This window comes from Ptychodera flava, chromosome 4 (assembly GCF_041260155.1).
Source record: "Ptychodera flava strain L36383 chromosome 4, AS_Pfla_20210202, whole genome shotgun sequence".
Lineage (NCBI taxonomy): Eukaryota > Metazoa > Hemichordata > Enteropneusta > Ptychoderidae > Ptychodera > Ptychodera flava.
The window spans coordinates 30,196,934-30,249,601 of record NC_091931.1 but is presented as its reverse complement, the minus strand read 5'-3'; the positions used below and the strand labels follow the sequence as shown (position 1 = coordinate 30,249,601).

At 36.8% G+C, this 52,668-nt stretch overlaps 1 protein-coding gene across 2 annotated transcripts; it reads right to left on the bottom strand.

Annotated features, from left to right (window-relative positions):
• Window positions 1–3,935: 3,935 nt before the first annotated feature.
• LOC139131439 (sushi domain-containing protein 2-like) lies at window positions 3,936–51,617 on the bottom strand. 2 transcript variants are annotated; one of them, XM_070697477.1, is made up of 22 exons: window positions 51,519–51,617; window positions 51,189–51,278; window positions 39,796–40,064; window positions 33,067–33,262; window positions 30,353–30,448; window positions 28,227–28,354; window positions 26,881–27,183; window positions 25,923–26,060; window positions 25,522–25,684; window positions 24,679–24,927; window positions 15,020–15,302; window positions 13,790–14,074; window positions 13,012–13,283; window positions 11,503–11,640; window positions 10,769–10,945; window positions 10,042–10,323; window positions 9,280–9,528; window positions 8,678–8,851; window positions 6,287–6,473; window positions 5,791–5,841; window positions 5,316–5,378; window positions 3,936–4,728 (listed from the first exon to the last, which is right to left on the bottom strand). In XM_070697477.1, the coding sequence occupies exons 2-22, from the start codon at window positions 51,253–51,255 to the stop codon at window positions 4,680–4,682; spliced, it is 3,819 nt and encodes a 1,272-aa protein (XP_070553578.1). In that variant the 5' UTR covers window positions 51,256–51,278; window positions 51,519–51,617; the 3' UTR covers window positions 3,936–4,679. The 2 variants fall into 2 exon arrangements, with proteins under 2 accessions (XP_070553578.1, XP_070553577.1); XM_070697476.1 differs by having other exon boundaries at window positions 51,189–51,617.
• Window positions 51,618–52,668: the final 1,051 nt, after the last annotated feature.

Below are 52,668 nucleotides of genomic sequence, written 5' to 3'. Positions count from 1 at the left end.
GGTGGGCTGGTGTTTTTGGGGGGTGAGTCGCAATTTTACGCGCAAGCATTTTTGAAGGGTCATAAACTTTTGTGTATGCCTATGGGGGGAGGGTCAATTTTTTTATGCATCAAAGCTGAAATTGCATGTGCACGTATTGAAGAATATGGAATACTGAAAAAAGAAAAAATACCTCCTGGTACTTTCATTTTCTGCCATTTCAATTTTCGGCTCGCCCTTCGGGCGCAAGTTTAACGGTATAATAAACAATGTATTGATGATCCAAGCAGCCACATTGATTTAAATTGTCAATTTCTTGTCAATTAAATTGGAAATTTCTACTTATCCAACTCCTCTATTGTGCATAACTGTCCCCTATAATGACTCTTTAAATAACAATTTTGGAGAACACTTATTTGATATCATTCTCCCATTGGCAATACATTGGGTGTAGGTCGGTGTCAAATGTTAATGTCGCTGTATGAACATTTTTTATTTTTTGAGGACATTGACAGAATACAAACTATTCAGAATAGTGCAAAATGTCATCAATAACAACAGGAAGCTTCAGGTCATAGATCAGATAGCCTATGAGTTATTTGTAGTTTCCTCATAGCCTACAATGTATAGTGAATCAACATTTCGATGAAATTCCAAAATCAAATTTCTTGCACAACCATAGACTTGAAACCACTCTAGTCTAATCATTAACATTAAGACCAATAATTAAGTGTACATAAATGCACAGATTTACCTAGTTTTGTATTGGAAAAAATATAGTCATAGCTTCATCATAGACTGCCATGCATAGTGCATCGACATTTCAGTGAAATTCCAAAATCCAATTTCTTGCACAACCATAGACTTGAAACCACTCTAGTATGATCATTAACATAAAGACCAATAATTAAGTGTACATAAATGCACAGATTTACCTAGTTTTGTATTGGAAAAAATATAGTCATAGCTTCATCATGGACTGCCATGCATAGTGCATCGACATTTCAGTGAAATTCCAAAATCCAATTTCTTGCACAACCATAGACTTGAAACCACTCTGGTCTAATCATGAACATTAATACTAATAATTAGGTGTACATAAATGCACAAATTTACCTAGTTTCGTATTTGAAAAAAAATATTCATAGTTTCATCATAGACTGCTATGCAGATGTTGCCATTATGTGGAAGCTCATTTACACAGTATTCACGAATTCTTACTTTCATGGAATAAGTCTTGTACTACCTCCATCTTCTCATTTCATCGCAACCACTTATCACATTGAGCTCTTAAATATCATTTTAATTTATTCATGGCATGGGTCTGAAATGGCAGAATTGTGGCATACCTCACAGGGACAAGTGTAAAGTGATGCCGCTCATTTAAGGTCGCGATATTGCTATGTTTACGGCTTCCCTATCCGTAAAACTGCATACTATAGAAATAGCTTGATAGTTTCACTCTTCGTTATTCATTAGTATCATTCCTTTGCTGTTACTGAGTTGCGTGTCACAGCCATCAGGCCGAAGCGTGCAGACTCGGTGACGGTGACCGATGTATTCAAGACATATAGTTCAACTCTCCACCACCTAGATGGCTTCACGTGTTCCTCATTGCTTGCACTATATCCGGAGAGTCACAGATCTTCGTTTACAATACGTTAGAATAGCATGTTTACACGTCAAAACATTTTACATGTTGAACATTTCTCAAAGTTGATTTTCTCTTTGGTTTTGCCTGACCTATGACGAAGGAAATGACAAGCGTCTGAGGAGACAATATGCTCCCAAGTAGAGTACCTCAAGAACTGCCCCGAGGTGCATTCTACTTTGAGACACAGACAAATAGTATAGACAGTCTATGTTTCTCTGTGTTTGAGATGACAAGTCTTCTCATCCATTCGTTTCAAAAGCGTACAGTTATTCATGTTACACTGTGCCATATTGCATAACATAATCAATCAATCACAGACATTACTCTTCAATAATCGATATAGATAGAGTTTGTTTATTCAGTACTTACTACTTGCCATCAGCCAAAATGTACAGAAGAATAGATATTACATGTATCAGTCGCTAGTATATAACAGAATAAGCAAACATACAAGTATGTCGAAAAAAGAAAGAAAATACAACATACAAAACTACAGGGTTATAGTAATAGTGAGGAATATATCTAGCTCTCAAATCGGAGTACTTCGCACAAACTAACAAAAAATGTAATTAATCTTAAACCTCCTTCAAGGTGCATAGGCCACACAGCCGATCAATGCGTGGAATATTATTCCAACGACCTCTTTCTATTTTCAGACAGTGAGCAGAAATTCTAAATTTACTCAGAGCTGATCTAAACACAGATATGTCAATCCGGTAAAATATGGTTCAATTGAACCAATAATCGATATAGAGATTACGACTGATCCAGTAATTCACAAGTAACGTCAAACACCTGTTTATTTATCATAAAGTTTGAAATATTCTGTTTAAAACAATACAGAATTTAAACATTAAAGAGAATGTTCTATTTACAATCAAACACTGGCACCAAAGACATTGATGATTTCATTACAGTATATGAAACTTCGCAAATTCTGTTAAACAGCCTTCTTTACAACATTAAAATAATGTGTATTTAAAATATGTAAATATTGTATAATGAAAACAATTCCATTGTACAGCCTAATCGCTGAAAGGCGTAAAACATTTCTAATGTACGGCGAATTAATCTATAAACTCGACTTAGTGTTACTTTCTGTCTATGATGACGTAAAAGGAAAAATAAAAGGAAACATAAAGGCGTCATATTTTCTGCATTGCATATGTAGGGCCATCAAATTCGTGACCTCGAGCAGTCAATACGTTCAACGTTAAACCATTCCTGACTACTGCTAAACATATTATTATATATTTTCAAGGTACATACTGACAAGGTTACAACGTAATTGGTGAGGATAACGTATTAAAGCATTATGGTATCATAAAAAATACTGTTACATATACAATAACGACACTATTTCCAAATGACCAAAATCAAATATTTCATTAATGCATACGGAACTTTGAAAAAAACCCTGTTATACAGCCTTCGTTCCATAAAAACTCTTTGAATAAATTGAAGTGAAACGTAAATGTGTCATTACAAGGCAAAGTAGAGTGCTTTAAGGTAGAACGCACCTTGGGGACAGAAATTCGGGCCTTCAAATTTTATCAATTTTTTTCTGACCTACCACTTGAGGGAGCTAATTTTGAAGCTCTTGGCGAAAAAAAAGTTTTCACTGTCTTAGTTTTTCGAAAATCGAAAATTTTATTTTTTCCCATAGAGTTAACACAGGGATGGCGGCCATTTTGAATTTCAAATATAAAGAAATCGCAAGTTAGTTGTCTCTCTAGTACAAAGTTTGCACGGTGACCCCTCATTTTTATTCTTGCTTCGGTAAGAGAATGATTGAAAGTTTCACTGAGGAAAGTTTGAGCAAAATTTTAAGTCTTTCACTTTCGAGGTGCATATTACCTTAATTTCTTTATTGGATGGGTCGTTAAATGTTTACCGCCATTATAACGCTTTCACGGGCCAAGAGTTAAGGTTACGTGGTTCCGGACTACATCTTTATACAAATTATTATAATGCATATTCTTCATGCATAATACAACGATTACCAGTGGCATTAGTCTTTTATTATTTTCATTTGAATTAATACTAAATTGATATATTCTTTAGGAAGTCAAAATTGGAAGTAGTTTCATATAAAAAACGAATAAACACTTATTTTTTCAAGTTTAACGTAACATTTTGGTGTTCAATATGAAGAAATAAAAATATATCTTTAAGACACTAAAAAACTTTTAAAATACCATATACAACCCTTTACATACATGACGAACAGAAGCATACACCTATATTCATTGATATATATATATATATATATATATATATATATATCTCCGTCGAATACGAACACCAAACAACTATTAACTATTTGAGCTACAATTAACTAACACAATTGGTTAATATACATTTAACAGGCGCGTTTTAAAATCATTCCATGTGAATAGCATGTGTACCTATAAAATTATATTAAAAAACAACTTAAAATAGAAATGACTTCCTTTGTCTTTCTTAACCCTTTGAGTGCTGTAAATGTTTCCCAACAAAATTTTAGTGCAAAATTTTACCAATTTTTATGAATTTTTCTGTGATTTTTTTGATAATTTTGGATCAAATTGACAGCATATTTCATTGGCTAAAGTTTTTCATAAAAAAAGCAAATATCTGAAAAAAATGACTGGGGTATATTTTATATAAGGTGACAAAATTGACTTTGGCGCTCAAAGGGTTAAAGTACACCAATCACGTCTTGTAAGGCAAGTGAGTTACCTTACTCACTGGTAACTCAGGTTACCAGTGGGTCAGAGTTCAAAAGATGAAAAGATCTACAGCATGAGTTATGGCACTCGAAGCACTGTATGAAGTGCTACATACTGAGGTTTTGTAAACGTCATCAAATTTACAAAAAAGAGTGCCAATTTCAAAGAGGTATGAGCATCGACACTTTTCGTTTGATAAATACACTTTGAAATGAAAACTTCTCCGACGGTGGCAGCAATTCTGTTGGTTCCGACACAAAACCCTTCGCCGTAAACTGATCTTGAAATTTAGAGTACGATAGCCCGTTAGTAAAATTTAGTGGCCTGTGTTCAACTTACATATGTTGTTCTTGTTCTGAACTAGGTCGTGCAAAAAACCAGACACTAGAAATAGGAGAGATAAAATGTATCTAGTTATTGTACTATCAGAAGTATAACTTTAAAGACATAGGAAAGGAATTAGCTGGTGTGCGTGACGGAAAACTGTCTTATGCTACTCTTGCTCATCAGTATCGGTAGTTTCTTAGTGTTTTCATAATGTAAGCAATCATATGAGAAGTAGGTAAGACTTGTAGCGACAAAATGTTTGAGCAAAACCACTTCTAACATGACATTCAAAGGAGAGGTTTGAAAAGAAAGTGGCGATTTTAAGGCAAAGTAGCGCTTATTATTTTACCTTCATTTTGAAGATACGTATTTCATTGCGTTGGATGATATGTGATTAGTAACCGGCATTTTTCCTTCTTTACAATGCATAGAATAGTTGAATGACGCACACTGCTACTTTTCATTGGAAATTGCGCCACGACAGTATTTATATGATCTGCTTATTGGCAGTGGCAGAACTTATGGAAAATGAACCAATTTGTATTCTAAGATAAAACCCTTTAATAACGTCATTGTAAAGAAAACGTAACTGTGAAATCACTCTCACATCAGATTTTGTTAAGACATTGAGTTGTATTACTTACTCCACAGGTGCTAGGTATTGACCGTCTTCTTGGCATCTGTTTCCGCCATTCTCACATTTTTCCCTGAGAAGAGAAAATTTGCCTCTGATGGGTGGGTGAGTTACATCTACAAATATACCTTCCGAATCGCACCATTTCCAATCTATAAATCTAAGTTTATTTTTTCTTTCAAAGTAAATTTTACAATTCACATGTCTAACATTTGCTATGACTGAGCATAACTCTGGAAGGAAGGGAAATCTGATTGCAAAAAAAATTGCATATCAAGCAGATCACATCGAATTAAAAAGTAAATCAAATGTGATTCCTCTCAAGTATACTCGAGGCAGATATGTTTATAGAAATTTTACTCTGTAGTTCGTGTTTCATTAACGGGGAATGATATTTTGAACACACGTATACTTTTACTTCTTCAAACGTATACTGACATGACAATGTTCGACACTTGCTGAAAATGGGGAAAATTGATACTCACGGTTGTTCATTAAAAGCAGGATTTTGTTTGTCATGGTTGTAACTCTTCGATCTGCAAATAACAAATCATCATAGAGAGCACAAAAAGAAGTCTGATAAAATAAGATCAGTTACAAGTCAAATGTATGTAGTACATGTTATTGAATCGTGCATAGCTAATAAGTAATAAAATATAATAATAACATTATTGCCTTTTAAGACCATCAAATAAGGAACATTATAAGTGATACTGCATGAAATACTGCCGGAAAAGCTAGTAAGACGTCATGGCCATTTGCCTGTGATAAACTGATTGGTCCTTCAACTTTCAGTGCAGTCTCCTTAAACTTTGAGGTTATTTTGAGCAAAGCCTAACTTGTTACACGGCCGCATGTTTGAACCATGGATACACAAAAATAGATTTTTGTACATCCATGTTTGAACCAGGTTTGAGGCGCTCTTGAGTTGCCATTGTTTTCGCCGCTTCCTCAATGTCACACCAACCCTTTCGTTCCTACCTGTCACCCTTCTTGACCTTCATTTTGCTTGAACGCATGCACCAACATAAAATAGCAATAACTCCAAGTAATGCTATTACTAGACCGCCGGCGGCGCCAACGACAATCCACACCCATGGTTGCGGGCCTTCTACCGGTACTGGGAAGACTATCGTATCTGTAACCTCAGCCGTTGGGGTCGTCTGGTCTGTAACAAAACGATCAGATAGGACCCATGAGTTATAAAGCACAGCTTTATCATGGAAATAAAAATAAGGGAATGCGGCCACGTGATTTACCCGAATTACCTATGTTATCTATCCATCTACTTCGACCAATAAGGTTAATGGGACATAAACAGCTAGTACTAGTCGCATGCTGAGGGTGTGTTCAGCAAGTGACAAACTCAGCCAATTCCTATGACAGTGGCAACCAAACGTTGTTTAATTGCGGCATGAATTATGATCAATCTAACACAGTTTTATATTTCACGCAATAGCCTTCACATTATCCGTGTACATAACGACCTTAAGGTACTCCTTAACTTTGAGTAAGAATGCATTTGTAGAAATCTTATATTGAGTAAATCAAACAATCTGAAAAATGTGACATATTTAACCGTACATTTTATACAAGTTTATTAATCATTAGATTTGATTCTGTAAAACACGAGTTACTGAAAGATATTTGAAAAATACTCCATTTAATATCAATATTATGGTCGAGTTTTCACTGTTTGTCTCTGCTGCGTATTGTTCAGTTAAACATTTGTAATGTATCTAGATGCACCATACCACACTCTCTGTTAGCATGTTACGAGTACAATCAAGATAGATAGATAGACAGATAGATAGATAAATTGATTGATAGAGCGAATATTAATTGCCATTAATTTGTCTAACCCGCTTGCATGTACAAAATGAACGCTCTGCCTCTGTCAAACGAACGCCATAAAAGATGCCTTGGAAATGGAATTTGTTGACCGAACAACAACAAGAACAGCATATCCAGGGACCCGAAAAACCAACTCAGAGTTCAAACTTTCTCACTCGACCTATAAGCAAATATTCTGTCCTAGTTTGGTTAGAATGTGTATACTTAGTCATGCCAGATATGGTATGCAAGTATTTGTATTACACAGAAACATAGTATTAGCCATACTACGTTACTATCCGCCAGGCTATTCGTGACGTCACCAACGTGTATGACAATGTTCTGAAAGTATTGTTTAACGAGTATGTATATGTACACCTTAGAGTTATCGTACCCATGACAGGATTCATTATCAATAGTTATGCTCATCACATACATATATACACCTGTAGCTCCGCCGAATAGTGAGAAAAGTAAAGCTTACGAAACATTTTTCTGCAGATCGTATCTGATCCATTCCATGTGCCGTCGGTTTGACAAATTCTCAAGGATGGGGTATCGGTCGACTGGAAACCCTCCTCGCATTCAAACTCAACCATACATTGGTACCATGTACACGATATAATGAGAGAGCCATTATCTGCGATCTCCGGACGGCCACAGTCAACAAGGTGAAACAATCGCAACAGGTAGGAAAATTGGACTACTCAAACATTCTTATGAGAGGAATCATCGTGCCTTGATATGGAAAATGATAATGCAAGGACGAACAGACAATGCAGTGGGTTTATGGCTTACCGTGACGTATATAGCCTAATGATTGGCAAATATATGAAAAGATGAGAGACCATTTAGACAGACAGACAGACTGACTCATAGCTTCAAGTCGAACCTTAAAACAATACCTCTCAGAGAGAGATTTTCGTGATTAACATCATTCTGCACCAGTGAGCATCCCTGATGGATATGTTATGTTATGTTATGTTATGTTATGTTATGTTATGTTATGTTATGTTATGTTGTAGTATGGTATACAGAAAGATGGCTTAACAAACAAAGGAAAGATATTTATGGAAATTGTTTTGGGGATCGATAAATTATCGATATTGCAATTTACATTTAAAGGAACGATAGTTGTAACTTTTCGATAATATATACTTCTATTGTTCTGACGAACATGCGCCTTATTTTCTTCTGGTTTTTATCCTCAAGCAGTCTGTTGAACTATGACAAACAAGGAAATAACCTTGCTAACACAACTTATAGTCTACAAAATGCAATGCAACTGTTGTCACGTGAATTTTGAGACTGAATTACACACATGCAAGCCGTGTTGAAACGTTGAAAAATGGAGCGACGCCTTGAAGTTTAAGCTAATGGGGTTTTAAAAACATCTTACAAAATCTCATAGTCTTTTAAGGAATTTCGAAGAATATAAGCAAATGCATGACTTTGTGAATTGATACAATTTCATGTACTATGACATCAAATTGTGTCTTCATTCTGGCATTTGTAGAAAACAATTGAGCGTTCCCTTACGCTGGCATTTTGGTAGTTCAACATTCCATGTCCCGTCTTCTAGGCAGATACTTTCAGTTGATCCAGCCAGATTGAAACCCACGTCACAGCTGAAAACAGCAACACCGCCTTCAACGTATTTGCTGACAGTCCTGCTTCCGTTAGTTGGTGTCCCGGGATCGCCACAGCTCATAACTGAAAAACGGAAAATGGAGATAATGAAATCTTCTGACTGGAGAATACCTTGATGTCTAACTCTCTTGTGTGACATACCACACGACATCAATGGGACAAAGGGATTTTGTCCGCAAAGAAGATAAACTTGTCCAAAGCTGTACGAGTTTTCATAACTTAAACCTACATATTTTATACGGTCTATATGTGACAGCCAGACTGTGTGATCGCATTGGGGAGTTAACATTACTGAATACAACGATTCTATAAACGCTTTAAGTATAAATACGTGACATAATAACAATGAACATATCAACAAGTGGTCGGTATTGTATTGTCCAACCAAATCAACACTAATCTATATTATTTAAACATAACTGTCTGGCTCCCTGTTGGAGTAAGGAAGAGTTTCAAAGTTTAAACTTTATGATGCGTGAACAAGAACAAACCTTTCTTCGTGCTCTCAACAAAGATGTCATACTCTGCAACGGCCTTTTTAGAGATGCCCGCGATACGCTCGTCTCCACCAGTGGCGTGATAATCGAAGATACACTGAAAGTTGTCACCGCAAACAGCGACAGCGTTCTCAGGAACAGAATCAGGAATCTCGAAGATTGGAGTGTAATCGTCGTCGTTGATCTCGTCAAAGGACTTTCCAGCGCCGTAGAAAAACATCGTCTCTGTCTCAGGAACAGTCCCTGAAATCCAAAAAAGCGAAACAATCCTGAAATAAAACAAAGTTTTGCATGTGGCTTCAAAATGTTGAGAGAATTTTGGCATAATTTCGTTGGTTGAGATACAGTGAATATCTGCAAGTGACAGAGACAGACAATTACTTATCTATTTATCCCTGACTATATATTTGAAGCTTTTATTTGCCCCTTCCGTTTTTTTTTGTTTTCTTAGCATCCTCAACCATGATACTGTCGTGCACAAGTTTGCAAAAAAACACGATTGGAACTAATTTTGGATAATTGGATCTTCATATTTTTCAAATTTCTCAAAAGTGTTAGGTGTCCTATAGCTGAATGTGGCAATATTACAAATTACCCACAAAAACAAGTGTGTAATTTAAAAAGAAAAGTAGATTAGGTTACATTTGCAGATTAAATCGACATTACTTCATCATCCAATTATCCCAAATTAGTTCCAATCGTGTTAAAATACGTAAATCGTTTAAAGGTAATAAAATATTGATGCCAGACACTAACATTTCATGCCAAAGTCATAATGAATTTCCCGAAGAGAAGAGTTTACTGGAACAAAACTGCCATCCGGGGTCATTAGATCGTCATCCGGGTTATCATTCCAAAGTCCCATCAGCCCTTCGGTATTTCCTTTCAAAGATGGCGGACCAAAGAACATAAATGACATCAACATGAGTCCCTCGGTGGCGGTAAATTGCATGGAAATTTCGGAATAGTGGAAGCTTATCGTGATGATGGCTTGTGTTGAGTTTCTATCACTTATCTCATCATTGATGACAGAAAAACCTGCAAAACAATCATATTGGCGTAAAACATATCAGTGTCTAATCATGAGGGCAATATTAAATGCGTAATATTTCTCGACACGCTTGCTATTTCGTTTCATTGTTCAGTACCAGCATTCAGTTACGAACGAAATTGAGTTCTGTGACCATTACTTTTGTAAACTATCTTTTATTTAAAAGGGTCGTTTAGTTAGTGAACCTTCAACCATGCCGAAAGAAGGGTTGGCAAAGGACAAAGATCATCGCCCTCAACACGGCAAGCTTTATGTAAAACCCAAATCCCGGATGACCAACATCGCTTGAGATCATGTTTGAAATTGTGGAGAGATTTCTACACGACGAAAAAAAATCTACTTGAACCGAATTTGTGGTCTTCAAAATGATATTTTCGGTGTTTTGATTAGCAACAACTGTTGCTTTGGACGGAGTGCTATTATAAGATATACCTGCAAAATCCCAAAAGGATGTTTCTTCGAAGTCCAGTCTCTGCCAGGTGTTGTTCATGTCATCGCTTGCGTATATCCAGCAGTCAAGTAACCGCCGTTGATTGACCTGCACTTGAACTCTGTCAGAGTGTGATTCTTGCATTACCATGGCCGTGAAAACAGTCGCATCTGTACTACCTTGAACGAAATTTACAAGATGGCATGTCTTTCAAAATTCCAATATCCCAAAAACAGCAAACTTGATCGTCTGTCAGATTTCAAACTAGTGCAGTGGTTAAGAGGTTCTGTGCGTGAAATTTTGATGTATTTTTTTATTGTTTTTGTCATGCCTATAAAGTTCGTGGTCTTATCCAAACTCGTGTCTAAATGCGTCTGCACAGCATGTTATTTGCTTGATGTGCACCATAGCTGTCGACATGAATTCCAATTCAGACTGGAATTCATTTGTCATTGTGGAGAATACTTTGTGTTCTTAAGGTTAATGCACAGATTTTAAACATATCTGAGTCGAATAGTTATACTTTGACAATGTTGTGCACACTTTTCAATACTTCATCGAAAGTGCCCAGACCAGTCCAACCTTTCATGTCATCACTAAGTCCAAGTTCAGCAATATCCAAGTGGATAGAGGAACTGTGATTCAAGCACAGTCCCTCCACCCTCAGTTCACTCATCTGAGAGTAATATGGTGAGAGTTTACATCGCACCCTACGGTTATCTGTGGTGTATTTTACCTGTCTCTAGCGTTTCCATCCTGGCTTGCATCGTGAATGTGTTGTTTGTGGTCTTCAGCATATAAAACTCGCCGTGCCCATTGAACGTATACTCTGTCCCGTCAAGTGTCATGATGTGAGGATCGCCAACACCGCAACCTAGAACGTATTAATGTAGAGATATGTTACATAGTTTTGTTCATATTGAGACTTTAGAGCTTACATTCGTGTACTTAATTTTATTTTTTATTTTTTTTGTTATATTTATTTATTCCAGTAAACCAGAGGGCATAAAACCCATTTACAGACACCTTAGGAGAATATAAAAAAACAAACGAACACATACAAGATAAATGCTACAAAATGCGAAAATAGATAAAAAGTGACTTCACGATCAAAACAAACACATGAATAAAAACGGCTATACCAAAAAACTCGTAAAAGAACGCACTCTACAGCACACGCTACAAGATTGAAGCAGAACTGAAAAGGTCAATGTTTGAATGAGCTTTAAAAACGTCATTTACAGTGGTTACACATCTTAAACTGGGGGTTGGGGTCCAAGATTAATTCTAGAGGCACCGTCGCGGAAAATAAAGTTTGCTTGGTACATTAAAAGATACTTTGTACAAAATGGACGGACAATTATTGTTGTTACGAAGGAAGTTTGTTCCCCAGAACCTTTTGTTAAGACATAGAGTTCAATGCCCTACTGAATGCCAACTTCGGTGCTGGACAGTTGCATGTTAATTTGAGACCGTGACAAGCATCTACAAAGGTGCCGACAGACACTGACAAGATGTCAGCATGTTAAACTTGGCAAGCTATTTGGAAGTTCAGGGTAGATATCCACTTATAACATCTGTTATTTTTCACTTTCAGTATGGTAATGAGTCAGAACGTGCATTTATAATGAAGTTCTGTTGTATTTATAGCTACGTTAATTAACCTAACTATAAATACACTAAAACTTAATGTAATGAAAATAAAGCAGACGTTAATTAACGTCTGCTGTATTTTCATTACATTAAGTTTTAGTGTATTTATAGTTAGGTTAATGAACGTCTGCTGTATTTACAATTAAGTTGAGAAAGTATGTAGTTGGACGTTAAGTTGGTTTAGTAGATCTTAACACCGGCGGGCTCATCTGAAAGCATCTTCCTTAATTGTTATCCACAAACCTCTACTCTGTTCGAACTCTGGTATCCTGCTCGTAAGACGAACATAGTATCCATAGTAATAAGCGTGCATTGACCGGCTTATAAACAAAAGTGGCAATTTACGCCTCCTCACCAGTGGGGTAAGCTTAAACCTGGTACAGAGAGCATTTTACTACTGCTACGTGTACTACTAAATGAGAATTAAATGTAACCCTGTGGGTGAATGACATATCCAACTATGTGCAACATCCTGTGTAGGAAGTTCAATTTTCTCGTAAACGATAATGGGCATTATGCGAAATATCGGCGCAGAAAGGCTGACGTTCAACTTTAGAGTGCACCTGTCTTTCGTAATTATACATCCACATACCTGGTCTTGGAGGTTCATAGTTTTGGCAAAGGTCTGTTGGTCTCCTTTCGTAAAAGTAGCCACAGTGTTCTGAAGACAAGTTGCAACAGTTCTCCCATGGCACAATGTCTGACAGGAAATAAGATAAGTACGGCACCTTTCCCTCAGATTTGTACGGGTGCACACCTCCGTGATGACGTCTGTGGGCTGTACCGCCACTATTTTCCAGTTCCTGGCCGTTGATGATGTTTCCCCCGTCGTCATAGCAACACTTTTGCCCGGCACCATTAACACTGCGAGGCGCAAACATAAGCATGATATTTTGCATGGTAACCTGGAGTTGTGACTTTGAACCTGACGATCGCTTTCAAGCTTTGTTGTTTTAACTTTTCGTTGACGAGACTATACAGCAACATACATCTATTTCATAAAGTTATGTACTGTTTGCTAATGTCAATTTTCAGACAGGTTTGTTGCGAATGTTTCGTGGCAGTCATGCGTCGAGAAATCAGTGACTGCTTAATGTTATTGTGATAGACATGCACATCAATACCATAATTTATCGGCTTAATTGCAACATAATAGAAATAATATACACATCATGACTTTGAGATTTTTGCGTTCAGAAATCAAAACGCCAAACGATTTGAAAAAAAGTGATTGTAGGGATTACAATCCCCTCTTATGAATACTCCCACTCTGATTTCTCAAAGGTTTGACCAATTGCATCCAACTGCCAGTTGACATTTCGTCCATGACAAACTGACATATAAAATTATACAGACTGTATACCATGTACCTTGCATAGTTCTCCCGTACACAGTGCACAGCATTGGGCGTCCTGTGGCAGTTGTCACTGCGATGGCTGAATCTTTCATTACAATGTGGATCCGCAGAGTAGCGCCCCCGATCCACCCTGGCTTGCTGTAGCGTGCACGGACAAGGCGCCAGGTCTTCGACAAATTCATTCCGGTTATATTCTTGGGCAGAAAATGCCCAATCTTTGCATAGTTGGGAAGCTTCCCTGGTTTTGTCCCATCTCAAGTTGTGAAAGTCACTCCATAGTGCCTGTGTTAGGGTCAGGCTGTAAGATAAAGCAAGATATATACGAAAGGGAAAAATAGATTAACATACTTGTCTTTTATTAGAGGCATCGTTCTGTTTTCGGCGAAATATAGTATCGTGAAACGAATGATGATGGCTTAAGAATCGTTCTGTTTTGTTTTATCCTGTCTGTGTGAGATACAATAACGATTACAAGTAAAAATAAATCCTAAAGAATGAAACACGTAACCCTGAAGTGACGTATACTTATGCTTTTTCTGTTCCCCCACCTTTCCTTTTATGGCAGGAACATAGATGTAAGTATTTAGTAAGAATTTGTCATCAAAACAGTTTGAAAGTAAACCAGTGCTCTATTGTTGTCAGCATTGATGGTTTATTTTGAAGGTGATGGCGGTTTTTTTTATCGTACTTCGTCAGGAGCAATATTACTGAAGAAGCAGAAAGTTTGGCATCGCATAATTATCATTATTAATCCTAAAGAAGCAGAAAGTTTGGCATCGCATAATTATCATTATTAATCCTTTCATGTCATACACGGGATTTGCTCTGTTGACGGGGAAAGGTAAGAGATGGCGAATTGATATAAATCCGGCATGTTAAGGTAGAACGCGCCTCGGGGACAGATGTTTGGACTCTCAAACTTTTACACTTTTCTTCTGATATACCACTTATGGGGGTTCATTTTATGTTTCTCCATAGAGTTAACACAGGAATGGCGGTCATTTTAAATTTTAAATATCGGTCAGTCTTGAGTTTCTCTAGTACCAAAATTTGTACGGTGAACCCCGATTTTTAACCTTCATTTAAAAGAGAATGGCTGAAAGCTTCATTAAGGAAAGTTTGAACAAAAGCTTAAGTCATTCACCTTCGAGGCGCATACTTCCTTAACCATAATCACTTTTATTACAGTCTCAGGAGAAAGACAATGGTGAGAGACACCTCCGCAATGACAATATACACTTACTCTGTAGCTTCGACTTCAACGATTTTGATAACGCCAACCTTGTACTGATGTGTGTCCACGCTCTTTTCAAATGTAAACGTCCCTGCGTCGTTTTCAGTCACTCCTAAGCGTTGTACATTTTCGAGAATGACATTGTCACCGTCTTCTTTGTACCCGAATAAGTGGATCGCAACCTCCTTCTCCACAAGGATTTTTGGATCCCAGGTAATGGTCAAGAAATTTGTCTCGTGCCACCTGTGGGCCTCTTGTCTTATAATGGAAGGCGTGTAGTATTCGAAGCTTACTGAAATTTACAAAGGAAGATGATGAAGCCGTAAAAAATAATTGTAGGATTCACGCTCTAACATTTGTCATCGTGTTCAAAAAAGTAATTTTTGTAAAGTACTGGCAGGAAAAACATAAAATAGTACGAGAAAAAAACAACACACCTGCAATTTTAAACTGAAACTAAACACTTATACACACTTTACAACTGTATATGTATCTATGCATTATATATGTACACATAATATATATATATATATATATATATATATATATATATATATATATATATATATATATATATATATTATGCATTGGTATGTTGAGGGCGCTTTGTAGGTAACATACCACAAAACAGTAGCTCCCAAAACTTTCGTTAAATTCCCCGATTGAGTGACTTGCCTTGAGCTCATAACCAGTTGTTACTTTTGCTAAGTTACTCTTAAACAACCTAGAAAGTCACCATGAATGAAGACAGACGTCAACAAGGAAAACGACCACGTCAAAGTTCCGGGGGTAACCGAAGTTCGCCCACGAGATCAATGGAGGACTCGAAACAAGGTGAAGTTACTGAGCTATTACGTAACCTGAAAGCAGGTCAGGAATCACTGCACAAGGCCTTTGAAAGCAAGATCGATAAATTGTAGAATGATCCTTTTAACACTTGAGACACAAAACTAAAGGAAATCAGAGATGAATTTTCACTGGATTTGGCCAGAATGGAAAACCAGATGTCCTTGGTAGAAGAAAGGTTGCGTGCATTGGAGGGTCAAGGTACTGATGTTCAGTCTTCAGGAATTTCTGTAACTAACCAGGTGGCTGAATCGGATGTGTCAGTTATGATTGAGCAACAACTCGATGAGAGTTTGACCGAGAAAGTGCAAGAGGTAATTTCGGCACTGGAGAAGAAGTCACGGACAGTGTGAAATTGGTTAAATGTACCAGATTTAGAAGTCAGCAGGAAGGATAAGTACCAGGTTTGACAAAAATATCTTTTGAGAGTGTTGGTCAGAAAATCGCGGTGCTGAGAGCAAATCGATCAGAAACTCAAAGACAGTGAATGTTTTCTGAGAGTACACGTAAAGTCATGCAAATCTCATGTGGAATGCCTGATAGAAGTGAATGCGCGTACTGTTCTCTCCCTGCTACCAAATGGTGCAGACTTCCGAATTGCTGGTAACGGTCGTATAATCCGAAAAAAACCAACTATGAATACTTCATCACCGAATGTCCCTAGCGGAATGTCTCGTGACTAGGATTCAGCCAGCCCTCTGACTGATAACAGAATCACAATCGCACATATTAACGTTGGTGGGTGGAAAGAATGGAATAAGGAACTTAAAACACAAATAGTTTTACATTATAATGTTGAAGCAGTTAGTATTAATGAAACCCACTTATCATGTCAAAATACAATCTATGTTGCAGGGTATAAATGGTTTGGTTCCAACCGATATCGCGTTCACAAGTAGGTCTTTTATTGGCATTGGCATCTTTGTTAAGGACAGCATGTTGAGAGATTACGTTGTTACAGTTTTTGACAAGGTATATGACGGTATTTTGACTATCAAGCTGAAACATGGGCTATCAGATTACTGTATATTTGTTCTTTCTTGCTACCTGCCAACAGAAAACTCACCATGGGGCAGGGATGCGTCAATTTTTTTTAGTCATACTTTGAGTTAGCTTTATTTGGCAGACAAAGAAAATGCTGTGTTTTTATGTGGTGATTTTAATTCACGCATAGGTAAGTTGCATGATAATATAGTTGGTCTTGATGACATTCCAATCAGACAGGTGTTGGATGAAAAAGTAAATCAGCATGTTTTAGGGCATTTATCGAATTTTTGACTGACTCGAAACTATGTGTACTTAATGGTAGAGTAAACCGTGGTACTGATAACTTTACATCTATCTCAGCAAGAGGTAGGGCCGTGGTTGATTATATTGCTGTTCCACATGAATGTTACCAGCACTGTCAAGAGTTTACAGTATTCCTATATCCGATGTTTTAGATAAACATGGGCTATCCCATCTTTTGAATGACAGGTGCAAAATGCCAGACTACTCTCTATTGTCGATATCCTTCAATATTCGTTCAGCTGTATATGTTCCAGCGCCTGACCAACACGACATGGCTGGTGCACACAACATAAAGAAGTTCGCTTCAAAGAAATACAAGCTAGCCAATATGCCAGCAACATTTATGAGTTCAAGAGTTGCACGCGAAGCAATAATTTCTATAATTGACAATATACAAACGTGTAATTATGACCAACGAAGTGTGGACAATATCTATACTGAACTCTGTGATTGCATCATCAATGAGATGAACTCAACTCAACTCTGCAGTACTGTGACTGTACTAGTAAATCATGCTGTAGACTACGACCTTGCACACCGTACTGGAATGGTGAACTCAAGTGTCTGTGGGAAACTATGCACTCAAAAGAAATACTTTCCTTAAGTGTCGAAATGATACTTGTATAAGGTGTTTAAGATGTTTATAAGGTGTTTAAGATTTTAAGCTAGCTCAATATAAGTTTGACAAGAGGTTAAAATATTACACTAGGCAATATAAGAAAGGTCTTTTTACAGAAATTGAGTCTATGTGCTCCAATGACTCCCACATATTTTAGACCATATCAAACGGCTAGATCCACGTTGCCATAGCGATACTATTATGAAAGTTTATGATGACAATGGCAGCGTTACTTTTGATCAAAAAACTGTCTTTGATGTATGGTGTAAAGATTTTTGTACATTGTATAATCATGTAAACGGTGACTTTGATGTCGGTTTTCACAATCAAATGTGTCAACATAAGTACTTGATGTTGAACGATATGAATGACCCTCTGTATGTTAGTAATGATAGGCTCAATAGGAACATTAAATTGGAGGAAGTTGAAAATGTTTTAAGGAAAGCAAAGTCTGGTAAAGCTATTGGGGCTGATAATATCCCTTATGAGGTTCTCAAGAATGCAGCGGCAGTCAAAATGCTTCAATATTTCTTTCAACTTTGCTTTGATACTGGTACTGTTCCAAGTATGTAGAAACACTCTGTGATTCTTCCAATTCCGAAAGACAAATTGGCTGATTTTCGTCTACCTTTAAATTATAGGGGCAATGCCTGCAATGTGTTATTTCTAAACTTTATAGTTCTAATCTGAATCGTAGGATTTTAGATTTCCTGGAAAGTAATGAAGTTTTAGTAGATGAACAAAACGGGTTTAGAAAAGTCCGTTCTTGCCAGGATCATCTTTTCGTACTAAGTTCGAATATCTGTAATAGACTTTAGACTTGTGAATAATCTGCCAACATATACAGCTTTCCTCGATTTGAGAAAAGCCTTTGATTATTTTGTAGTAAATGAAATGAAAAGTGACCCATGCGGGACTTGAACCCACATCCCCAAATACATTTCGGATGCTCTACCAACTGAGCTAATGGATTAGTCAGAATTACTGTGGTCAGTCCTGTCACATAGATGGGGGTCTTCATTTCATGTGCGTGTATAGTGAGTTTTGGCTAAACTCATTACCTAATCTTTCTGCCTAAGGATACTATGGATTCAACAGGGACTCGCCCAGAAGTCACCAACTTAGGAATTGACTTTTTTGGTAATGAGGATCAGTCATACGAATGATGCTAAGCCAGAGAAATGTAAGTTTGATGTGTTCCTCCCAGGTGTCACTATACAGGACATATGACGTATTGATCATCCGTTGGAACATGGCCGGAGAGTTCTTCATTCCAAATGGCATCACCTTGTACTGGAACGATCCGTCTGGTGTAACACAGGTGGATATTTCACGAGCATGAGCAGTCAGAGGGACTTGACAAAATCCATTTAGTAGATCAAATTTGTCACATATTTGGCTTTTCCCAATCGATCGATGCAATGATCAATCCTCAGGATTTGCAAAGTGTCTGTCTTTGTGAGAGTGTTCACTTTCCTGTAGTCCATGCACATACGATAAATATTATCTGATTTTGGCACAAGTATGCACGGCGAACTCCAGTTACTTTTACTTGGTTCAATAAAGTCATTATCCAGCAGGTATTTGACTTCTTCCTGGAGATATTTCGCTTTTGTTGGATTCTGTCTGTATGGATTTTGTTTCACAGGCTTTCTGTCTCCAACATCAACGTCTTGGCAAATGATGTTTGTCTTTGTTGGAACATCTTGGAACAGGTGTTTATACTCATGGATCAGTTCTTTCACCTGTTGTTGTTGTGACGGCTGGAGGTGTGCCAACTTTGTAGACTCAAGATTCTCCAGGATTTCTGAATTCTGGAGTTTGACAGAGCCCAGCTTTGAGTGTAGAGTATTTTTACTCAAGTCAGTTTCACTATCGCAACCTTGATAATGGTTTGAACTGACTGCACTGACAGGTTGTGTTACAATGGAATTATTCGTATCCAAATATGGCTTAAGCATATATATTTGGCATAACTGTTTTTGTTTTCGCCTGTCAGGTGTTATTATAATGTAATTTAAATCTCTTAATTTCTTATCAATTACATATGGCCCAAAGTAACGAGCATGGAGTGGTTTGCCAGGAACCGGAAGAAGAGCGAGAACCTTTTGACCTGGTTAAAACTTCCGTTTTGAAGTGTTTTTATCGTATTTGCTTTCTCATGGACTGCTGAGATGACTCAAGGTTTTCTCCGGCCAATTCACATGCCTTAGAGAGTTTTGTACAATAATCTGACACATATTGTAGAATATTAAGACAATCATTATCGTCTGATAGAAATTTCTCTTTGAAGAGCTTAAGTGGGCAACGGACTGTATGTCCAAATACAAGCTCAAATGGGCTAAAACCAAGAGACTCTTGAATTGACTCTCTAACAGCAAAGAACAGAAATGAATCCCTTCATCCCACTGCTTCTCTGTGTCAAAACAGTAGGTCTTAATCATATTTTTCAAAGTTTGATGAAATTGCCCGAGAGCACCCTGACTTTCTTGGTGATAGGCTAATGACCTACACTGTTTAACGCCCAGCTGTTCAATTACTTGTTGGAAAGTTCCAGACATAAACTCGGAGCCTTGATCGGATTGGACACATTTAGGAAGGCCAAATAAAGTTCAAAATTTGACTAAAGCTCTCACTATAGTCTTTGCCTTTATATTTCTCAGTGGTATGGCTTCAGGGAAGCGAGTAGATGAACACATTATTGTCAACATGTACTCATTTACTGATCTTGTTTTTGGTAGAGGCCCAACACAGTCTATTAGTATCCTACCAAAATTGTTCTTGAAATGCCGGAATTGGCTGTAAAGGGGCCTTTGGAATGGTCTGATTTGGTTTTCCTACCATTTGACATGTATGACAAGTTTTACAAAAATGTTCTACATCCTGCCTGAGATTAGGCCAATAAAAGTGACTGAGAATTTTATGATGTGTCTTCCTGACTCCTTAATGACCAGCCCAGGGGGTTTCATGGGCCAGGTGCAATATTTCAGCACGATAGGGCTTTGGAACCACAATTTGGTGTTTTATAGTCCAATCGTCATCAACCAAGACATCTGGAGGTCTCCATTTACGCATGAGAATACCAGATTTTGTATAATAACACACAGGGCTATCTTAAGTTCACCTTCGTCATCAGCCTTATCAAACAAACACAAAATATCTGGGTCTTTTTTTTGTATTTAAAATTGTTTTATTGGTAACATTTTTTTAATAACATGAACTTAAGATAAAAATGAAGTACAGTGCTTAGTTATCTACAATTTTGTGTAAAATTGAAATCCATTTGTTGCAATGTCTCTCTAATTTGTCTTTTTCCAGAGCTATTTCGTACTCTAGATGGTAGTTGAATTTCACTTGCAACATAAAAGCTGCAAAGTGTGGTTTACTCTGTTTCATTTTCATGGCATAGATGTGTCTTTTGGCTAACAGTAGCAAGTGATTATGAATGTCAGAGTAACCGTCAACGCCAAAGAGCACTTCATTTAAGTTATGTCTCGTGAACAAACTGAGAGATGCCTCGAAAAATGTGTGAAACTCGTTCCAGAAGGTCTCAGTGAATTTACAGGTGTAGAAAAGATGATCTAGTGTCTCGTTGCTGTTTTGGCAGAATGAACAGAGCGGTGATTGGTCCATGCCTCTTCTAGATAAATTGTAGTTTGTGTATAGAATATGATGAAGAAGTTTGAACTGGAATTCACGTGTTTTTGTGTCTATGGCTACCTTAAATGGTAGACTATATATGGGAGACCATGGTCCAGTAAAGTCATATTCTCTTTCATAATATCGTTCATTAATTGGACTTAGTTCCTCTTTACTGTAAATGGCGTTTCTGATGCTCTCCCTGGTAACTTAAATATCTGGGTCTTTGTGTTGTTCTGCAATGAGATTTGATCAAGAAAATGTCTGACCTTGGTCAGCAGAAATTTTACTGGAAGTTTCAAATCCACGAGGGATAACGGAATGGTCCGTATCAAACGCCTGACTAAGAAAAGCATAATTTAAGTCAACATCTGTGACATTATTTTCGAGAATATTTTGATTCTCAGAAGATTTCTTTGACATGGCTCGAGTAATAGCACATGAAGGATATATAAACCAGGAATTTCCTTCTCAATTTACTGTGGATCCTGATCTAAACTAGGTTTATCAGTCACAAGTGGATTAGTAATGACCTTGTCCCCAGCAAGTTCGTTTCCAAGGAGAAGGTGAAACCCTTCAAAAGGCAAAAAAAGGCCTTGTACCTAAAGTCACAGGTCCCAAAACAAAGTCCGAAGACAAATAGACATTATGGAGAGGAACAGGAATGTAGTCATTGTAATCTACCCCCTTAATAAGAAATTTAGAACCTGAAAATGACTTTTCAGAAAACGGCAGGGTATCTGCCAATAAAAGAGACTGGGACGCCCTGGAATCTCTTAAAATTTTTACAGGGGTAGCAGAAGACAAATCACTAGAAAGTGATATAAAACCATCATGAATAAATGGTTCGAAAATACCCATAATGCTATCTTGAGAAGAATTTACCTTGACCCCATTAATTGGGGATAAGAGGGGTTTAACCTCAGAAAATGTGTTGCACTCATTATTAGACTCTAATTGAGATGATGAAGAAATAAAGCCAGTGGGCTTAGATCCACTTTGACCACTTTGACCTTCACGTTTTCTTTCAATTTGAAACAATCCGACAGTAAATGGCCGCCTTTCTTACAATAATTACACGAAAGCGTACCAAACTGTTTGTCAGAAGGAGATTGAGACTTGGGATCTGATGATTTAGGAGTGTTACTTAAACTTTGCGAACTGTTGTCATTTGATTTCTATTCTCCTTTGAAAAATTCTTGGATGAAAAGGAGGAGTTAAATTTCCCTGCTTGTTTCAGTATGAAAAGGACTGGGATGGTTTGCTGAGAAATGAAGATTTATGAGTCAATGAATAGTCATCGACCAAACTTGCAGCAACCTCTAATGTATCTGCCTTTTGTTCATTGATAGACGTCTTAATGTCACTCCGAATGCACCTTTTAAATTCCTCAAATAATATAAGTTGACGTAATTTCTCATAACTTTGACTGACCTTTTCAGAAGAACACCAGCGATCAAACAGTTGTTCTTTTGTTCGAGCAAATTCAACATAAGTTGATCCTTCGCCTTCTCACAAGCCATAAATTTCTGACGGTAAGTTTCAGGCACCAACTCATAGCCCTTTAGTATCAATTCCTTCACAGAATCATAATCTGAAGCCTGCTCTACTGATAACTGAATGTAAATTTCTCTGGCTTTACCCACCAAAGCACTCTGCAAAAGCATAGACCTGGACTCCCTAGGCCAATTCAGACTCTGAGCAATTTTCTCAAAATGAAGGAAATATTTGTCAACATTATTTTCTTGGAAAGGGGGAACTAATCTGAAATGCTTAGTAATGTCAAAATTGTCTGAAGCGAAGAATTTTCCTGACTGTCCAAGCTCTAAACGTTTCATTTCTACTAGTAGTCGATGTTCTTTTAATTCTCTCTTCATTTCTTTTTCCTCTCTCTTTCTTCAATTTCTAATCTTTCCTGCCTATCTTTCTCTCTGTCTTTCTTCCGTTTCTAATTTTTCCTTTTCTAATGCCAATTTCTTAAGCTCCAAATCTGCCTGCATTTTTTTCTGAGTTCAAAGGAAGACTAGGGCTCATAATCTTTCAAGGCGGATTACTCAAATTTGCCTGAATTAACTAAATGTTTTGCAATCTTGTACTGAATGTCCCTCTTGCGCATAGACCTTTTGACTTCTACTTTAAGGAAATCGGCCAGCACTTGCAGTGCAATGAGGTTATCTTTTCTGAGGGAATCAAATGCGTCCTGATCAAGGTGCTCCATAAATTCGTCTGGTTTGAATCATGCCATGATTAAATTTCGCTGAGTTCACAATATACAGCAGTAGTTTTGAAAAGACTGGCAAATTTTTGTAAAACGGCTAAAAATATTCGTATCCCGGACAAGCCCCCCATTTTGTTACGTGAAAGAAAACGAACAAGAGGTAAACCCAGCAGTTTCCGTATAAAACGAAATTTTTTACGAAAATAAAACTAATTGCTAAGTCAGGGATAGAATACAAGCTGTAAAAGTGTACAGGCTACTTATCTCAGCTGGGACGGCAAAGCTCCAGTCTCAGAGTAGTAACAGTCAGTCAGATGAATGAACAGTCCTTTGGGGTGCAGGCTTGATAAGTTGCACAGTGAAGGTCTTGAAAGTCTTGAAGTTAATACTGCTGGGGTTTCCAAAGACTTGAAGTAACACGTAAGAGACACGATCCCAATAGTCTGACAGCAAGCTTGCTGTCCCAGTATATATACTCATGCGGTTATATAAGATAATTATATAAGAGCAATCTAGAACTTTTATTGACATGCTAATTAATGCTCTAAATTTCTCTCTCTTACAAAACTAATTGAATTTCCAGAACATTCCAAACATGACTAATTGAATTCAAGGTCGTGGAGGATGGTGACCGTGAGAATGTTCTAGACTAATTAAACACAGGTATTGTGTGGGGGAAAATGACCTACATAACAATTAATATATATATGTACGTATGTATTTATGTATTTATGTATCTTTGTGAAGTTATGCATGAGTCTCTCTCTTTCCGAATATATGAATATATGCATATATGAATATACATGTATATATATATATATATATATATATATATATATATATATATATATATATATATATATATATATATATATATATATATATATATATATATATATGTGTGTGTGTGTGTGTGTGTGTGTGTGTGTGTGTGTGTGTGTGTGTGTGGGTGTGGGTTTGTGGTGGTGGGTTTGTGTGTGTGTGTAATGTTACTGTGTGCTCTCTTTATAAATATATTCACATATATCTATGTATGTCTGTATCTATGTGTCTTACCTACAGTAAAGATACCCATGTAGTCACCGCTCTGTAAACCTGAGACCGTCATACGAAACTCTAATCGCCCAGTCTCATAGAGAGTTGGTGTTATACAGCTAGCTTTCAGCGGACTCTCGTAAAGGCCATCCACTTCAATGTCACCGAATCGGCATGTTATAGTGTCCGATGGATTGAAGCACGGTCCGAAAATCATCACTTTGTCTCCTCCTAACATTGATCCTAATAGAGGGTGTATGACCACAGATCCTGCAATCGAATGCAGGAACGTTCATGCCTATAACAAGTTTGCATGTAATGAGGCTTATGATAAATGTGGAACTCTGTAAACACTTTTTATGATTTATACTGAATTGTGACTCGTAAAACAAGAGCTACCTATGATGACAAGAACCATTATCCATATTTCGTTTCCTGCTATGCTTTGTTTCTTTGTTTTGGATTGTTTGCTTGCTTGCTTGCTTGCTTGCTTGCTTGAGTATTAGGTACAGTAGAGCGTAATTCATAGCAAAGGTATAAAAACCTGAAGAATACAGCAAAAATAGGAGAGCACACTTCAAGCACTTAGGAAGGCTTCCACTTCTGGTGTAACTTACAACAATGTGGCGATCTATTCCGGACGTATTTGTGTGCCCAACAAAACAGACTGGCAGGGTCCGATAATGCAAACATAGAAAATAGTAATCGAGCATGTATCCGTTGCATCGCTCAAAGTGTGTCTAGAGTGGTTACGGTTAGTGCGCCCCCAAATAGACAGGAGAAAAAGAAACGTGGACCAGTTACTATATGAGTATTTCACATAGTCGGGTTGAGCATTCTGAATTGGAGTAACATTATACACACCACCCGTATTGCAGCCTGCATCTTCAATATCAGTGTTGTCAATACGAAATGTAAATCTGCCGGTGACATTGACATTTGACCAGAGATGAATGTTAACGATGTCACCAGTTCTGGAACCTTTGACAGAGTGGGAGGTATCTCCGTCACCACCATTGAATCCAACCTGCACGAAATAAATCAATGCATATTACTCTCTAGCAATATTGTCATCATCGTCGTCATAATCATCATCATCATCATCATCATCATCATCATCATCAGTCAATGTGTATATATTTGCAATTATGACAAAAGTAGCAACAACGAAAATTTAGCATCCTTGAGACGACAACAACAATATTTATGTAACCTTTCTCAGAATAAACAAGACGGGAGTAAACAGGAAAGAGAAGTTCACATACCATGGCTGGTATTCCACCCAAACCCGTGTGAAGATCACCCTGAGTGGCAGCTCCAGTTGTCCATGTGATCTTACCATAGTTGAAAATGGCGAATGAATGCCTGCCATTTGTAACCAAAATACACTGAAATGTGTTGCGCTAGGGAAATTTAGAATGGAAATAATGAACAGTTACATGTAAATGATTGTATCTCTATACGCACCGCTATTTTAGGGTTTCTACAATTTGTTGACTATCCGGATGCATTGCTTATTAACACGATGCGATTACAATTAGTTGGGACAATTTAGATTCATGCCCTTACGTCATTAGCTCCAAATTTACTAGGATTATGTGATTTTCTTCCTCAAGTTCTCGCCTTAACAACTGATGTACTGCAATATATACTCCACAATAATATGATATAAGTATTCATAGGGCCTTGATGATGTCCCGAATTTGCAAGCACAATACAAGCTAAATAATCCTAAGCTAATCATATATATTTTAATAACATCGTTACACCGGTCAATCATTTTTATTTGTATTTTCATTATCATTACGCTTTGGCCAGAAGTCTAGATGGGACGCACAGGTGACGAGCACATGTGTAAAGGCGTTGCTCATATACAAAAACAGCAGACAAAACGCAACAAAAAAATCATCAGAAAAGTATTATACTGGCAAAATCACGAACAGGAGAGATAACAAACATAATTAAAATTATATGGTCTGAGTAACTTAAAACAAATTTAGTCGGTAATGCAAGTCGGGGTGCTCAGTGGCATTTTGAAATGCCTAGACACTTGAAGTGGCTGTGCTAAGCGCCTCTGATTATTTCTGTCTCGGTATGTAATTTTTATAATACAACCGCTTCGTTCTAAACTTAGTGCTTCTTCAGGCATATCTGCAAGGAAAGAAACAGATTTATTTCTTTGGAGGATTTTTGAAGGGATTGAATTTTAAAGGTCAGACACACCCTTTCCTTCCCGTCGACGCTCGCACCGAAGAAAGCGACATTGTCCCAAGTTGCAACGAAGGCCCAGGTCGCGACGAAATTCGTCGGGAAAACTCGGTGAATTTCTTCGGTGGCGTGAAATAGTAAAACATCATCTGGATCAGTGATTTGCCTGTAGTAGACTTCGCCACCGCCGTTCCTAGTGTCTGCATCAGCCCAGAATGGCGCCACCATGCGACCGTACTTGTCTTTGTCGAGAGGAAATGGGGCGGGATTGAATTTCTTGATATACCTCACGAACGATATGACGCCATTTGTATTGACCTTTAAAATGGTAAGTACATACAGCAAGTTAAACTCACGTCGAGCCAATTTCAAGTGTCCAATTTCAGTATGATGTCAATACTCTGCCGGGGAGGGGGGTGACTTGTCGTCTTTAACTTCGTTGAGGGTAATCAGGAATAGTACCAACACCTTGCTTTTAGGTGAAATTTTACCCGATTCATAATTCCTACTTTCATTTATACATCAAAATGAGACTAGTCTATAAAGGTATCCCCTCAGAAAGTGTTATTCTTTATTCTGAAATACAGGGCAGGAAAACATACCAAAGATTTACATTTTTGTCCAGTTTTAATCTACAAGATCATGTGAACGGAATAATGAAATTTACCTCCATTTCCACTGCCTTTCTTTGATTTCAGGGTGAAAAAAAATGGCTGGCTGAATAATGCCCTGGATTTTATTAACGCCCTGATATGTCACACTCTTTCAAACTCTGTAGTTACTGTTACGAACTTCAAGCGAAGACAAGATTCTAAAGACATTTCTCAGAAGTGATTAGATTACAATAGTAACCCTGACAACTGGGCTAACCCAATCTTTCAACATCAGTAAAGGTTTCGTTTCGTCACACTGAGAAAAATGAGAGCTTTTTCTATTATAAATGAAAAGATATCCGTGTTATTCGTAATTCTGAAATACAGGGCAGGAAAACATACTATTCCTGCTTCGTGGGCGTTGGCAGTGTTACAACTGAAAAGATGTGACCCTAAGGGCCTTGAAGTCAAAAGTGGTAACAGTCTTTGTTCATATACACACCAACTTTATTTCAGTTCAAAATCTGCTGACTAGTTTTGTACCAAACTGCTCACGTGGAACGAACGAAACTTCGTTCTCATTATCTCATCGGCGTCCAAGACGTAGCCGGGGAATATCTTTTCACGCACTTATTCAAGTGTTGCAAAATTCAGTATTATCATAATAGCGATGGACAGCCTAGGAAATATTGCAATGCAATGACAGGGCAAACAGATCAAGAGTGCATTATTTTTGTTAATTGAATGCGTGTTGATTACGATACTCACCCAGCAAGAATCATGGTTGTAGTCGTAGAACGGGAAAGGGATTGAAACGAAGATCTCACCCGAGTTACCATCGTCGTTAGGATGAAGAACACTATCCCCAACAGGGGTGCCGAATGGAAACATTAAACCTGAAAGAAAGAAAGAAAAGAAGAAAGAAAGAAAGAAAGAAAGAAAGAAAGAAAGAAAGAAAGAAAGAAAGAAAGAAAGATAGGGTTATGTATTTGAGTCCAAGTTAGCGCCTTTCGGTGCCTTTCGAATAATGATTAGGCCAGAATAATTTTGAAACTAATATTCATTTGGAGTTTATGTTCGTAAATATTTCTTTTCAACGTCGCAGAATGATCTTCTATGTGGACTTTTTTCCTTCTTTGATGATGGGAGTGCGTTCATGGGCATTTTCCTCAATTAATCATGGGAGTAGGCTTTGCAACAATGCCAACAGAAGCAAACTTCAACGCAATGCTTAGAATCAAAAACAGAATTAGGTCTGATTTATCCAGTTGTTAATCAAAGGCAGAACGCGCCTTAACCCTTTGAGCGCCAAAGTATATTTTTGTCATCTTTAGAAAATGTACCACAGTAATTGTTCCTGATTTTTTGCCAGAATTTTAATAAGAAACTGTAGCCGGTGAAATGTGATATCCATTTGGTCCAAAATTATGAAAAAAATATCTTACAGAAAAGTTCACAAAAATTGGTAAAATACTGCATGAAAACTTTAGTGAGAAAATTGCAGCAGTCAAAGGGTTAGAGGAGATATTCAGCTTCACAAATGTTTACAATACTTCACTGGATGCTGCTCTCGGAGATTCATTAGAAGCATTGTGAAAATCGGAAATTTCATTTTCCCTGCAGAGTTGACGCTGTGATAGTGGCCATTTCAAATATCGATAACTTTTTTGGTAACATGTTTCTTTTGTACCGTAATTTGTATGGTGACCCGTTTAACTTTCATATTTGATTTTGGAAGAAAATGGCTTAAATTTTACTTGCACAAAGCTTGAGCAAAAGTCTTTCACTTTCTGGTGACTCATCCACTTCCTTAACAAGAATGCTCACTTCCTTTCTATTATGATATTTCAGTTCTGCTTATCTCAAAGCGAACAACTTTGCATTCTATCAACCTATCTGTTAACCAAATGCCGACAACATTTTGATGCACCGGAGAAGAGAAGTACACATTCACATCGATTTTTGTGTCACAGCAGACACGAAGCTAACATTTACAATTCGAATCATTTCCCTTATTGCGGACGATCGAAGGTTACTTTTCATGTTAGAAATAATGATTTAGGGCTGTTTGCGAATGCTCTACTCAGATCATGGAGAGTCTGCAAAGCCATTTAGATCCGAACCTGAATATGTCTCAAGTTTGAACTGCATTGGTGTAGAGTAGACAGACAAATTAGAAGCTGTCCTGTACATCTTTCATTGAATATTTGTGCTATGGTTAGAAAATGGGATGATGATATGTTGAAATATTTCTGTAAAATTTCATTTACCTTGGATTTCTTGAAGACACATATTTAACCTTAAATATCTACTTATATTGGTTGCAGACCACATTTCGATTTGCATATTGCCGGGCGATCAAATAACAGAACATTTATAAAATTGGCAGCAAAATCAAACTTACCATAAACCCATTTCTTAATCGCACTCCGCGGCACTATCGTCACTTTTCATCAAAGTTTGCAAATGTTTAATGTTTCTGGTTTAAGTTTTAAATAGAAGGCTATGTTTTGTCCTCATAGGAAGCTACTTGTTTAAACTCACAAGCTCAGTGACATTTGTTATGTAACCAATCTTTTTCTTTAGTTTTACCATAAATATTCCATGAAGTGCAGATCTTGGTATAATAAATAAATAAATGAACAAGTAAACATAGTTGTACCCACTTTCTCCCGCTCGATTTATTGTGTTATGTAATATACCTTTTCAAGTCGGGTAATAAATCATTCATTTATTATTTAATCGCTTAAAATCAGCTAATGACAGACTAAATCTTTAGGGCAAATTCTGTATCCCTCCTACATTGCATGCGTCATGACCTTTGAAGATGAAATATTATCGGACAAAACAGGTTGTGTCATACAATCTAGGGTGTTGGCTTTAAACAGACTTACTATCAGTACAAGCGTTATAGGTCGAGTTGGCCTGGTTTAACGTTTTGGCGTAGTCCATCATCAGTTCACAATCACCTTGAATCCTTGATTGTACGTCTGAATAACAAAAAAAAATTCAATCCGGGGGGAATATCAGAAACTATATATAGTCATGAGTCACTAAAGCAACAGGTTTCGGCTTTATCAAAAACATAATATCGGCAAGCGTGAAAAGTCTTCTGAGTTAAGGTCATTTCAAATACAACGCCACAGCTAAGTTTTAATCACATCAATCTGATAGGATGATGCACACAGCCATGTTTATTAAAACCTCAGTAGACCCGCTTGTGACTCTACCAATTTTTTCAGTGTTTGTTCCTTGTGTATTTTTTGTGAGGTGATTGTCCTAAGGGAGCCTTCAGTAATTACAGTTGGGTGGGCTGGGGGAATTCCACGCACACCTGTACCTTAAAATGTAAACATCCCCCATCCTCCTGTCTAAAATGTGACCCTCCCCCTTTAGTTGTCCAATATTCTAAAAATCAACCCTCCCCAACCACTGCAGTATTCTCCCCAGGAATAACTGAAACATTATCAGCTAATTTACATAACAAGCGGTTTAATTGTTATGTAAGTTAGGGACAAATTATGGAGGGAAGGGCTGGTGTTTTTAGAGGTACAGTTGCAATTTATCACGCAAACATTTTTGAAGAGATATGGTATTTCATACATTTGAGGGAGGGTCATCATATTTTGTGCAACTATAAGAAGGCAAGATGTGGCTGATAAAATGCTTGATCCAAAAATATCAAATCATAATACATCAGGCAAATTATTGACAATTTCCTCCACAAAACATACTATATCTGTATGTATTTAATTGTACTTTGCTTAAAATGGGAAGTAACATGTGCATTTGTGTACAAGAAAATGATTTTGGAATTTCATCTAAATGTTGATTCACTATACATGGCAGTCTATGATGAAGCTATGAATATTTTTTTCCAATATAAAGCTAGGTAAATCTGTGCATTTTTGTGCGCTTGATTATTGATATTAAGTTAAACGTTCTTGATTAGACTAGAGTGGTTACAATTCAAGGTTTGTGCAAGAAATTTGATTTTGGAATTTCACCGAAATGTCGATTCAGTATACATAGCAGTCTATGATGAAACTATGAATAATTTTTTTCCAATACAAAACTAGGTAAATCTGTGCATTTATGTGCGCTTGATTATTGATATTAACATTCTTGATCAGACTAGAGTGGTTACAAGTCCATGTGTGTGCAAGAAATGTGATTTTGGAATTGGAATTTAACGGAAATGTTGATTCACTGTACATGGTACAAGTAGTCTATGACAGAACTATGCAAAAATTGTTTCCAATATAATTACTAACTGTGTCTAATGTAGGATTACACTGCATCTTCTTTCCTTGTGAAACCTGTGGATAATGTGTATGTATTTTAAAGAATCAGCGTATTTCGTTGGTGATTTCCTTTTCAGGAAATATCACACAGGCAATCAAAGGTTTAGCCATAAAATCAACTTCTGTCAAAAGTGACCCTCCCCCAAGATAGGTTTATAAAATGTGACTCTCCGTTTTCTAAAATGTGACCCTCCCCGATATCCCCGGCCCACCCCTGTAATCACTGAAGGCTCCCTAAAGGGGTATGTCCCATTACTCAGCCCGCGCAAACAGCACGTCACGGCGGCATGCTTTGAAAACTGAATTAAAATGGTTCCTGCTGTACAGAAAGTCGATAATCATTTATATTATTGCCTGAATACATAAGTTTATATGCCCGAGGTCAGGTGACAATTTGCCCGACGCCAGGAGGGCAAATTGTCTCCTGCTGCGAGGGCACATAAACCCATGTATTCAGGCAATAATATTTTCATTACATGCCTCTTCACAGTTAATGCTATATGTTATTTAGGTACATGCAGGGCATTTTCAAACAATTTTACCATTATCGACCAATATCAAACAGAATTGAACGAAATTCAAAATAGCAGTACGCGCATGGATATTTTACATCAACCGTTAAGCGTCTACTGTGACGTCAAAAACGTCGAAAGTCTTCACTGGACCGGGTAATCATGGGAACCGGTCAGTACATCGTTCACCGGCCCGCTAACATTCCGGATGTTCCTATTCAAATCAATGCACTGATTTGCACTCACATCGAGGCTTGTAATAAATAACAATGATGTCTGAGATACAGGCCTCTTCACAAACTTGATACTGAGTATATTTCACACCTTCCACGGAGTGGGCCCAGAAACTCTGACTTATGCACAGAACAACAAATATTTTTGAAATATTCAAATTTACTGGTACTGCTCTGATGCTTATTTTCAAACCTGATGAACACCATACAAAACGGGATGTGATTAATGCATTGGCAACAATTATAATCCCCGAGATTTTGACAACAGTGTTACATTAGGATTTTTCAGTAAACAAACATGTTTTACAAAGATAAGTGCGAATATTTTTGTGTGCGTTCGATTGTAGATCAACATTTTTGTAGCAATAGACGTAAATTGTCGATTATTTTAATTGTCAACAGATAGGAAGGCGTTGATTAATCAAGTCATTTAATTAATATGTTTATGTCACTCTGCCCTACTCTAGAATTTTTATTCTAAATATACGAACCTCGAGTGCATCTGTTCTGCCAGGATAAGCCATAAAATTCAGTTAATGCACTCAGAAGCATGTCCTACCTGGGTAAGCAGGGTCGTGAGTAAAGTTGGCACTGATTGCCACCCAGTTTTCGCCGCTGTTGATCAAGTCCCACATATAATCAGTAGAATAGTTCGTAAACAGCGAGTCCACAAGAGCGGTCTTAATAGTGACAGGAAAGGCGTCAAAATTGTTGGCCTTGTCCCTCGTTTCGCTGATGTAGTTGGGCAGATCAGCCTGTAAGAGAGGAGCAGAAGCATGGTGACATGAAACCATATACAATAGACAAAATTTGTTTACGAAAGACATGTCGCTCATCTGTAAGAACATAAAGTTTACAGTCGGTTTATATTCGAAAAGTGACAAGATTAAATGATATGAACCCTTACGGTTAATTGTTAAGCGCCAGTGACGCCAACTTTTGATAATTTGTCCACCATTTTTGTTCTAAATGTGAAGCATAATTCCTTGTTCTACTCCCCAAAGCATGTTAATATACATTGTGTTAAGCTTTTCAACTCAGCCTGTACAAGTGTAATCTGTATTGCTATTGTTGAAAAGGGATTTCTGGCCCGGTCCAGAATTCAAATGTAAACAACAACAACAACAACAACAACAACAACAACAACAACAGTGCATTTTACACATATAAAAGCTAAGTTGACAAGCTAAACAGTGGGTGTTTCAACATTCTTTTGGGATTAGAATAAGATTGATATACAAAATAAAATAACGAAAAAAAATCATTGAAAGTTAGCGTTACTAGCTTTTTAACAAATTGTTTTCATTGAAGGAGGAGTGTTAAAATTCAGTTTTCAGCGTATTGTCTCCCGTAAGAGCAAGTGGGAAAGTACCGGAGAGCATTTTTATAGTCAGCAGACAAGCAGCTTGGAAGAATCCAATTATGGCCGCTACTGCTGAGAGTAGGATTCATAGGCGAGCGGCGAATCCACAAAAGGGCCTTATTTAGGAGTTTAATGTACCCACCTTACATACGGCCACATCATACGTCATTTGAAAGCTTATTATCTCTACTTTAAGAAAATTGACGATGTGGAGCTGCCAAGTAGGGCCATAACCTCCTAATTTGCATAATTAACTAGGGTACCCAATTTGCATAAATGCGATATAATATTTGAAATTTATTGTTAACTTCTCTGACGATACCTTTAAACTATCGAGTGATATATCAAATGAAAGGTCTTTCCATGTTGAATACAAAATGGATATTCAAAGAGATATTGAAATTGATTATACTGGAATATTTTCATGTTAATATGGAAAACAATATTTTCCCCTATTGAATAACAATATTTTAAAAATTTTAACACATACAGCAACAACACACAGCCACACCATACGTCATTTGAAAGCTCATTATCTCTACTTTACGAAAATTGACAATTTGGAGCTATCAAATCGGGCATTAACCCCCTAATTAGCATAATAAACACGCATACCCAATTTGCATAAATGCGATATAGTATTATAAATTTATAGTTAACTTTTCTAAACATACGTTTAAACTATCGAGTGATATATCAAATGAAAGGTAGTTACATGTAGAATACAAAATGAATATTCAAAGAGATATTGAAATGGATTTCACAGAAATATGTTCATATTTATATGGAAAAAATATTTTCCCTTTAGAATAACAGTATTTTAAAAATGTTAACACATAGAGTCCTATCATACAGCCACATCATACGTCATTTGAAAGCTTATTATATCTACTTGAAGAAAATTGACAATGTGGAGCTATCAGTGAAGGCCGTACCCTTTTATGTCCATAAATTACACTGGTAAGCAATTTGCAGAAATGATATATGAAATTAGAAAATTCATTGTTGACTATTCTAAACACACTTTTACACTATCGAGTGATATATGGTCTGTGGTGATGGTATTTGCATGTAAAACACAAAATTGATATCAAAAGTGATATTTAAATTAATTTACGGAAATATTTCATATTTCTGTCGAAATAAATATTTCCTCTTTTTAATAATGGTATTTAAAAATTAATTTAAGTATCAATGCAACAAAAAGATCCACACGAAAGACACTATTGTAGTTGTTGAAATGTAGCTTTGTAGCTGAAACAATGTGTCAGAGTAAGCTACAGTCAAAGTAATGGCATGATTCATGATCCAAATCATTCATGTCATTTCCCGTAAATCTAGTAATTGTAGGAATTCATCATCCTCTTCTTCACCAGCATTGTCATGAGTAAAAGGGTTGCCACAGTTATCGCTGCCTTGGCAGGAACAAAGGTCTGTGCAGGGAAGATTAATTTGACAGCAGACACAATTGGTGACATGTAATAAGAGAAAGCAGCTCCGCAAATCGTTCATATCTTAGTTGTTTGAATTTTGTGTACGGTACATGTGTATATTGTAAGTGTATATTATGTTATGTTTGGCCGTTTTATGTATAGTGTTGATTTGCCATGGCGAGACGCAACCCTAATCTACGTGTTCTGCCCTATGGGGTAGCAAGACTAATGTGACACTGCGATCCTTTGATGCTACCTTTTGAGAGTACTGAGTTGTCTTCATCAGCCCTTCATTTTCTTTTGGTGGAACATGTGCACTGATTGAATGATTGTAGGTGTTACCAATCGAGTTGTTCCACTGAAGTTCAGTTTGTTCAAATACGGAAGCTAGAATGTCTACTGTTCGTTCAGGCTGTATTTGTGTACGCTCATTTGAATCGGAGATCAGACTGTTGTAGGTTTTGTGAAGTTTGGCATCATCGTAACGCTTATATTTCCGTTTCTTATGTATGTGATTAGGCTACGCTCACAAATAACGGTGAGAGGCAGAGGAATTCGGGTTGGATTCGAAAATTTTGGGAGATTGTAGAGGGGTACTTGGAGATTTTGATCAGCATATAGGGGACCTGAAAATGTTTTGGTTCCCTTTTACTATTTACGATTCCAAGGAAATTTGAAATTAATTTAATGAAAATTTAATAACATTTAAATGTCATCCGATTGTCCAAAGTTAGTAATAATTTAACAAGATTTAGAATCGTTTGGTCGCATTTCATTACTTTTATCTCGAAAATATCTTGTATTCTCTATTGCCTTGTTGTTGCATGATTGTTCTAATGTATCGTAATGTTTCGCGTTTAACAAGGCCCTTGAATGTTGCCGTTTGGTTTCGTGAACCGCAATGTATCTGTTGGTTTTGTGTGTGTTTTGCAGTCGAGAATGTCCTCTTTGTTCCACCGATGACCTTTATAGATAATGAGGTCTAACGATATGATTTCTTGAGAAGAGCTTTCGAAAATTTGAAAGTATGATGCATTTTTTCATGTTTGATATGAATTCATTAAGCTCGTGTTGAGTTCCAATGAAAATCATACATCATTTCTGAATCTCAGTCAGAGCGATATTTGTTCAGTGTGTTGCTGAATTATTCTCACTTTGTCTTGTGAAATGTAATGTCGGGAATTTCTGGTAAAACTGGAGATCTCGTACCGCACCTAAATACATGACGGTAAAATTCACTGTTGACTTGAAAGTGTTGTTTTTCAAGATTATTTTCAGCATAGCTATCATGTATTTTGTTGTTGGTTGTTTGATTATGCAATCATTTGATGATCTTTCCTGATTTAATGCTCTGTCGACTGATTCCATTAATTGGTTAATTGTGCGTTGTATTAGTGTACATTGAAACAATGTCTAGTGTTACCAATGTCGCATTGGCCGGAACTTTTATTGTCTCAATTTTTCGTGTAAAATCAGTCGTATCTTTGATGTATGTTGTTTATTCTTCACGATTTATTTGAGAAAATAGTCAGTGAATTCTGATCTGTGAAAGGTTGGACTGCATCATCCACTTATAATTGGGCGGCCCACGAACTTTCCTCGTGGGCGTCATTTTGTTCACTTGTATTTTTAGCATAATGTACCAACTTGTAAGTGGTGCTAGTGTTTTACTCTTAACTAGAATAATCGCCATGGCTAATTAACACTTAATATAAAACAGCCAAACATAATATACACTGACAATATACACAATATCATACACAAAATGCAAACAACGAAGATATGAACGGTGTGTTGAGTTGCTTTTCCTGCATTATATGACAATAAATACGATAAATGAAATATGGTGCCTTCCGTCTACATATTCCACATAACTGAACTGAAAATACAGATGTAACATATAGTCTAATAGATGTAGTAACCAATGATGTCTCCATCAACAAGATTTCTAGAGAAATTGAAACAAAAATGACATCAATAATACAAAAGGGTCATTCAACACACAGCTATTTATAACAAGATTGGAACTAATTTGGGATAATTGGATGGTGAAGTAATGTCGGTTTAATTTGCAAATTTAAGCTCATCTGCTTTTCTTTTTACTTGTAATGTTTTTAAGAGTAACTTGTTATATTTCAACACTCAACTATAGAGCACAAAACACGCTTTAGAAAATTTGCAAAATATGAAGACCCAATTATCCCAAATTAGTTCCAATTGGTTTATGTATTCTTGTTGTTCAGCTATAAGGAATTAGACAGGAAAATATTCCAGTTTTCGTATCCTTAATAAACAAAAAATCAATTGCAAAACAAATTTAGATATTTATCCCCAAAACTTAAGCATTATTCGTTATTAGTACACAATATTTTGAATATTATAAACTAGTCAAAACGTTTACGATTTAATTGAAAATATTCAATAAGATATTTTGAATACACGTTTGGAGTTCATGATTCTATTCTACATGCAAAAACCTATCACTTGATATATCACTTGATAGTTGAAAAGTAAGTTTAGAGTACTTTACAATTGATTTTTGTAATTTATATTGTATTCATGAAAATTAGGTACCCGTTTGCATTATGCAAATTAAATCATTACAGCCCTATTTGTCAGCTGCATATCGTCTTTTATCATGAGGCAGAGATAATAGGCTTTCAAATAACGTTTGATGTGGTTGTGTGATGCGGTTCTATGTGTTAAAATTATTATAATATCGTTATTAAAAAGGGGAAAGTATATTGTTATACATTAGTACAAAAAAAATTTAGTAAAATCATTTTAATATCTCTTTGGATATCCATTTGTATTCTCCGTGCAAATACCTTTCATTTGATATATCACTCGATAGTTTAAAGTATGTTTATAGTAGTTAATAAATTTCTAATTTTATATCGCATTTATGCAAATAGGGTACCCATGTAAATTATGCAAATTAAGGGCAACGTCCGTACTTGACAGCTCCACATTGTCAATTTTCTTGAAGTAGAGATAGTAAGCTTTTAAATAACGTATGATGATGCTGTAAGATTGGCTTTTTGTATTAATTTTTTTTAAATATTGTTATTGAAAAGGGAAAATATTTTTTCAATATAAATATGACAATATTTCAGTAAAATGAATTTAAATATAATTTTGAATGTCTTTTTAGTATTCTACATGCAAATACCTTTCATTTGATATATCACTCGATAGTTTAAAAGTATTTTTCGAGTAGTGAATAATAAATATCTAATATTAATCGCATTTATGCAAATTGGGTACCCGTGGGACTTATGCAAATTAGGGGCTACGGCCGTACTTGACAACTAAATGTTGTCTATTTTCTTCAAGTAGAGATAGTAAGCTTTCAAATGATGTATAATGTGGCTGTATGATGTGGCTGTGTGTGTTCAAATTTTAAGATATTGTTATTCAAAAGGGTTAAATATTTTTTCAGTATTAATATGAAAATATTTCAGTAAAACGTTTTAAATATCTTTTTGGATATCAATTGTGTATTCTACATGCAAATACCTTTCATTTGATATATCACTCAATAGTTAAAAGTATGTTTAGAGTAGTTAACAATGAATTTCCTAATTTTATATCACATTTATGCAAATTGGGTACCCATGTGAATTATGCAAATTAGGGGGTGGTTATGGCCCTACTTGGCAGCTCCACATCGTCAATTTTCTTGAAGTAGAGATAATAAGCTTTCAAATGATGTATGATGTGGCCGTATATAGGTGGGTACATTAAGTGTGAAAAATGGGTGTGTCTGCCGCTCGCCTATCAAGTAGCGGCCAAGCTTTGCCGTTGGGAAGGATCACAAGGTGGGGGGGGGTAGTGGGAGGTTCATAATAGGAAGATTGGTTGCGGTAAGTTTTCCATGTGGAAGCTAGGTGAATCGATCAGGTTGATGGTTGATCAGACGTCAGTCGGAAGAGCCCGGAAGTTTTAAACTGCTGATAACGTGTTAAAAACTAAACATTTCAAAACATAGTAATTGTGTGTGAGTATTATGCGGACTTCATGAGAAAACCCTAGTAAATTAGTCAGCAAGGCAAACTGGCGAACGATATTTCTAAATATCATTATAAATAACCCCACTCTTCCCCAATTGAAAATGGCTCCCTAGTATAAGCATCTTTCCTGTTTCCATGGTGAAATTTGTGGTCGGCATCGTCGCTTGCATGCATTCTGCCTGTCGTCCCCTTCTAACCTAAACCATTGAGCATTGTAAATAGTTACCGCTTTTATAACAATCTCTATAGCCTTTGCTAGAAAATTCAGCTCAGACAGCTTTAATAGTATCAAATTGCGCTGGTTTTTACTATAGTGGCAAACTTTTTAACAATAGGTGGTAGCTTGACAACATCTGACACAACACCGTGTCTATTTTAATTGTTCTATCCATAGACAGTTGAAAAACTTTCTCGAGTGTCTATGTTCTATCTCAAAAAATTTAATGTGTGTCAAAGCGGCTAGGATGGAAAAGTCGTACCTCAAACAAAGCGTCAATTTGAGCATCATTCAACTGTTCTCTCCCGGACCTTACGTTGACGAAATCGCGGGAAACACCCAGCGCACTGGCGAAAACACTCCACGCGTTCGCCTTCTGAAATCTGAAGCGATAGCCTATAATCAATTCTTGTGTTGAACTTCGAGGGTCGGTCCTTCTGTAGGCTTGCTTATAAAGTTTGGATTCAGATTCCTTGCCTGCGATGTAGCTCTTGATATGGTGGAATTGGTCGTTGGGTAATCCAGCCAATTCTGAAAAAAGAGGAACAGAGTTTCTTCCTTGTGAAAGCGAAAATACTATAGAGATTGAAGTAAACAGTGTCGTGCCGGCAAGACTCGTTTTCAACATCATCCCGTGTTTTGCAAAATAGCACAAAGAATGAAGAAAATCAACTGTATCAAAGATTGCAACAAGTGTTTATTGACAGTGCACAATATGCAGCGCCCTTGTCCAAGTGAGCTTCGAAGACTTCATCTCTTCTCCTTTGAATTTATCGTAGCTCTTTATTTGCTGAAAGAAATTATATTGCTCAACATTTACGCCCGGTAGTGGCACTCTCGCTGGAAAGGCTTAGAATCCAGGCTTGAATCAGCAAAATTTCAAAATACGCCTTGTGTTTTTTCATTTTTAACAAAAAAATACACCGTTCCTTATCGTGAGAAATATGGAATGAAAATAAACTAGAAAACACCACGAAATTTATAAAATTTAGGAGTGGGTGAGATAATTAAAAATGCAGTTACAACCACGTCGGTGTTGTGTAGAGCAATTAGGTTATCTTGGCACGTCAATGCAGTTTATTGTCATTGTATGCACCAGCTTACCTCCATTACAGTCCGGATCAATGTGATAACTTTTTGAAAAAAAGATGAATGACGTCCTCATAAAAAAATATCAATTTTCATTTAAGCGCTGGCATGGCTGTGCATCTAAGAAGGTGTTCACCAATTTCAAAAGGGGTATCATAGTTCTTGTACTGATCAGCTTTTGCAAAAATTACCCAATTTTCGTGTTTTCATTGACCTAGATGATGAACAAAAACCCACGTACGGGTACCCATTTCCCCTGAGCGTGCCATCATCGGGCATGACGTTCGCGATTGCTGCAATGACGAGCGCTGTTGTCACTGGACTCAAAATTGATCGTATATAACAATAGAAATGAAAACCTTGGACCACATTTTCAAACCATTCCACAACAACGTGAAACGCTATGCTCTTGCATTGGTTCTAGCTGAACGCGGCAGTAAAGTGCTTCTTGATGTAATTCTTGGTGACGGACCCCCCGGTCCAAAACAGAAATGAAAGTAAAATAAACTAAAGCCTTTATTGAAATGGTATCCCTTTTCGGATCTTATATTTATATATATATACAATAAAAGTCCGATAACTACAACAGAATAAACAACAACAACAACAGCAGTGTATACATATGGAAATCCCCGTGACGTTTTTTTAAGGATACGCACATATTCAATATATCACATGACATCACCTCTAGCACATCAGTCTCTCTATATGTGACAAGAAAGCTTTTCGTTGGACACGCAAATGTTATGACACAAACATAAAAGTTCTACATTTGCAGTATAAATAGTGGATCACAGTGAATTGAACTCGCTAGTGACAGGCCAGAGACTTATTTGCAGGTAACCCTGGAGCTATCGATGGAACCAATATTCCATTCACGGCTCAAGAGGTTACCTTTCAAGACACTAGGGTCACAGACAGAGTTTGGCTGTGCTGTGACTAAGGATTAGGTTAGAAGCTGAAAACATGGCGAAACACGGATAGGTATTAGCTTACCTAACATAGAGGCAACAGGTAGAAGTACAAAAAGCGAGGCACAGTGGGTGAATGCCGCCGTCGCGTTGTCGCATTAACTGCATGTTGTATGAAAGCATTTAAAGGGACATGTTTGTGAGGAAAAAATAATTATTATCTCCTGCACACGAGATAGTACCTTGTGCGCACGTAAAGTTATCTCGTGCGCACCAGATACTTTCTCGTGGCTACGAGACAAATTTCATGCGCACGTGATAGTATCTCGTGGCCACGAGATAGTTAGTTTCTAGTTCGCAGGCGATATTATCGGGTGCGCACCAGGTAGTGTCTCGTGGCAACGAGATACTATCAAGTGCGCACCAGATACTATCATGAGCGCAAGTGAAACTATCTCGTGGCCACGAGAAAGTATCTTGTGTGCACGAGATACTATCTGGTACGCACAAGATGATTTCACGTGCGCACAAGATAGTATCATGTGCACACTAGATACTAAGACGTGCGCACCAGATAGTTATCGAGTCTTTTATTGCCTTGCTAAGGTGCCCACATCTATAATTAGTCATTCATTGGCCATATTGGTTCTCTTTTATGTTTTTTGTGCATTTGAACATAAATTATGAAGCAAATATTGAACTCCATTCTACCCCTCATTGATCACTTGGCTGACTTATTGTGCAATATGTATTGATAATGTGTATGCAATTTATTGTTTAAATTTAGAGTTTTATTGTTTCATGTTTTTGTTTGAACAAATCGAATTATTACTTGCAAACCAAAAATTATACCCCAGTTCTAACATGGTTGACACAACAATCATGTTTGCTTAAATGAACGATGCCAGAATAAATTTGCCAATTTGACTTCCTTTTTTGCTAATACCTTCCGATTTATTTTATGTATATCCAGACTTTACATTTAGCCAATATCCTGTCCTCTTAACGAAGAAAATGTATCTTGTGAATAGGCTATCATTACAGTCGTGCTGCAAAGCTATCAGCTTTGTGTAAAATGTTGCTACATATTTTGTTGTGTTTCTTTTTTATGTTAATATCGTCTGATTAGTTTTGCATGAGAATAATATTCATAACACGGTTATGATATTTTGTGGGATGTCGGGTCTGATATCGCGTAATCTTCATTTTTGTAAAATTATACATTCCGACCAGGCTGATTATAGAACAGATAAGTGTGGTATTTCGGCAAGCATGAAACTTCGCAGAACCATCAATGGTGTATCACTTAGTACAAAAATAACGCTAGCCACCAGAAAATCCAAGATGTCGGCCGTGTGGCAGCCATTTTCCAATATGGCTGCTGTGCAAGTATTTTAAGGTATAAAAAGCACAATTTATTGACGATTTAAGTGGTTTCTATGTCAAATTGTATGTTTTTATGTGCCTGAGGCTGTTTTTGCAGGTTGTAAGGCATATTTTGTGATTTTGTCGATCCAATATGGCGGCCGTAATGGCGGCCATTTTCCAATATGGCTTCCATGCTAATCCTAGTTTTTACGGCGTAAAATGCACAATATATTATCCGTTTAAATGGTTTTTGCGTCAAATTGTATGTTTTTATGTTCCTGAGACTACTATTGCATGTTTAAAGGTATATTTATTGATTTTATCATCCAAGATGGCAATTGCATGGCGATAGCGGGCTTACGGGCAAATCTATATACTATATATGGCATAAAAAGCACAATTTATTTCCGTTTAAGTGTTTTTTGTGTGAAATCGTATGTTCTTTACATGCCCGAGACTGTTCTTCCAGGTTGAAAAGGCATGTTTTGTATTTTTGTTTATCTAAGATGATGGCTGTATGGTGGCTATTTTCCAGTACAGCTTCTAAGCAAAATCTATATACTATATGGTAGGGCAAAAAATGCCCATTTCATTACCAAGTTAAGTGAATTTACGACTAATTGCATGTTTGTATATGCCTGAGACTGTTCTTTAAGGTTTTAAAGGTATATTTTGAAATTCAGTTCATCTCGAAAATGAAAAACATATAAAATTTACCTATTGAGCTAGCACTCATGGAACCATAGCCAACTGCCACAAAACTTTTGTGTACTTTTTCAGACCAAATACTAAAACTTTATCTTGTCAACATTAGCGTGATATTAGTTTAGGCAGAACAACTTCAAAGTACGGTACTGAGCAAATCAGACCACTGCGATAACACCAACATCCACGGCACATTCTCTATCATACAGCCACATTTTGTCAACTCTTGACAACTTTCACCGATAGGATATGGACGCGCTAAGTGTCACCTTCTTATTCCATCCCATTCGCTTTGTGTATAGGTTTACTGGGCGAATTATTCATTTCCTGTCCCTATATATGACCTGCCTACTATACATCACATTTGGCATGTTGTATGGGTGTCAAATGAATTGGAGGAATTAAATTATGGTCGTTGCTGCTTGCAAATAAGTCCAATCTTGCATCATTCATATGTATAGCTGTGCTCGATCTATCATCCATATATTTAATAAACTTTTTCTAAAACTGCAAGACCCTCATTAATGGCTGAGTGTTCGAAAGGTGTTAGAGATATCCTCAAAGACATTCCATGAGTACCATGCAGATTTCTTTTCCCTTACCTTGGAAAGCAGATACAGGATGAAACAGGAAATGAAGGCAACACACATTGTTTCTACCTTTTTTAGTGATATGGTATGAGAGTAAATTAATGTGGTTTCACGACAACGATAAATATGGTAAGACATGCACCAGTGAATCAAGTGTGATTTGACCCATGTCATGTGATCTAGGTCCCCGGACAAACGATTTTATTTTTTGTGATTCGTCTAAATGGTGTTTCAGGACCAAAGTCAGGTCCCTTCATCGATCACTCGAATAGTTTTGTATCCCCACATATTCAGTTTGATGGTCGCCATTGTTCATCAAAGCGACTTGCTAGAATCGTTATGTTGTGGTCTGATTGTTGCGTAGTTTGTTATTCAGACCGTTTGTTTAAACTTCCCCGTGTTTGCTTTTGCTCGGACAAAAATGTATTTTATGATTTTATTCCTTTTACATGCTGTGATAGGTTTGTCATGTAGGTAACCACATCCTCCAAAAAGAGAGCTACCGTTGCACTAAACCACGTGTCCGGCACCGCACAACCAAGACATAACAACAAACAGGCTTCTCAAACAAAGAAAGCAAGAAACCTGAAATGCAAAAAAGACACGAAGCCCGTAAAAACAAATGGAAGGTTAAAAAAACACAAGAACTAAGAAAGAACCTCAGATATATCAAAAACCTTTCAAATAACATGTTAATCAAAACATTGAGCAAAGGCTTGGAATATACTCCAACTCCAAAATACCCACATGGAAAGAACTCGTACGAGATATAAATATATTAATGCGCATCATGAGATAGCGTTATATCATGAGAATCAATCAATCATACAACCTTTCACAGATAACTCCATGTTTCCACATCTGACAGTGGATAAACCGAAACAGGAAAGCTATCTGGAAGTAACTAAGATCATTATATAGCAGGCATTCCTTTTGAAACCCATATAAGAAACAACATGCATGGCTTGGGCAGATAAGACTGTCTTAACAATTTATCCCAAAACAAACATTTCACAATAAAGCTCTTGATAAAGGAAGGGGCATAATAATTATGAATACGATAGATAACATTAAAGAAAGTAAAAGAGAGATTCAAATACAAACTATTACTGTAATGCACACATGTCGACATTAACATGGACATGGAAAAAGAACTTGAAAACATGTGCGACAGGAAAATCAAAGAAAAAATATGCACACCATGATAGTATCTTCTCCCAAAATACAGAAACTCCCATCGGAAGGAACACTCTTTACATGATGCCTTATTATAAGTGGCTGTTTCCAGCCAAAAAAAGGAGATCTCGGAATTTCTAGACTATTTCATAAAAAATGGTCCAAAGAAAATCAACAAATATCAAGGACACAAAAGACTTCTTTAACAAGCTAGGATAAAAAATACCAGAAAACCCTATTTTGATAACATTAGACGTCACGGTGGTATCAATGCACACAAACACGCCACAAAAGGACGCCATAAGCGCAGTGATCGTGGCGATGGACCCTAAAATAGCACTACCCTACACAAACAATGTCAAAAAAAATCCCGACAAAAAACTGCATAAAAGCCCTTCTTTCCATTATTCTCAAACAATATATTGGAATTCAACGGAGAAAAGTATAATCAGAGGCAGAATTTCTACATTTTAAAACCCAATCAAAACCGACTGAAACGTTCCACTATTTATGAAGAAGTTCCTGTCACCCAAACAACATTTTCAATGGATTTGTTGAAGTAGAATTCTTTAAAATGCTCACACATGCAACAACAATGTGGACTTCATAAACAGAGTCAATTTCTTCACACGAATACGTCAATAACTAACTAACGGATAATAGGGCTGGTTAATTGGCATTTTACATTTCCCCCATCGCTTGTTGTAAGCTAAATACACTTACAGACATACAGAATTCGACTATATCATATAGACATAAATAGCAAAAAAGTGGTTGGGAAGTGAATATTTTTTATTATGAATTTATTTTTAGTTGTTTAACACATTAAATGTACTTATTTTCTGTAATTCTATGGCAGTGCAATTTTCTGACTCAAGAGTGGACAATGTATAACATAATAAACATCAGAAATAGACTCAACACAGTTGAAAACATGGCTATAGCCACCAAAATTGTTAAAGTCAGATGATAGTCTCCATAATCATCAATGATTCATTTTTCCGGTAGTCAATTTGGCGGCCATCTTCAAAAATGGCCGCCATATTGGATTTTTGCGTGGCTAACGTTTTTTTTTCTTAAAAAGTGACCTAAAAGGTGCCTACTTGCCAATTTTCATACTTGTATCACAATTTGAAATACTTTCTCACTTGTCCGCTCTACCATGGTCAGTGTAATACAGCTGTACTTTTAATGAATCTTATTAGGAACGCATGCCGCTTCATTTTCAGCGGTAGTTGAAAAATGAATTTATTCTCACCAATCCCTCTTTTGTTCGATATTATCTGGTGCGCACGAGATACTGTGTCGTAAATGAGGATTGTCATATAATGTCAACTGAGTCAGAAAGGATAGTTTCATCATGAAATAAAACATGTATCACATCAGTGAATTTTTCAGAAACCAAACGCGAATTAAATAGCTTTGTTTTGAATGAAATACATGGATAAAAAAGAGTTTGAAAACCAAATTTTCTTTAAAAAATGATTCATAGATGATATCCCTTCGGTACAATCATTCTTGAGCACTAAGGGTGATTGCTACCATTCAACAAATTGCAAAAGGAGAACAAAAAGGGGCTTTAATCGGCAAGGTGAATAAATTCAACTGTCAATGAGATGTAAGCTTCATGAGATGCAATTATCAACATTCGATTTGTTCCGGCAAAATAAACTAATACAAAATCTACAGTTCCCATTGTTTACCGTCTTCACTTTGTTTACCATAAAGGCAGAGCAAACCGCTCAGTCAGATGATAAACAAGAGGTAGAACAAATTTCAAAATGTGCTTCAAAATTTGCTGTCAATGTTTAAGAAACATAGAAGAAAGCCAATATGGCCTACGAACGACCAATCAGAAATTCGGACACCTTTGCTAAGATTTAGAAGGTTCAATAACTATCGAGTGCGAACGTGATACTATCACGTGCGCACGAGAAACTTCCTATCACGTGCGCACCAGATAATATCACGTGTGCACGAGAAACTATTCTCGTGACCACGAGAAGGTATCTGGTGAGCACCAGATACTCTCTGGTGCGCACCAGATACTTTCACGCGCGCACAAGATAGTATCTCGTGCGCACGAGATAGTATCTCGTGCGCACGAGATAATTTTTTTTCTTTCTCACAAGAAATTTCCTTATGGGCTTTCATAGTATTAACTAACAGCTGAACTCTGCAAGTCATATATATGACTGCCAACTCTTGTATAAAACCGTGATGTATAACTTTTCTTTGGGAGACTGGCGACTTTCAGAAATTGTATTTACTGCACAGCAAAGGATTTCCCCATCAAGTAATTTGCATGCATCATCTGTGAGTGTTTCTTACCATCTTTAAAGAAACAGAAAATAAAAGGTTGCGCAAAAAATGGCAGGTTTTTTGTCCAGAGAACTGAAAGACAGTAGTAACATTATTTCCCCTTCTTGTGTTCATTTCTCGATCAGTGTTATGGATATATTATTGGTCCTGTCGAAAATACGGTCCCTTTGCACCCCATAGACATTATGAAACTTACATTTGCATAATCCCCTGGTACATTTTCGCTAGTGTGATCGCATTGCGTATCAATGAATGGCTAATTACAGACTTCTCCAAAGGGATTTTGGTCTTGCCATTGATGTATATACACAGAAAATCGAGTATAAATGCAGTTAGGTGGTACTGCACGAAACAGCCTATTTTGCTAAAACTCACTTTTTTCAAATATTCATTATATTTTAAGTAATTTGTTAACCCTAGATGAAAATATCAGTCGGGTTCACCTTTTAGCTTGTCAAGCAGGCGCAAGTTGGATGATGAAGCGTTAATTTATGCAGATGTATGTAAATCACCTGATTTTTTGGCTTCTCTTTTCTACCAATTTCAAGATTTCCAAAGAATTTAACTTCACTCTGGCTGTGTCAAATTTTCTGAAATTTTCACGTTATGTTCGTCAGATACTATATAACAAAAACGAACATTTGTTCGGCAATAAAATTCTTACATTTTGAAGAAGAGGCATTTTAATTTTGCTTATCATGAAAATAATCACCTTTTTGAGTGTCAGTTTTTTAACCCCTCCATTTTAGAATGAGGATACAGAATGCAAAATGAAATAGTCGTTTTTTTCTACATATTATCTTGCTTTAAGTGAAATATAACATTTTAGAAAATAGTATCAATCTATGACTTAATTTTTAACATGAATACCAAATTTGAGATTTTCTGCCCTGGATATGTATCCCTTCATGTATTACTGAGACCGTCTCGGCGATTCTGTATTCTTAGATTTACTATTATACAAGGCAATATAAATACGCCTCCTTTTACTACTGCGTCTCTTAATGCGTCATCTAATTTTGTGGCCCTTTTACTTATCTTCATGTTAGCTTCGGAGAGAAAAAAGTAGAACCTTACCGGACATTATCATTTGGTGTTACAAAAATACCGCTATCATACGGCTTTCTAGTGGAGAAAATTTCCGTATAAGCTTCGGACAGTAACGAAAGACACTGACAAAAGTAGACGGGAAACAATACATGAGTACAGTCTTTTCTCGGTGGAAATCTACGTCCCGCTACTAACCAACGGTCGTGAAAATTGCGAAAAGTAGCTAGTTTAGTATGTGTGTCATGGTTTGTGTTGGTGGTCAGTTCCGGCTCTTGTTGCGCGTAATTGCGAAAATAATAACCATTAAAACCGATTTCGCAAGGCGAAGCTTCGTTCTCAAGGGACTAGCGGGGGGGGGGGTTGGGGGGGAGGGTGTACGACCAAAACGAAAGTTATCGGGCATTAAAGCTGTTATTTCGTAATCAATTGCCACTAATTCGCCTCTCCCTTCACTGGTCCGTTTTTAAGCACAAATTTGAGACGAAGAGATATCAATGTCCATTTCCATATTGGCACGAAGTGTTATAGTCCGTGGGCTAGAGGGGCTCTACGTGTACTACCCACAGGATAACAAATCTGTATTTTTTAGAAGCCTGGGAATCCCTACAATACGAAATGGAATTTTTACAGAAAAAATATATTGATGCAATAGCTGTTACGGTCATGTTATGAAGGGTACCGCAAAATCACGATTTGCCACCCACTCAAATATGTCATTGTAAAGACTTATTAATTGCCTTTAAAATGATACCCAAGAAGTCAGGTGATGTTACAAAATAAGCTCAGCAGATGACTTATAAGAAGAATAATTTAACAAAAAAAGGTTCCAGTCGACGTCTGCAGTACTGTGATTTTGCTATACCCCTCAAAATATGGCTGCTACAACTATAATCCCAATATTTTTCTGTTAAAAGTCTATTTCATATTTCTGACATGACCCAATACCAAATACAATGGATTTAATACCAAAAAATTGCCCTTTTTATCATGTCTAGCTAAAACATTCACAGAATTTGATCACGCTAGCTATGACTGTCACAGTAATTCCTATATAAACCTTTGGGTGTGGGGTACGTTTTGGTCATATGTCATGAAAACTTTACAAGATATTGCATGTTACCATATTTCATTCTAAAGAGTAGTATATTACCTTTCTAATGATACCTCAAATACCATGTTGTATTCAATAACAAGTTCAGTAGACGAGTTACAAGAAGACAGATTTAACAAAAATGCATGCGAGTCAGCAATATCGGATTTTGCGGTATCCTTCAAAATATGACTGTCACCTCTATAACATCCCAATATTTTTTTTGTTAAAAGTCCATTTTATATTTCTAAAATGTCCCTGTACCAAATAAAACAGATTTTATACAAAACATTTCTTTTTTTATTGTGTGTAGGTAAAAAAATTGTATAATTTGACATTATCTATAACAGTAATTTTCGATGTAAATCTTGGGGTATGGGGTAAGTTTCGGTCATATTTCATGAAAACTATACAAGATATTGCATGTTACAATATGTCAATTTAAAGGCTAGTTAATTAATTTTCTAATGATACCTAACAAGTTAGGTTATATTCAAAAATAAGCTTAGCAGATGACTTATAGGAAGACAGGTTTAACAAAAACGCATGCGTGTCGGCAACTCTGTGATTTTGCGGATCCGTTCAAAATATGACTGTTACAGCTGTAGAGTCCCAATATTTTTTCTGTTAAAAGTCTATTTCATATTTCTGACATGTCCCTTTACCAAATAAAACAGATTTCATACAAAGCATTGCATTTTTTATTATGTCTAGCTAAAAAATTGGTAGAATTTGAGATTTACTTGAATTTGCGATGTTTAATTTTGGGGTATGGGGTAAGTTTTGGTCACATTTCGAGAAAACTGTAGAAAATATTGCATATTATAATATGTAATCTTAAAGAGGAATAAATCGCATTTCTAATGATACCAAACAAGTAAGTTTATGTTAAAAAATAAGCTCAGCAAATGAAGACAGATTTGACGAAAATGCATGTGGGTGGCAAAACCGTGATTTTGAGGTACCCTTTAAAGCATGATCGTAACAGCTATTGTATCCCTACATTTTTTCTGTTAAAATACATTTCTTATTCTAGGGATCCCAAGGCTTCTGAAAAATACAGATTTGTTATCCTTTGGGGACATGTAGACCCCCCCCTCTAGCCCACAGCCTATGAATTTCACTCGCAATGTTTTTCTCATAATTTTATCAAAGCCAGAAGGCCAAGGCTACCCAGCGCAAAGGGGAATTTATTGCGCAAATGTTTGCAAGCTACCACCTTGATGTTGCATACTCACGCTTCATACGTGTCATAAAAAAGACAAGGTAGTGATTATCGCGATGTGGCAGTAGGAGAAGTGAAACAGAACTCATCGATAAATATATAGTTTTAACAACATGAAACACTACTCACCAGTTGACGAAAATAGTGGCAAAATTGTCAAAATCAGTACCCAGATAATGTGGCGCAATACGTCCATCTTCGCCACTCACATACGTGTCTCTAAATAAAGTGCAGATGATATCAAGGTTCACAATATAATCGCTTGACTTTCAACAAAAGATATACTGCCTTCTTGTTACAATGATTGATCCACACCTAATTGCTAATCGTGCTTAACTTGAATAGGATGGCATATGGCAGCATGAAGATGGCACCCCCTGAATTCAGTCGTAGAAACTCGAGTCTCAGTTGTTCAAGAAAAGAAAGTGAATAGGTCGAGGACTCAAAAGAAGTGATCACTTTACAGTTAAGTTCCTTCTCCCGCCAAGTGACCTTGTCCGACCGCCCCTTACGCTTGTATAGATCCTTCCGTAGTGTTACGACCCTGTTGTCCGTAGCGTTGTTAGAAGTCGAATAGGAATTTACAGTGGTCTCAACGGATTAAAAACAAAATATCCCCCTCAACGGTAAACATGTTTTGGGATCGCGCGCATTCAGTTACTCTGACCGGGATAGTCGGAAAAATATGCGAACTTCCTACCCAATGAAAAAAATGTTGATGGCCCCGGTGACATCGTCATTGCCTCAGTAAATTTTTAATGACTTTATTGGCAGTTTTGTTCCTTTTTATTTAAAGATACATTGACATGACCACTTAAGCCTTGAAACAATAGCCTGTGCACACATTAAAAAACAAGTCTTGAATTAAATGCAACTTTCAATGATCAAAATGGCCGCTGTCTATATACATTCGCACTGTATGTTGACAATAACATCAGCAGAAAAGCGGTTTTTTTCTCGAGACCCAGTTCTTCTTTCAACTCTCTATTCAAAGAGTGCTTTGTCTCGGAAGGTTAAAGGTTGGTGCGTCATCATAATCTGCATCAGAGTCTATTCCTGGCTCTGATACATCATTTGTTTTGTAAGGTTTTAAAAACGATTTCAAATCTTTCTCTCAGTTTTTTCTTTCCTGGGTTACATCATTTGTAGCTGCTTTATTTTTTCACTTGATCCCTCTGGTATGAAGATTCCCCTCAGTAGATTCTTACCATACGTGTATTCACTGAATTCTCTGAATTCATTGAACTTCCAATAAATTGCGCACTCTCTTTCATTATTGCAAACGTTTTTCATAGTTGTGCATTTTCCCGTGGAAAGACTAATATTTATACCGTCCTACCATCACGAATGCCAGAGTTTACACCCATGTAGGCATTGCGACAGTGGTCAATGACACAAGCCAAAGCGCTCGTTGCTATCTCCTGAATAGGGGGAAGGGAAGAGATCGAAAATATCGAAACCATGTCAAAGTATCAATCTTTCCAGTCTTTCTTATAGTGACGGGATGCTCTACTAATAACAAATGAACTTACACGGATGCTCTCTGTTTATTTATTAGACATTTAGCTTCACCAGTGGCTTGCCTTATCTCAGCCAAAGCCATTTCCGC

Excerpts from the sequence above, each read along its gene's own strand:
- LOC139131439 (XM_070697476.1), bottom strand. The coding sequence starts at position 51,255 with ATGGACGTATTGCGCCACATTATCTGGGTACTGATTTTGACAATTTTG. Across the intron at positions 33,263-39,795 it reads AAATTGACGCTTTGTTTGAG|GCTGATCTGCCCAACTACAT; the intron begins GTACGACTTTTC and ends CCTCTCTTACAG. Across the intron at positions 8,852-9,279 it reads TGTTGAGAGCACGAAGAAAG|TTATGAGCTGTGGCGATCCC; the intron begins GTTTGTTCTTGT and ends TCCGTTTTTCAG.